This window comes from Phyllobates terribilis, unplaced genomic scaffold (genome assembly GCF_046119375.1).
Source record: "Phyllobates terribilis strain yellow unplaced genomic scaffold, ASM4611937v1 Scaffold_12__6_contigs__length_324123572, whole genome shotgun sequence".
NCBI classification, from domain to species: Eukaryota; Metazoa; Chordata; class Amphibia; order Anura; family Dendrobatidae; genus Phyllobates; species Phyllobates terribilis.
Genome location: NW_027362772.1, coordinates 73,073,666 through 73,145,754, shown reverse-complemented (window position 1 = coordinate 73,145,754; position 72,089 = coordinate 73,073,666). Strand labels below are relative to the sequence as shown.

Here is a 72,089-nt window from a genome sequence, read left to right as displayed (position 1 = left end):
GGGGGGACGTGTACAAACAATACAGAATAAGCATATCTCATATTGAATGAAGTGAGGGCCCTGCTCGCAAGCTTTCAGTCTATGAGGAAATGGGGGAGACACAAAAGGTAAAGTGTACATATATTGTATAATGCAGCCTTGATATACTAAATAGGATAAATAATAATACATGGACTGGTCGCCAGCCAGTATGAGTACAGTACTGACCGAGGCTATTAAGTACATGGATGGTATGAACCTGAAATTGAAGATTTTAATATGGGGGAAAACTGGGACGGACAGATAGTGTGTGGAGGCGATAAGCCAGTCTAAAGAAATGAGTTTTTAGGGTCCGCTTGAAACTGTGGGTATTGGGAATTAATCGAACTGTCCTAGGTAGTGCATTCCAAAGAATTGGCGCAGCACGCAAGAAATCTTGGAGACGGGAGTGGGAAGTTCGGATTATGGAGGATTTTAGTTTTAAGTCATTGGCAGAACGGAGGGCACGTGTAGGGTGGTAGACTGAGACAAGGGAGGAGATGTAGGGGGGTACTGAAGCATGGAGCGCTTTGTGGGTAAGCGTGATAAGTTTAAATTGAACTCTATATTGGATGGGTAACCAATGCAATGACTGGCACAGGGAAAAGGCATCAGTGTAGCGGTTGGCGAGGAATATGATCCTGGCTGCTGCGTTAAGGACGGATTGGAGAGGGGAGAGTTTAGTAAGAGGGAGACCCATTAGTAGAGAGTTGCAATAGTCGAGACGAGAATGAATAAGACCTTCAGTAAGAGTTTTTGCCGAGTCAAAGGTGAGAAAAGTCCTGATTCTTGAGATGTTTTTGAGGTGTAGATGACATGAACGAAAGAGTGATTTGATGTGAGCAGTGAAGGAAAGATCTGAATCAAAAATGACCCCAAGACAGCGGGCTTGTTGCTGAGGAGTAATGGTTGAGCCACAAACGGAAATGGCAATATCGGGCACAGGTATTTTAGTAGAGGGAGGAAATACGAGTAGTTCAGTTTTTGAGAGATTCAGTTTTAGGTAGAGGGAGGACATAATGTTAGACACAGCAGAAAGACAATCACTGGTCTTTTGTAGTAATGCAGGGGTGATGTCCGGAGCAGAGGTGTATAATTGGGTGTCATCAGCATAGAGATGGTACTGAAAACCGAATCTGCTGATTGTTTGTCCAATAGGAGCGGTGTATAAGGAGAAAAGAAGGGGGCCTAGGACTGATCCTTGAGGAACCCCGACAGTAAGGGGAAGTAGGGAGGAGGAGGAGCCGGCAAAAGACACAGAGAAGGAGCGGTCGGAGAGATAGGAGGAAAACCAGGAGAGAACAGTGTCCTTGAGGCCAATAGTACGGAGCATAGTGAGGAGGAGCTGGTGATCCACAGTGTCGAATGCTGCAGAGAGATCCAGGAGAGTCAGCAGGGAGTAGTGACCATTAGATTTAGCTGTTAGTAGATCATTAGAGACTTTAGTGAGGGCAGTTTCAGTAGAATGTAAAGAGCGGAAACCAGATTGTAGAGGGTCAAGAAGAGAGTTGTCTGAGAGATTAGATGGGAATGGACCAGGCGTTCCAGGAGTTTAGAGATAAATGGAAGATTGGAAACAGGTCTGTAGTTGGCTGTGCAGTTCTGGTCGAGGGATGGTTTTTTAAGTAATGGATGTATGCTGGCGTGTTTAAAAGAAGAGGGAAAGATACCAGATTAGAGGGAGTGGTTGAAAATTTTAGTTAGGTGAGTGGTGACAGCTGGAAAAAGGGACTGAAGGAGATGTGAGGGAATAGGGTCACTGGTGCAGGTAGTAGGGCGAGAAGATGCAAGGAGCCTGATCACTTCATCTTCTGTGACTGGTTCGAAGTCAAAAAGTGAGTAAGATACAATGTGGCGGAGGAGAGCATGCATAACGTTTGGGGATTGGGAGAAAATTTCCTGTCGGATATGGTCAATTTTTTCTTTTAAATAATTGGCCAGATCGTCAGCGCTGAGGTCGGTGGTCGGGGCCTGTGGTGTTTGATTGAGGAGAGAATGAAACGTGTCAAAGATACGTTTAGGATTATTGGAAAGTGAGATGATGAGATTGTTAAAGTAGGTTTGTTTGGAGAGGTGAAGGGCAAAGTTATATGTTTTCAGCATAAATTTATAATGGAGGAAATCTTCGGGCAGATTAGATTTTCTCCACAGCCGTTCAGTACACCTGGAGCACCTCTGGAGAAGACGTATTTGAGGCGTGTGCCAGGGTTGTCGCCGTCTATGCCGAATTTTTCTTTGTGTAGGAAGTGCAGCTTCATCCAGGGCGCATAGCAATATTTCGTTATAATGCTTCAATGCAGAGTCGGGACATGAGAGGGAGGAGATTGGGGCCAATGATGATTGCAACTTTTTCATAAATTTCTGGGTGTTAATGGCGCGTATATTTCTATAAGTGTGGAAAGTGGGGGTTTCTTGAGTGGCCTCACAGTTCTTGACAGAGAATGAAAGAAGATTATGGTCAGAGAGTGGAAGGGGAGAGTTAGTAAAGTCATGTACTGTGCAAAGGCAGGAGAAGATCAGGTCCAATGTGTTCCCGTCTTTATGTGTAGGAGAATTGGCAAGCTGTGAAAGGCCGAAGGAGGAGGTTAGGGATAAAAGATGAGCGGCAGATGGGGAAAGAGAATCGCCAATTGGGATGTTAAAATCTCCCATGATTAGAGTGGGGATGTTACAGGATAGAAAATTTGGAAGCCAGGCTGCAAAGTGATCCAGGAACTGACGGGAGGGACCTGGAGGGCGATAGACAACCGCCACTCGCAGGGAGAAGGGCCGGTAGAGTCTGACTGTGTGGGCCTCAAAAGAAGGGAAGATAAGGGAGGGTACTGGGGGATAACCCGAAAAGTACATTTTGTTGAAAGAATCAGACCAACACCTCCACCTGATCTGTTGTCAGGTCTCGGGGTATGAGGGAAGTGTAGGCCACCATAGGAGAGAGCTGCAGCGGCGGTGGTGTCTGACTGCTAGATCCAGGTTTCGGTGAGAGCAAGAAGGTTGAAGGAATTAGAGAGGAAAAAGTCATGGATGTAAGAGAGTTTATTACATGCTGAGCACGCATTCCAAAGGGCACAGTTGAATGAGACAGAAGATATGCAGGGAATATTAATGAGATTAGCAGGGTTTCTGAATATAACAGGGAAAGAGTTAGTGTTATTATTACTGGAGTGTCCTGGATTAGGAGAAATATCACCTGCGTCTAAGAGAAGGAAGATACAGAGAGTGAGCAGATGGTTGAGTGATTTGTGAGAGTGTTTCCTGTGTTGTATGGTGGGAATGAATGGATCTGTGTGGTATAACATTGTGAAGAGAGCATGACAGCTGTACATAGGAGAAGAGAGGAGAGAGGGGTTAATATGGATGAAGTGTGCCAAATTTGTGGAAGAACGGTGAATGTGGATGATTGTAGCAGCCAGAACGTAAATGGCACAAATACAAGTGGTGAATGCTGTTTGTTTAATTGTCTTGCATGTCTTACCTGTCTCCTGCCCTGTCCAACTGCCATATCTAACTGCCATGGCACTTTGATAAACTATGGCACTTCGATAAAGTATGCATAAATGCTATATGCATAAATGCCCCCGGTTAAATGCAGCCCCTTGACTATGTCTCAATATATAGAGACGTATCTGCTTAGATCTACACAGATTTAACTCGTTAGCAATCAACTAGCTTAAGACAACAGGAGAAAATAAAACTGCAGAAACAAAAACAGACTGGCAACTCAACATGGATCATAAACTGTTAAAGTACGTGTGATGATCTTAAAGTATCATGGATTAAACAACGTAGATGAATGAGATATATATACCAGTGATTAGCTGCAGAGCATTGCAAGTAATATGGAGATACAATGCAGGTTTCAGAATAGATAACACGTAGCAGAGGGGTGAGATATATATACCAGTGATTAGCTGCAGAGCATTGCAAGTAACATGGAGATACAATGCAGGTTTCAGAATAGATAACACGTAGCAGAGGAGTGAGATATATATACCAGTGATTAGCTGCAGAGCATTGCAAGTAACATGGAGATACAATGCAGGTTTCAGAATAGATAACACGTAGCAGAGGAGTGAGATATATATACATGTAAGAAGAGAAGAAAGATGAATATTAGAACTGCCATATCTAACTGCTGTGGCACTTTGATAAACTATGGCACTTCGATAAAGTATGCATAAATGCTATATGCATAAATGCCTCAACTTGCTGTATTTGGAAGAAGAAGGATAAGTACAACCCTAAGAACATCGTCCCAACCGTGAAGCATGGTGGGAGAAACATTATACTTTGGGAGTGCTTTTCTGCAAAGGGGACATGACGACTGCACCATACTGAAGGGAAGATGGATGGGGTCATGTATCGCAAGACTTTGGCCAACAGCTCCTTCCCTCAGTAAAAGCATTGAAGATGGGTCGTGGCTGGGTCTTCCAGCAAGACAATGACTCAAAACATACAGCCAAGGCAACAAAGGAGTGGCTCAAAAAGAAGCACATTAAGGTCATGGAGTGGCCTAGCCAGTCTCCAGACCTTAATCCCATAGAAAACTTATGGAGGGAGTTGAAGCTCCGAGTTGCCAAGCGACAGCCTCAAAATTTTAATGATTTATAGATGATCTGCAAAGAGGAGTGGACCAAAATTCCTCCTGACATGTGCGCAAGCCTCATCATCAACTACAAAAAGCGTCTGACGGCTGTGCTTGCCAAAAAGGGTTTTGCCACCAAGTATTAAGTGTTGTTTGCCAGAGGGATCAAATACTTATTTCTCATTGCAAAATGCTAAAAATGTATCTAATTTATACAATGTGATTTTCTTGATTTTTTTTTTGGATATTCTATCTCTCAATGTTAAAATTAAAATAACCTTAAAATTACAGACTGTTCATGTCTTTTTCAGTGGGCAAACTTACAAAAACAGCAAAGGATCAAATACTTATTTCCCCCACTGTAATTAATTCACTAGGCTACATTTATGTAATTTGTATTTTTTTATATTATGTATTTATTTCTATTATACTGTATATCTTACATGCTATTAAATGGTCTATGGTAATCTAAGACACTTTTTGATACATGAGCGTGTTACAGCTTTTCACTATCTATGGCTGGGAAAACCCTGTGGAAATTCTGTCTGATAAAGGCTCCAGTTAGGGGCACAATCTCCTAATGGCTTTGGACTATTCCTTATTGTTGATAATGCCAGAAGTCTGGTCCAGTATTTGTACTGTCTTCCTCATCATCTTTATAGACAATGCCTAACCGAATCCAGCGAATGCAATGATACCCAACGCTAACGTCCATGTGTTGCCCAAATGCTCCTCTTTAATATTTAAGTGTATATTCCTGTTGTGATGCATTTTGAAAGTTTATGGACATCTTTGACATGAAAAAATTATTATTTACATATGTTGGTGGTTATCTTTAGTTGATAGAATATAAATTACAGTTGGCATTCTTCTTTCCTTCATTAATTTCCAGACCCCTGATAAGCAGTTTTCAGCCTGATCTGAGTTTCAGATTTTTTTTCTTATGGGATTGTCTCTCAGGATGTGAGGTCTGTCTGCATCCAGGGCACTGCTGTCTTCACTGCTCATATATCAGCACAGTTTCTATCCTGTATTTATTTCCTCTTTTTTTCCTTACTTTAGCTGTTTCCTCTGCCCACCCTGAGATACTTACTCACCTCTACAGGCTGTGGAGATCTTCATACACCCTTCTTCTTGCTGCTATCTCTAAAGAAGGGGAGCAGAGAGAGCCATCAGAACCAGGATCTCTGAAGGACTTGTAACATTTTTGCAGATCACTCAGCTATCATGTCCAGTATTAAATAAAAACTGGATCCGTGACAAATGATGCAAAATATACGAAGCCTTTGAGCATATAAGATCGACACACTCATATTTAGAAGAAATGCTCTTCTATCTTCTAGTATTAATTGCTTGAAGTAGTGACTATTACTCACTGAACTTACTGCACCTGTTACTGACATCATTATATAATAATATAAACTCAGTTATAGTTCTTACCTGTAATACTTTATATGTAATTACAGGATCATTCCACACAAAATATCTCTATAACTGCTTGGTCTACTAATGAGGGATCCATTTAAACCAGTAGAACAGTCATGGAGGATGTGAGTAATAGTTGGATATTACATCTTGTGGTAAGTTGGACATATATCTTCTTCAGGCTTAGGGTTTCACACTGAATAGTGTATGTATGCAGTAAATTCACAGGTTACAGTAGCCGTCCCTCAACCTCAATATTTCCTTCTGTAGGAAACAGTTACGTATCAGTCATAAGAATTCTCACGTGGTTAAAATTCTTGCATTGAGTGCAGGCCGCCCACAACTTAAAATATTCACCATAGAGCTATTGTGTGGACCCAAATCATCTTCTACCTAAGGCCTTGTTCACATCATGTTATTGGCACAAGTTAGTGGCTCCGATTGAAGTCCTGAAAAACGGGATTCAGGCAAATCCGCTGACGGGGTCATTGACTTTAATATAGGAGTCATTTTGTGCTTTGTCTGACCTCATTTTTGACAATATCTGCCTTTTTCAAGCGGGCACAAAAAAGCAGTGACTGTGTCTCCTTCATTAAAGTCAAAGGCCCCCCTCGGTGGATACACCTGAATCTTGTTTTTCAGGACTTCAGGCCGGGCCATTGACATGTGCCAAAGACACGATGTGAACATGGTCCAAGATATACACATGCCGTTTGGTAAAAGTGCTCTCCCATTGCCACTAATTTATTACAAAAGCGTCCTTCAGATTTAGGCTGAATTTACATGTCCAGGAATCATCTGTAGAAAAGCAAAAAGACAGATCAGTTTCAAATGGAAGAAAATCGATGGCTTTTTAATGGATTCGTTTTCAAGGTTAAAAAAACTGGATCCAGTCACAATCTATTTTTTCTTAGTTGGACAAAAAATTGTCTGCAAATTCTTTTGTCCTGCTCAGTCCAGCAATCGTCCATCTGAAATGGATCCATCAGCAATCAGACAAAAAAAGTTGTGTAAATATAACTTTTTTGTCAGGCTAAGAAATCGATTCCGATTGGATCCGTTTTTTTTTTAAGGAAAATGGATCTGTTAAATTGCCATTCACTTGGTTGTTTTTTGCTTAATGGATGTTTCAAACAGATGATTATTGGAAATGTGAACTTAGCCTTAGACTGTCCAAAGCACAATCAGCGTGTGAAAAGGAGATGGAATTTGAAAGGTAGATTTTCCACCTCAAGCTATATAGATCCTTATCTCTGTTCTCATTCCTGTCTTAAAACTGGATTAAAAACTCAGTTATAAAACGGTGATTAACATGCAAACGATTCAGGCAGAGGAGAAAATAGTGTCATAAACATCCACTGTGCTCACAGTTTTGGAATTTCTTAATAAAGTCGCTGGACCAAAGCAGGTCTAAAAAAAAACTACAAACCAGTTTTTCATCTTAGTGAAACCGCCCCCTGTAATGGAAAGTAAAGTCAGAGAGTATCAGATCAATGCTGTGGGTGAGTCTGCCATGTTACTATATATTTATTTATTAGGCTAGATCTTGAGCTATGGCGACTTGATGTATGAACGATCAGTAGGAAGATTGATCTTGTCCAAGCCTAGATGGGTCCACCAGGGTCTTCTCCGCCATTATCTTGATAGTATCAAGCCATCGGGTCTCTGGTCTTCCTCTTCGCCTTCCTTTTATCCCTTTGACCATGATGTCCTTCTTCAGTGAAGCTCTCTTCGTATGATGTGTCCATAGTAGGCAAGTCGTAGCTTGGTGATGCTTGCTTCGAGTGACATGTCAGGCTTGATTTGTTCCAAGATTGCTTTGCTTGTTTTTATAGCCATCCATGGTATTAATAACATCCTTCTCCAGCACCACATTTCAAAGGCGTCAATTCTTCTCCTGTCTTGTTTCTTTATCGTCCAGGTTTCACATCTCTAAGTTACCACAGAAAGACTAAACTATGTACAAGCCGTGTCTTCGTTGCCCGTGAAATGTTCCTCGATTTGAAGACCTTGTCCAGTGACTTCATTGTTGATTTGCCCACAGCTATTCTCCTATTGACTTCTGATCTCATTGCTGCATCTCGAGTGATCATTGATCCAAGTAGGTTGAAGTCCTTTACAACTTCCAGTTTGTTGCCGTCCATCTCAAATGTGTCCCGATTGTACCTGGCACTAGTGAATATCTTTGTCTTCTTTGTCTTCAGTAACAGTCCCAAGTTCGAGCTTTCCATCTTGACGCTCCGTTATAACTCCTTCATTCCATCTATGCTTGTTTCTATCAATGTTATATCATTTGCGTATTTAATATTGTTGATGATTCGTCCAGCAATTTTGATTCCTTCTTCTTTTTCCGCAACACCAGCCTTCCTTAAAATAGCTTCTGCATATAAATTGAAGAGAAATGGTGACAGGATGCGACCGAGATGACAAAGCTCACTACTTTTTACTAAGAGACGTTGGTACCAAAATTGCCGTGCAAAATAGGGGTGGGGGGGGTTGTCTTAAACAAGAGGCTAACATACATAAGATTTAATGGAGTTGGCTGTCCGTTAGTACGAGGTAAAACATTTAACACTGCATTTACATACCAGACAGGAAGATGATAAATTACAAACCTTGATTGGCAGGTGTGGAAGAGAGCCACCGACAGACGCTAATGGGAGCTAACGAGTGTCATTACATCCAGGCAGACTTTAATTACTCTAATATAACAATCAGGAAGTGATTATGGATTCTTGCTCTAAAATTCACTCCTGCTATAATAATGGATCATGCACATGGCAATGATGAGCCTCTATGACAGCACATGGGTCTCTATACCCTACCTGTAGATATTCTGCATGCCACCATACATTCATGAAGCACCGATTCCTCTTTTCCTCCAAGCAATGCAATGATCTATCATATAGGATGCAAGACTGAGTGATATGTTTTTTTTTAATTCATTATTATGGATTTATATGGAATCCAAGATTAAAAAGGGACAAACTGCTCATATGGGCATGACGTTACAGATCCATGAACCGCATATATGAGTGCAGCTGCTTCTACCGACATATGTGATCACTGGAGGTTTCGGACGCTAGGATACGTTTTTTCTGAAATAAAAAATTGCAGTGGTCTTTAAAAAAATGCCGAGACCACCCTTATAAGGTTGAGATTTTTAATAGGATCCAGGGTCCTTGTACAGTCTTATGTCATCTACAACATTTATAGTGATGAAGTGGGACTGGACAAGGTGGATTCGACCAAACCCAGATTAATGTTCGGGTACCACTCACTTCATTGGGAAATGAGCCACAATACCCAGGAACGGACACTACACAGTATATGGAGCTGTTGCAATTTGCTTTTGTACTGTACTGATTGTGGCGGTGCCGGGTGTTGGACCACCATTGATTTGGTATTCATATTGAGTAGGGATGAAGGGACCCCTGGAAGTTCGGGTTCTGGTACCCGACCGAACTGTAGTCCTAAGTTCGGTTTGGGTACCAGATCTGTACCCGAACTTGAACCTGAACCCGAGCCTCATTGAAATCAATGGAGCCCCAAACTTTTGAGCTGGAAAATTTCTCTCTCTCTCCTCTCCGGACTCCTGAACTGTAAAATGGACTTCCGGGAGTAGTCCGTGTTCAGAGTTCAGCACCGAGTCGGGTACAAACCCCTAACCCTTACCATTCGGGTTTGCTTATCTCTAATATTAAGCCATCAATATCAAAGTCCTGGATAACCCTTTTAATCTAAAAAAATAGGAGCTATGATCTGGCGTAGGTTTTCACTATCTGGTTTTGGCATAGTAATTCTTGAACTTTTCTGAAAAGTAAAAACACAAAACGTTTCAAAAATAAATTTGAGGACTTTTTTTTCTTAAAAAAAACTTACATTAAAAAAAAAAAAAATGCTGAAAATGAATACGCTTTTAAAAAAAGAAAACTTTAGGACTCCTCGTTGTCTCTATCACTTGCTATAGGAAATTAATATGGCCATGAGACCCATGTTGTGCCGGCTGTACCTTTCACTTCTCTCTATCTTGGAGAACAATAGACATTTTCCCTGTGCCTGCTGCCGAAAAACATTCCCACAGTATAATGCTGCCACCACCATGTTTCACTGTGGGGATGGTGTTCTTGAGGTGATGAGCTGTGTTGGTTTGGTGCCAGACAAATCATTTACCTTGATGGCCAAAAAGCTCAATTTTGGTCTCATCTGACCACAGCACATACATTTGGGGAGTCTCCCACATGTCTTTTGGCAAACTCAAAACGAGCCTTACAATTTTTGTGTGTAATTAAAGGCTTTTATCTGCCCACTATACTACATATCCAGCAGCGGCTGGCATGTCAGGCTGATAGCAGAGCATGACCCTCATGCTGGTTTTATACCGAAGCGAGAAATGTCCTTGTTCCACCTCTAATGAAGACTGAGGTAACAGAAAACTAATTCCTGATTTTAGGGCTGTAAATCCGCACAAGGCATTGATTTTGTGTTGTAAAGGGCAGTCATCAAAGGAAGTCGTAAATGAATCAAAGCAGGCTCTAATTATAATCAGATCGAGTCAGGATGTCCCTTGTCTTCTGCTCAATGCATATTTCATGGCATTAGAGAACACCTGTAATTTAGATGAATCACGATCAGACCATTGTCATCTGAAAAGCCACTTCTGTAATAAAAAAAAATCACACAGGAAAAAGAAAATAAGAGTAAAAAATCAGCGAGATCAGAACTGTATTCTCCAGATTAGCTAATACATGAGTGGATTGTGGAGGAATTGCCTGTGTGGATTGGGAAAATTCTGGTCAGTTCACCTAAAACTGTTGTATATATTTTGTTGTCAGCTATCTCAGACTGTCCTTCAAAGGGATAATTCACAAAAATTCAGAAAACATTCCTATCCCTCTCTCCAGTGTCAGACTGAAGAAGATTGGGCCCACCAGAGGATTTGATTCTGAGGGCCCACCTTTCTCCCCCACTCAAGAGCCCCATAGCAGCTGCAAGGTTTGCACTATGAACTCTCCTGAAGGAGAAGCCAGGGCCCACCAGAGGATTCTCCAGTTCTCTGGAGGGCCAGTCCAACCCTGCCCCTCTCTATGATCTTTAATATATCCCACATATCTCCAGTTCTGAGAACCTTCAAGAACACCCACAGCAGCGTTTCTGACCACCCATTCTACATTAATATGGAGTCAACCCTGCTGCAGATATAACAGCTCCCGCTCTTCTGGGAAGGTTTTCTGCAAGATTTTGGAGGCATCTGTGGGTTTTTTTGCCCCTTCATCCAAAAGAGCATTTGTGTTGGGGAGAGGTCGAGATCACAATCTCTGTTCTAGTTCATCCCTAAGGTGTTGGATGGGGCTGAGGTCCAGGATCTGTGCGGCCGGTCATGTTCCCGCCTCCATGTCTGTATAGACCTTGTGCACTGGGCACAGTCATGGGGAACAGATAAAAGGTCTTCCACAAACTGTTCCCACAAAGCGAGAAGCTACAATTGTCTAAAATATCTTCCATGCTGAAGTATTAAGATTTCTGTCCAGGTTGCATCCGAACCCTGATAAACAAACCCATAGCATTATCCTTCTCCACCAAACTGTACAGCGGGCACAATGCAGTCAGGGGGTAACGTTCTGGAATCACCAAACCCAGATTCCTCCATCAGACGCAGATAGAGAAGTGTGATCCGTCACTGCACAGAACATGTCTCCTTCAGAGTCCAGTGGTGGCGGCTTTACATCACTCCATCTGACGCTCGGCATTGTGCTTGGTGATGTAAGGCTGCATTCAGCTGCTCCGCCATGGAGCTCCTGGCGGGGGCACAGCGTCTGTGCTGATGTTATACCAGAGGAGGTCTGGACTCTGCAGTTATGGAGTCAAGTGGCCAGATGTTATACACTGGGGGTAAGGGGTAGAATGTGATACACAGGGGGGTGAGGAGCCGGATGTTATAAACCTGGAGTAAGGGGCCGAATGTTATACATAGGGGGCGAGGAGCCGGATGTTATATACCTGGAGTAAGGGGAAGAATGTTATACACAGGTGTCGTGGAGCCGGATGTTATACACAGGGGGCGAGGGGCCAGATGTTATACACAGGGGACGAAGAGCCGGATGTTATATACCTGGAGTAAGGGATCGAATGTTATACACAGGAGTCGAGGAACTGGATGTTTTACACAGGGGGCGAGGAGCTTGATGTTATACACTGGGGGCGAGGAGCTTGATGTTATACACTAGGGGTAAGGGGCTGAATGTTATACACAGGGGGATGAGGAGCCGGATGTTATACACCTGGAGTAAGGGGCTGAATGTTATACACAGGGGTCAAGCAACTGATGTTTTACACTGGGGGCGAGGAGCTTGATGTTATACACCAGGAGTAAGGGGCTGAATGTTATACACAGGGGTCGAGGAGCCGGATGTTATACACAGGGGTCGAGGAGCCGGATGTTATACACAGGGGGCGAGGAGCCAGATGTTATACACTGGGGGTAAGGGGCTGAATGTTATACACAGGGGTCGAGGAGCCGGATGTTATACACAGGGGTCGAGGAGCCGGATGTTATACACAGGGGTCGAGGAGCCGGATGTTATACACAGGGGTCGAGGAGCCGGATGTTATACACAGGGGTCGAGGAGCCGGATGTTATACACAGGGGTCGAGGAGCCGGATGTTATACACAGGGGGCGAGGAGCCGGATGTTATACACAGGGGTCGAGGAGCCAGATGTTATACACAGGGGGCGAGGAGCCGGATGTTATACACAGGGGGCGAGGAGCCAGATGTTATACACTGGGGGCGAGGAGCCGAATATTATACACAGGGGTCGAGGAGCCGGATGTTATACACTGGGGGCGGGGAGCCGGATGTTATACATAGGGGTCGAGGAGCCGGATATTATACACAGGGGTCGAGGAGCCGGATGTTATACACTGGGGGCGAGGAGCCGGATGTTATACACTGGGGGCGAGGGGCCAGATGTTATACACAGGGGACGAAGAGCCGGATGTTATATACCTGGAGTAAGGGATCGAATGTTATACACAGGAGTCGAGGAACTGGATGTTTTACACAGGGGGCGAGGAGCTTGATGTTATACACTGGGGGCGAGGAGCTTGATGTTATACACTAGGGGTAAGGGGCTGAATGTTATACACAGGGGGATGAGGAGCCGGATGTTATACACCTGGAGTAAGGGGCTGAATGTTATACACAGGGGTCAAGCAACTGATGTTTTACACTGGGGGCGAGGAGCTTGATGTTATACACCAGGAGTAAGGGGCTGAATGTTATACACAGGGGTCGAGGAGCCGGATGTTATACACAGGGGTCGAGGAGCCGGATGTTATACACAGGGGGCGAGGAGCCAGATGTTATACACTGGGGTCGAGGAGCCAGATGTTATACACTGGGGGTAAGGGGCTGAATGTTATACACAGGGGTCAAGGAGCCGGATGTTATACACAGGGGTCGAGGAGCCGGATGTTATACACAGGGGTCGAGGAGCCAGATGTTATACACAGGGGTCGAGGAGCCGGATGTTATACACAGGGGGCGAGGAGCCGGATGTTATACACAGGGGTCGAGGAGCCAGATGTTATACACAGGGGGCGAGGAGCCGGATGTTATACACAGGGGGCGAGGAGCCAGATGTTATACACTGGGGGCGAGGAGCCGAATATTATACACAGGGGTCGAGGAGCCGGATGTTATACACTGGGGGCGGGGAGCCGGATGTTATACATAGGGGTCGAGGAGCCGGATATTATACACAGGGGTCGAGGAGCCGGATGTTATACACTGGGGGCGAGGAGCCGGATGTTATACACTGGGGGCGAGGGGCCAGATGTTATACACAGAGGACAAGGAGCTGGATGTTATACACAGGGGGCGAGGAGCCGGATGTTATACACAGGGGTCGAGGAGCCGGATGTTATACACAGGGGTCGAGGAGCCGGATGTTATACACAGGGGGTGAGGAGCCGGATGTTATACACAGGGGACGAGGAGCTGGATGTTATATACCTGGAGTAAGAGGCCGAATGTTATACACAGGGGGCAAGGAGCTTGATGTTATACACTAGGGGTAAGGGGCTGAATGTTATACACAGGGGGGTGAGAAGTCGCATGTTATACTCTGGGGGCAAGGAGCCGAATGTTATACAAAGGGGGCGAGGAGCCGGATGTTATACACAGAGTTCGAGGAGCCGGATGTTATACACTGGGGGTAAGGGGCCGAATGTTATACAAAGGGGTCGAGGAGCCAGATGTTATACACTGGGGTCGAGGAGCCGGATGTTATACACAGAGTTCGAGGAGCCGGATGTTATACACTGGGGGTAAGGGGCCGAATGTTATACAAAGGGGTCGAGGAGCCAGATGTTATACACTGGGGTCGAGGAGCCGGATGTTATACACAGGGGTCGAGGAGCCGGATGTTATACACAGGGGTCGAGGAGCCGGATGTTATACACAGGGGTCGAGGAGCCGGATATTATACACTGGGGGCGAGGAGCCAGATGTTATACACTGGGGGCGAGGAGCCGAATATTATACACAGGGGTCGAGGAGCCGGATGTTATACACTGGGGGTGGGGAGCCGGATGTTATACATAGGGGTCGAGGAGCCGGATATTATACACAGGGGTCGAGGAGCCGGATGTTATACACTGGGGGCGAGGAGCCGGATGTTATACATAGGGGTCGAGGAGCCGGATGTTATACACAGGGGGCGAGGGGCCGGATGTTATACACAGAGGACAAGGAGCTGGATGTTATACACAGGGGGCGAGGAGCCGGATGTTATACACAGGGGTCGAGGAGCCGGATGTTATACACAGGGGGTGAGGAGCCGGATGTTATACACAGGGGGCGAGGAGCCGGATGTTATATACCTGGAGTAAGAGGCCGAATGTTATACACAGGGGGCGAGGAGCTTGATGTTATACACTAGGGGTAAGGGGCTGAATGTAATACACAGGGGGTTAAGAAGTCGGATGTTATACTCTGGGGGCAAGGAGCCGAATGTTATACAAAGGGGGCGAGGAGCCGGATGTTATACACAGGGGGCGAGGAGCCGGATCTTATACACAGGGTTCGAGGAGCCGGATGTTATACACTGGGGGTAAGGGGCCGAATGTTATACACAGGGGGCGAGGAGCCGGATGTTATACACAGGGGGCGAGGAGCCGGATGTTATACACAGGGGGCGAGGAGCCGGATGTTATACACAGGGGACGAGGAGCTGGATGTTATATACCTGGAGTAAGAGGCCGAATGTTATACACAGGGGGCGAGGAGCTTGATGTTATACACTAGGGGTAAGGGGCTGAATGTTATACACAGGGGGCGAGGAGCCGGATGTTATACTCTGGGGGCAAGGAGCCGAATGTTATACACAGGGTTCGAGGAGCCGGATGTTATACACTGGGGGTAAGGGGCCGAATGTTATACAAAGGGGGCGAGGAGCCGGATGTTATACACAGGGGGCGAGCAGCTATGTGCTATCTCTCCCTCCCCGCCTCTGTATTTGGGAACACTCAACTCAGCCTGTGCCTTCATGTGTTCTGTATGGGGACAGGAGAGTAAGATGCCACTAAAATTCCCTGGTGGCTGCTTATCTCCTGGGAAAAAAAAAGAAATCTTGCATATAAATTCCAACTGCTCCATTATTCGTTACCCCAACATGATCAGTCTGGTGATGTTCGGGACCCTTTATACATATCAGAGGGCCAGCTGGTGCCACAGAGAACAGCGGGTTCGGCTGACGTTAACTTAATGTGTATGAGCCTTTAGTCTCTTGAGTGGAAGGAATCTGTAGGAATTTCAGGCATGTTTTGCAGAATTGAAACTGTTAGATCATTAGCTGTAACCCTTGGGGTCATGGATTTGCTCTCGTTCCCTGAAATGAAGCTTTCTACAGTCCTAATGACCGTAAAATCCAGTTATGTCCACGTCCCGAAACTGAAACAAAAAAAATTGTTGTTTTGAGTGAAAATACTAAAAACTTCCTTATCCTTCTACTAGTTTCCTGATAAATTCATTAAAAGTTTTGTTGGATTTTTTTGTTGTTGGGGGTAGGGGAGCATCTGCTGAGGTTATTTATTACTCTCTTCCATTATTACTAACTTATCTTTATAGTAGCAGTAGGGCTCATTCACTCAGATTTATTGCCATTAAAATTGGGACAGGGACACACTCCTATCATAACACCCAGCTGGTCAATTAATTTGTCTATTTCTAGGAGGAATAACAGAGGAACAATAAACAGTGTCGAGTTCTAAGGAAACATGATCCGGAATTTTTGTATTATGGGAAACACAAGCATTTACATGTTAGTAGAGGAGACAGGTCCCCTTTAAAGTTTTCCTGGCTTTACAAACACCATGAATTATATATATATCTGTGTTCTCTTGCAATTACATCCACTCCAATTATTATCATACAGCTCTGCAGGCCGTCGCTGCGCTGCTGGAATTCTTATCCAGAACCAGGAAGAAAAGGATGAACGGATCCAAAAATGCAAATAACTACTGTACACGTGAACATAGCCTGATTTACAAATACTGATGTAAAATACTGAACGTGTGAACGTGGCCTAACAGCGCCATCAGGATGGTATTCGCACAGGGACCAATGAGAGCCCAAACCAGGAACCCTTGGCATACAATATAATATAAGAACCTTGAGGATATATTTAGGTGATGTTCAAAAACTATGAGTTTTTCAAAAGCAAATTCTCTTTTTTTGGATGAGTTTTTCCCTTACACTTCTATTTTTGGAGTTTTTCTTTACACTCCTTTTTTTTGCAGTTTTTTTCTTTACACTCCTTTTTTTTTGCAGTTTTTTTCTTTACACTCCTTTTTTTTTTGGAGCTTTTTCTTTGCACTCCTATTTTTGGAGGTGTTTTTCCTTTAGGGTATGTGCACACGGTGTGTTTTGGCCCCAAAAACGCATTGCAAACCTTTTCCCAGCATTTTCTATGGGATTTTGGAAGATCTGTGCAAATGATCAGGAATTTTCCTGATAGGATTTCATGTGCGGAAAAAGAATCAGCATGTCCATTCTTTGTGTGGATTTACCTGCGTTTTTCCTATACAATGCATTGGGAAAAACACATGGCAAAAAACACATGTACATGCAAAAAAAAACACAAAAAAAGTGCAGAATTTCTGCAGCGTTTTTGATGCCAAGAGGTGCAGAACCTTGCAGAACTTTCTACAAGCAATTCCTGATCGTGCGCACATAACCTTACACTCCTTTTTTGCAGTTTTTGCCTTTACCCTCCTTTTTTTGGAGGAGTTTTTTCTTTACCCTCCTTTTTTTGAGTTTTTTCTTTATTCTCCTTTTTTTGGAGGAGTTTTTCCTTTATGCTCCTTTTTTTGGAGTTATTTCTTTACCCTCCTTTTTATGGAGGAGTTATTTCTTTACCCTCCTTTTTTTGGAGGAGTTATTTCTTTACCCTCCTTTTTATAAGTTTTTTCTTTGTTCTCCTTTTTTGGAGAAGTTTTTCCTTTATGCTCCTTTTTTGGAGTTATTTCTTTACCCTCCTTTTTATGGAGGAGTTTTTTCTTTACCCTCCTTTTTTTGAAAGAGTTATGTCTTCTGAAAGGATTTTTTTTCCCACTTTCTTAATTCAACACTAACAGGTTTGGATCGGATTCCATCTGGATCCACTTCAAAGAAATGACGTGTAATTTTTATTTTCAACCAGGCCTCCTCTTCAGGAGAGAAAAGGAAAATGCAAAATGGATTTCCCATAGAAATGAATAGGAAGAGTTTTCCCAAGTATTTTTTTTTTTAGGAAAATTTTCCAAAAGGCTCTTCTCCAAAACCTCCTTCAAAACATTTCTTGTGGAGCCGGAAGACAGATTTATCCTTTTTGACCTAAAACAAAAAGAACTAAAGTGTGGCAAAAATAGACAATGAACAATCCCAAGATCTGTGTTAACTAAAATTAAATAAAGGCTTCTATTGTATGCATGCTAAATAATCAGGTCTTATCTGCATGTGCACACTCCACTGCTATCAAATTAGGGTTTAGAGAGCGAATTTGCAGGGAGCTTACATTGGATTGCTTTTGATTAAATCAGGCATTTGGCTTTGCAACCTTCCCATAGAGATAGTCATGCAGGAATGCAAGGCTCCCCGAATACACCTGCCTCCAGCCCTTTGTACAGGGTTCTACCTGTTACTCAGCTGTCCATGTGACCTGCACTACACTCCTGCTGCTGCTGCTGCTGCTGCTGCTGCTGCTGCTGCTGCTGCTCCTCCTCCTCCTCCTCCTCCTCTAGATACCTGAGGCTGACAGCCAAACCTCATATTACTAGTAGGGGCTGTACTGGCACAGGAAAGGACAGGGGGAGGGAGAGCTTACAGGAAAAGGAGGAACATTGTGATTCAGCACTGGAAAGTAGCCCCCTGCTTCTGCTGGAGCCTGCACTGCTGCACATCCACTTCACATTTCCTTCCTTTTAAATCTAAGTGAAACTGTCTTGCAACATGTTCTCCAGCTGGAAGATCAAGTGCATGCTTCCCTATAACCTGCTGTAGTGACCCGAAACTGGACATGTTATGGCTTATTGATTTCCACTCCTCTTCTTTTTTTTTATTATTTGAAAACCTGCAATTATTATTATTTTTTTTTTTTCAATTAATTAATTGGGAATTATTGACCAGCTGTTTTTAATTCCAGCCAAAATCTACAAGTGGTAAGTGCGAAACAGAAAAATAAATAGTATATCTATGTTGCGGTCGACCAGATGGTTAAGTGCATTGTATTATTGTTATGTACGCGGCTCAGAAAGTGACACATTATTTATTTTTTTTACAATCTACCCACCCTGTGTATTAGGATTACTTCTAGAACCTTTAATCCTGCAATATTAATCCCAGGAATTTTATAAGTGCACGACTGTTTGATGTCAGATCATAAAATTGCTGTTTTTTTTTTTTTGTTCTTTTTTTTTTTTTTTTCTTGCATGTATGTTTTTTTGTAATATTAGAATTATTAGCAAAGATAAAGGCTTGTATATGTGTGTATAAATAAAGAAATAAAAAATAAGTGAAGGTAAAGTAAAGGTGTAAATTTACTTTACCTTCACTTATTTTTTTTATTATTTCTTTATTTATACACACATATACAAATATATATAAGTATTAGCACAGGTGTAGGTAAAAAAATAAATAATAAAAAAAATATAAGTGAAGGTAAAGTAATATATATATATATATATATATATATATATATATATATATATATATATATATATATATATATATATATATATGATTTTTTTTATATTTAATTACCTTATTATAATTTATATTTATTTTTTTACCTACACTTTTGCTAATAATTCTATATATACTGAAGAGTTTTAGGTCAAAAAGTTGGGCAAAGTTGCATTTTTTTCAACTATTTTCATGCTGAAATTTTATAGTTCTGCAGGTACTAATTGATTATTATATGTGTTAAAGAAGCTCCACGTGTAGGTAGGCGATGTCCCCTCTGCTGCCCCCCCATCAGTATGACCACATGGACACTGGCTTCCATTTTGACCTGTGAAATCCAGAGGGACGTGACTCCTCTGGATCTCCCCAGATCTAGCGGTGTCACCTGTCACTAGGCAGCCACTTGATCCTATCTGGGCACAGCCAAGAAGCCAATGAAGGGGTTGTCTCTTTATCCAGATAAGGACATATAGAGGGGCATTAAATTATTTTTTATCTTCATGTCTGCCACTGTATTTATTGTTCTCATGAATAAGACCAGTCTGTGTATTACGTGATCGGCTGCTGGGACTAAGGCTGAATTCAGACATTCGTGTATCATGGTCCTGACTGGCCGTGTGTCTCCTGAGTTGAAACTTACAGCCTCACATGGCTGTCAGATTCGAGTCAGGAAACCCATATCCAGTCCATACAAAGACATCTGAATTTGGCCTTAAAGAGGTATTCCCATCTCCAAGATCCTATCCCAATATGTAGTAGATGTAATAATAATATTAGCACATACCTCCTATTCGAAAAGTAGTATAGTTCTTCTGATTCGCTATGTCGCTATGTCACTTACCCTATGTGCAGGGCATTGCAGTAGCTTAGGTATCCATTGTTATGACCACTTGTATAGTGACAGTTAATTATTAGTGGTCGTCGTAACCATGGATACCTAAGCTACTGCAATGCCTTGCTCCTAGGGTAAGTGACATAGCTAATCAGAAGAACTATACTATTTTCTATTATTATTAAACCAACTAAATGTTGGGAGATGGGAATGCCCCTTTAGTGAGACAACTCTTTTAAGAATTGCTGATTCCGATTCCATAATGTGTCAAACTGAACCGCACCACCGTACACATTAGATGAAGGTTGATCAACCATCTGATGTTTATGGGGGTCTCTGTACTGTCACCCAAGATATTGACGGGGGACAGAAGGACGTGACTATAGGAATTTCAACGCCAGATCCTTAAGAGGAGATGAGCCACTACCAGAGGTACCTGACAGCAGCTTTTTCTTCTCTCCCTGTTGAAAATATGTAAACTACTTTCTGAGCCGATCACTTAGTTGTATGGGGGAGTTAGGAGAGATGGCGATCGTTCAGCAGGCGGCTATTTCATGTGTATTGCCAACTCCAGGTCAGGTCCATATAGGATGGAAAATCTGTGGCAAAATATAGGAATTTTGCTGCGGATTCACCAACTCTGCAACAGAGTTAACCCTCAATGGCTTTCGTCCTTCGTCTGTTAATTCAAAAATTTGCTTTTGGGATAGTAATCTGGAAAAGTGTGGGAGGAAATATTATGTAAGAATGTGTCCTCCTAGGCAGTGTCTGACTGGGGTGCCAAGGGCCCACCAGTAACCAACTCCAGGACCCCACTTTTCAGCTACATGTAAATGTGACATCAATCACAAAACAATAAACTGGGTAGATTGTTAGATGAATAAGATGCCGCATTTGTCTGTACATAGTGATTCAAGTATATAGTGCCAAGTACTGGTGGCCCACCGGAGGATTCTCCTGTTCTCCTGTGGGCCAGTCCAAGCGTGTTCCTAGGCCTCGTGCATATAGCATAGCTGTACGGCGGCATTCGGAGATGTAGTAGACTCTGTAGGCTGGTTTACCACGCTCTTTTGGGTGATATGTAACGGAGATATTCTGCCCTAGAAAGAAAAGCAGTGAAATGCAGTATGTCATGTCGGATTTGTGCAGAATCCATCAGAGAATAAAATCTCTAAATGAAATCTGAGCTACAATAAGACCCTACGGACTGCTAGGTTTGCCTGATAAAGGTTCTGGACAGATCCTATGGCCATGTGTGTATGACGACTTAGTTCCAGAAATTATGAAACCGGTAGTCATTTCTAGAACCATAGTCTTGGAATCCATTTATTTTGAGTTACAACCTCGAAACAATTAAATAGTTGGGATCCCTATAAAATTTCCTGGAGACGCTGTACAGATGGTCAATCTATGGACTATACTTGGGTCATTTCCAAGGAAGAGCTCAGCTTACCACATTGTACGATAGTTTGCTTTGGGTTAATAAATACTTTAGTTGACTTGTTTGCTTTTCTCATAAAGAAGTAGGAAGTTGCGGGACTCCAGGTGCTTTCACTTTTTCTTTAGTCCTTTTAACCCAACTGTCCACCACTTCTTACGAGGATATGTTCACATGTGACCTTCTCCATCGCTGGTGTGAATTTTTTTTTTTTTTTATATATAGCACAGTCGCTTATACTGACCCTGTGTGGGGGCATACAGAATCTCTACTGGTCCATATTTTACGGTCCTAGAGGTACCTTCTGCCACCTATGTCTCCTGGTTAGAGGTTAATAGAAAGTCAGGTTGTATTTTTATCCATTTGATGCTTCATTCCAGTAGCCTTATTTATGGAGGATTGAGACAGCTATCTCAGATCTACAGCTAGCTTTTCCCGAAGAAGTGAGCTAGATTTTGAGCACACACAGCTGATTGGTTTTGTCTCCAAACATCCCCTATGACCTCCATCAGGTAGTCACCTTGTACCAAGGGTTCTCCAAACCAAACAAGTCCTTCGTTGGGTTTTCCCCAGTTGGGCAAGTTATCCCCTACCCGCAGGACAGATGATGACTTACTAATCACTGGGAGAGCTTTTGGGACTTGTTTATAACCCCTGATATTTGGTGTTAGTATGGAGTGGTGGCCGCACAGTGTCGGACTGGATTGGCAAAGGCCCTCCAGTAACATTGATACTTGGGGCCCACATGCAAAAATAACTCGACCCTAGTAAACATTTATTTTTGCTTCTATGTAATATTAATTTGGGTAGCTTGCTTAATGAATGATCAGATACTTTTTTCTGCACTACTCATTAACACTTCTTCACGGGGGCCTACCAGGGAATTCTCCTGTTGGCTAGTCCAAGCCTGTCTCCACCCCATTGTATATAGGACACTTGGAGATAGATGAGCACTTCCAAATCAATGAGTAGAACGGTGGTGTGCCGGACCCTTAACGATCACACACCTAATTTGGAGTCATTTTTTGATCTCACTTGCAGACATTCAGACGTCCAATTTTTTTCCATCGATTATTGTGATCAGACTCTGATCAAAAGTGTGGTATAAGTGTCGTCTGATTTTTCTCGTATGTGGAGAAATAAAAAAAAATTCAGTCCGTAAAAATCAGACTGCATTCTGATGTTATCCAATTTATATTTTTTTCACGGACCCATTGACTTGCATTGCTGATTTTGATCCAACCCTCAGATCAAAATCAAAGACGTCTCTGTGAAAAATCACGGACTTGTGAATGGCTCCATAGACTATCACAGGTGCTAGTGCTATCTGTGAAAATCATGATTAGCGCTCATACACAAAAATTGGACATCTGAATGAGCCCTTAGTCTGCTTTTCACGGATAGAAAATTTACCCATTAAAGTCTATAGTTGTTCACATGACCATGGGTTTTTGGACTGAGGGATGTGTCCTTTTTTGATCACCTATTAAAATCAATAGGTCTTTGAAGAAAAACTGGATGCATCCAAGCTGACACATTAACTAAAAAATGTATGAAAATTAGATCCAACACGGTCGTGAAAAATGGTCTTATTTTTCACTTAACAATAAAAGGAAGTTTGAATGAAGCCCTAAAGTCAACATTGCTGGCCAAGTGTCCCAAAAGTGGACCCCTTTCTCAGTCCACACCTCTTTAACGACTCCTCCTCATCTTTTCTATCCCCCCTGGATGAGTGTTAGGGAGCCAGGGCAAAGCATTCTTTATTCAAAGAGGTTTCTGGAGGGTTCGGTGTGAGCCCGAAAGACTTGCCAACTCTTCTTGGAGTCTAGTAGGTGTCTTCTCTTTCTGGGAGTTACCTGTACGTTTCGGGAGAGCCATCAAGTATGTTTTTAATTTACAAGTCTATCATAAGATGGCACAGTGTGACATGATGTATTCACTACCATGCTTTCTATACTGGAAAAACAGTGGTAATTAATCCTCGGTGCCCAGAAGCTAGGGCGTGATTGATGTAGAAAACCATTTCTTTTCAGCGTCCTTCTTCTTCCCCTTTCTCTAAGCTTCCATGTTTTTGAAACATGTTATCAGTTATTTATTTGGCCGCTGGTTCTTGCAGCTGGATGCGTGGTAAATTGCATCGTCAGCTCCTGACTCAATACCGAGGATTTGTCACTTCGCATTTCATTACATACAACTAGGGTGATAAATAAAAACAGGCCGCTCCTTGATCAGGGTGTCGTAATAATGAGCCAGATTGTCTGACAGGTAAGCAGACAGATTTCGTTGTTTACTCCGCATTCTATTCCCATTCTTATTAAATTTCCATTTACTTTGCACCATGGATTTCATATCTTTATAGCCCTAGCCCCCTGAGGAAGCCTGTTGGGGCGAAACTTGTTGGGGAGACTATATGTAATTCTTTTATTTTCTTTAGTGACACTTGCTTGAGAAAATTATAAATGTGTGATTAATGCTACATAGACCAATGGACTGCCGCCATGGTTTAGACAGAGTAGCATAGACCTAGTAGTACTCTAAAGTTTTCTAGTTCAATGGAGAAAATGTCTAATACTAGGAATCCGGTTAGATGATTGAAGAATACAAGTTCACTTTAGTAATTTTAATTATAGACCACATTTTAATGTCATGTTTTATTGCATCCCTTAAATCGGGTTCATTTACCCTTTTGGGTAATTTGTGGTTAAGAATTTTTCACCCCTAGAGGGTTGTAAACACCTTTTGTAGTTCATCACATGGCCAGGACACATTTTTTATCCTCTGGAAGTAAAACAAAAAGATTCTTATTTTATGATGACAAGCAGAGATCTTAAAAATAAAGAGAAATCGACACCGAAAAGTATATTGAAAATTTGCTGAAAATGATATTGTGTAATGATGCAAAAATTTTGGATCTGCTCTAAAAACCGCTTGAAATACTTATTGCTTTCTCTTCCATTGTTCTTCTTTTTTTTTTTTTTTTGCCGTTTTGCTGGGTGACTGAGCGCTGGGTATCTGACCAAAAGAATTAGACTTTTCCATCAGAGGCTAACTTGGGGACAGTTTGCACAGGGCACTACTTGTGGCTACAAACCATATGTGGTACATTTCATCATTTCCTAAGTTATGTGCTCACATTTTTCCTGTCAAATTGGGTACATTTAGAAGTTCAAAAAACTTGTTGACTTGAGTAAGGAAATCAAAAAAATATTATTTTTGCCTAAGACTAGGATAGAAGTTCTTATAGAATTATCTCAACCATCATGTTATTTGGGAACACGAGGTCACTTGTTCTAAAGAAAGGATCTGTTCTTGACGACGTGGTTTTATTTGACCCAAATTATGGCTTCCTTCTGGATTCCCAGTATAGACGCTGCTGAAAATTGTAAAGTGTCAACCTCTGGCTGTACGACTTTATGAATAAAAAAAAAAAAATCCAGTGTTCACATACCCTTAAGGCCACGGCCCCACTATCAGTATTCGGTCAGTATTTTTTCTGAGTGGAAGTCAAAACCAGGAGTGGGTGATAAATGCAGAATTGATGACTTGTTTGCATTACTCCTTTTCTCTGATTGTTCCTCACCTGGTTTTGACTTCCACTCCTGAGAAAAAATACTCATCGAATACTGACCAAATACTGATAGTGGGGCCGTGGCCTGAAGGGAAAATACTGATCCTATGTAGGGCCTGAAGATGCAGAGTTTGACACCTAAAGGGGGAGCAAAAAACCACCAAAAAGACAGACCACGTGCCATGCACAAGCCCGGGTTGGGTTGGCTTTTGGTGGATTTTTCCCCAAAAGATAACACTGACAAGGACACACTTTGGTGGCATTTTGGGTAGGTTCTCCACCATCCAGTGGGAGACGCTAGGGATGTTACTGTCATGTTTCCTGTGCTGGGTAGTAAAAGGAAGAGATCAATTAATGGGGTCGTGGGGGTGATGGCATTTGCACATTTATGGTAAATATGGATCACCGAGGTGAAGAAGGGGTTCTGCTGTCAAAGTAGCCATGAGCCACTTTGGTTATATCAACATGATCATATTTCCCACCCATGTGCTGTCCATCCTAGTTGAGCTGGGCGTCCCATCCCCTGGAATAGTCTTGTCTCTGATCTTCTAATCACTCCTTCCTGGGTGGCCTAGTCCAGGGGAAGGGACACCACACCCCATTTCCACCTATTCCACCGTAAGCATGCCTCAGGTCGGATTCACACATCCATGTTTCACGGTCCCAGTATGGACCACCATGCACAGACTGGCCACAGGTCTCCTGATCCAACAGTCTAAGGCCTATAGGAAGATTTTGAATTTGGGTCAGGAGACCTACGGCTGGCCTGGACATCATGGTCCATACTTGGAATTCGGCCAAAGGTGTATGGCCACAAGCGTTGGGGATATAGGTGACCACTAGACATAAGTGACCAGGGTTGGACAAGCCCACCAGAGAACTGGAAAATCCTCCGGTGGGCCCTGTCTTCTCCTTCAGGAGAGATCATAATGCAAAGCCTTGCAGCTGCTATGGGGCTCTTGAGTGGGGGAGAAAGGTGGGCCCTTAGAATCAAATCCTCTGGTGTTCTCCAGTCTGACACTGTTAGTGACCACCGTATGACCTTCACCTTTTTATTCAGTAGTAACAGTATAACAAGCCGTGACTTTATCAAGGTGAGGAAAGTGTTTTCAGCGTCTCTGTAGTTGTGTTGAATTTCTGGTGATGAAGACGTAGGTTGGACTGAAATTTAATATCCTCGTACTTAGTCTTATGGTATAGAGCTTTATATTATTTGGGGTTTTTTATTTTACTTTTTTTTTTTTTTTTTTTTTTTATAGCTGGACTCACTGACACTTGGATTTTTATGTGCAGAGTCATCAGTTTATCACATCTTGAAGCTTAAAGGGGGTGTCTCACATATAATTATTAAAAACCAGACGGTGATACATAAGCATTTGTGTGTGAATATATATTTTTTCTCATCGTCATGGTCATAATCTTTTTTTTTTTTCATACATTATTATTGGGTCAGCCATCTTGTATTAACAGCATTTAGAAAGATGCTTTACAGCAGCAGCATGAACAATGGGAAAAAAAAATCCGGACTTGTTCATTGACTTCTAAAGGAGAGTATTGTGGGCATGCTCTGTGACCTGTGCAGGGAGGAGAAGGTGAACCTTGACTAATACCTATTAACAATGGTGGATCAGGTATTATCTATCATATTTATAGAGGTGTTTACCCGTACATTATAATCTTGCCTGTGATTAAAATATGAGACTGACGAAAAGTGAGATCGTTTTTTCAGCAGTCTCATTATCATCACAGGCAAGATTATCATCAGAGCAGGACTTCCAAATTTTTTATTTTTTTTTATATAGACCGTGACATGGAAAATTAAACTAAGTATTATAATTTAATTTTTTTTTTATTATTTAAACTTGCCCAGCTGACATATTCCCTTTTGGTTGCGTCCATACGCATGCGGCTGAATGAAATCCTCACATCTGGGGACGGATAAGCGATTTCACAGTTAATATCTTTAGTGCAAACTACTGGGTGGAGAGGGTGTGATGACTAAATACATGTCCACACTTACAGAAGTGTAATATATACACTGAAGGATTTTATTAAAAGAAAAACGGGTGGAAGTCTATTGCAATAAATTAGATAAGGTTGGATAATTGATGATGACAACTACAAAAGTTCGAACCATAACATTTTTATAGTATGTCCAAAGTTCTGTCTTACAAATGACCCTTCGTCCAGAACCGCTCCCAGCAGTTGGTGAGGTTAAAATAGACGATAACCCCCCTGTTAAAGCTGATAGTCACGTATTTAGGTAGAACCTAAAAATCATTTCAAGAAAAAAAAAATTATACCACCGAACAAGTGGGGGTAAAAATAAGAATCTTTTGCAAAAGAGTGCAATGTAATTCTTCATTTTCCCCATGGAGCTGCTGCAAGATTATAAAACGATCCCAGGGTGGAGCCCCCTCAAAAAAATATATATCCCAAACGGCAAGTGAAGACCTCATTTAATTTGGGTGCAATGAAAAGTAATTTCTTTCTATACAGTCCTGGCATTTGACTTTTGGATGGGATAGAAAGTGCACAGCGGGTTGAGGATTTACCTGGAGTATTAATATAATTATAATGGCTTCTGTTTGTCTGAGGTTGACAGGCGCGGGCTGAGGTGGAAGTGAGAGTGAGCGTTGTGACACCAAACTTGCATGTCGTGTTAAAGGGACGGTCTGATACCACACCCTCCTTATCCTATTCATTTCTTAATGAATGGAGCAAAATCTCCCTCAGGGGACAAGAGAAATGTAAATTGGCATTAATATAAGCGCGCATACAATGGTAATGGTGGCTAAGTGAAAGCTCTGCATATTTAATGATATTGTGTAATATGTTCTGCGGATTACTGCGTGTAAGAGAAATTCCAAGTGTACTAATTACTGGTATCATTGAATTCCTGCTGTCTTCTCTGATGGGTTAATCGGTAGAATAGCGGACGTGGTTCTTATTTTTGTGTGTATGTGTAATTGCAGCTAGGTCGCTTACATCATTATTGTGACCACTGCAGTCAATCACTTGCCGCCGCATGCTGTGCAGACAAGCATCACTTTTTGAGGACAGTGATTGGCTGCAGCAGTTGCATGAATGATGTATGATGATGGACCAGTGGGAACTATCAGAAACAGCAAATTCAACGATAAGTAATTATTTTTTAATTGAATGCAATTTCTATTTTTCTTCTAAATCCAGGAAAACCCCCTTTAACAAGAGCCGTGTGTGTAAATATATTTATCTTGCCAGCTCCTCTCTCTGAGCATGCGGAACACGCCCAGTTGCCTAAAAATATGTGTATATATTTTAGGGTTTCTACTCACTTGGGTGCGTTGGGAGGCAAACAGGAAGCGATTTTCATTTAAGTGTCAATGTCTGTTTATTACTTCATAAACCGTTCATAAGTAAAAAGGAAAACAGCCTTTAGTGCAGGCAAAACAAAGTAAACAGTCCTTTATGCAAAGTCTCTAGTTAACCAGTCCGGTGAGCACACAAGCTGGATAGCATCCAGTACACTGGCTCAGTCTGGAGACTACAACACACAGGAGGCCTTCTCCCTCCAAACACAGACCATGTGTCAAACAAAGGACTCCATTTTAAACTCTTAACCACACCCAGAGATGAGGTATATGGGCAGCCAGACCAGCCCATCTCTCCCACTACCAGTAAAAGCTGTCCCAGAGCACCAAGCAATCCTCTTAGTGCTTAGATGCACTGGAACAACAGTCCAGGATTGCTTCACAGATGACAACCACCTCTGTGACACATACCTCCCATCAACTATATATCTGGTAGCTGCCTTACTATATAATATATTTATAATTATTATTATTATTATTTTATTTTATTCACACAATATTTATATATTTTTTTACATGGTTTAGATGCCGCTGCTCTTCTTTGTTTTTTCTTTTGTTCCTTTTCCTCTCCTTTCCTTTCCTGTATGTAAATCTAATATTTTTAGCCAACTAGGCGTGTTCCTCATGCTCACAGAGAAGAGCTGATGGCTACGCCCTGTTGGACAACCAGACTAGGTTTACATAAAGAGAAGAGGGGGTCGTATCTCAGGAATAAAAGAAAAACTATGCTGGATTCCGGAAAACAGAAGCATTTACTCCAGGCAAAAAAAAACAAACATTTATGACAAGTGACTGCTCCTATTAAAGATGTTGTAGTCATTTGGTTTTCTATTTGACTCACCCAGGGGTATATTGGGGACTCGGTACCCGGGCCTTTACCTTCTTGGGATGTCACTGCTGTCGCCTCCCGAGCCCATACCCTGGGGTCACTCTTAAAAGGGGTTGTTGCTTGAAGGGATGATTAACTGTTTTATCTCGTGACGCCACCTGTGGTTCCTGGTAATGATTACCAGCGCTGCTGCAGACCTCCGGGGGTGATGGGATAGCAGCTGAGATGTTTCTGCTCCCCACAGGCGGAGCGGGCCCCCGGGGCAGGGTTGATGGAAGGGATGCAGGTGAGAGGTGGCCCAGTCGGGTCAGGGGGAATGACGGACACGCACACAGGGGATTCGCTTCAGTATCTTTACTGGTGTAAACGGCAGGTATGGTCCAGGGTACTTAGTAGGAAGGGTGCACTAATGGACTCTCCCCAGTGAGCGGGTAGTAGGTCTCCTGATCCGTTTCTTCCTCTCTCTCTCTCTCTGAAGCTCCTTGCCAGCCTGGAAGTAGGCCTAGCTTCTGTACTATTTCACTCTCTCACCTGTCTGCTTGGTAATAAGAACTTTTCTCTGGCTACCACTATCCCTGGACGCTGGGGCCTTCGTGGTTCCTAGTTCTGTAGATGATTGTAGCTTCAGGTTGACCAGGGGTCTGGAATCCTCCTGGTATACCGGTTATTCCTACTGGGCGTAGAGGATCCTGTAGGCGCGGACCCGGTGTCCGGCTTGTGTTCTGGGGTAAGCTTAAGATGCTCCTCTGCCCCCTTAACTCCTCTCTCCTCTCCTTGCCTCCGGCCACGCTCTAGGCCCTCAGGCTTCAGCACGTGCTTTAGGCCTTGGCTTGCCCTCAGCACAGCAGCTCAACAGGTGCTGCCTCTTCACTGATCTCAAGTGCCAGCACACTCTGCCTACCTAACTCCACCCTCCAGTGTATATATATCCCTAACAGGGCTCCCTCTGGTGGTATGAGGTGGAAGGGTGGAGGTGTCTGTGTGTAGTGAGGGCCTGTTGTGGAGAAGTCCATCCATGCACCCTTTTGGGCCCTGCAGTACCTGTGGGTAGCAGGGTGCCGCATATTTATAATAAATGTACACGCCAATAATTTATTCACTGACCTTTATATTAATGTGGTTCTCTGGTGCCTTATCACTTTTGCATCGGACCATGAGAAGTGTGGATGAGGTTGCCACCACAGGTGCCTGCCATCATGGTGTATGCCAGTTATCATGCACCTGTTCTATGTAGTGAAGTAGGACTTGTGCATGTGTCCTGACCGGCACCTGTCCGTGCAGAGCCTCTGATGTCCGGAGTGAGAGGCACCAGAAACCCCACATAAGGCCTTGGCAGGCAGGTGGAGTGTCAGAAGTCAAGAGTCTCATGGGTTTATCAGAACTGTAGGCACGCTGTGTGCCGTCATATGGTTCCTACATAAAGCTCTAATGCATTGTACTCTAGAAGTGCAGTGTAATGCAGCCGCTACGATACAGCATAGAAATGCAGCTGCCTCCTGATCATATAGTCCCATAAGAGTCAATAGGTACAGTATTATAGATCCATACCACTGCGAGCTATAATCTGGCCACACGCATAAGGACGCAGGAACAAGGTGGAAACTTTGACATCACTTGCCTGCAACATACAAACCTTCCTAGATTCTCACTCCCATCTTCAAATTCATCTCCCCATAGTACAGGGAAAGCTGGGCTAGATAAGCTGTGTGGGCTGCGCTGCCGGCACTGGACAATGCCTCACTTTGTCACAAACATGCTTCTTGTCTGATAAGAACTGTTCTGACATTGTATGGTGGTAACTCGTTCTCCCTGACTGCGTTCTCCCTGACTGCTGACTATGCCATTAAATACGTGCAGATTATTGTCACATACAGTCAGTGTTGGTCTAGGGTGTCAAGGACTGACCAGTAACCAACTCCAGGAACCCACTTTTCAGATACATGGAAATGTGACATTATCCTCCATCACAAATTTATAAAAACAATGAACTGAGTAGATTGTTACATTAATAAGATGCTGCCTTTGTCTCTACATAGTGGATCAAGTATATTGTGCCAAGTACTGGTCATATAAGAGGGTGGTGGCCCACCGGAGGATTCCCCTGTTCTCCTGTGGGCCAGTTCAAGCCTGCACAGTAGCTGCCTGACTAATCCACCTCTTTCCTCGCTACTCCTCCTCTTATCCCTTCAGTTGGCTTTCAGTTCCCCAACGAATCCAGTTCAAAGTACTAACATTGACCTACAAAGCCATCCATAATGTCTACTCCATATATCTCTGAACTGATCTCCCCACGCTTACTCCGGTCCTCCCAAGACCTTCTTCTACACACTCAAACGTTCCTCACCCAATCGCATCCAAGACTTCTTCTAACTATCCCCCGTCCTCTGGAACACCATACCCCAACACATCCGATTATCCGCCAGTTTCAGAACTATCGGACGGAACCTGAAAACCCATCTCTTCAAGAAAACGCACAACCTGCAATGACCCCAGTGCCACCTTACCACCACCGGAGCTGCCACAACCCTCTAACCTACTGTCTCCTTTCCCCATTACCCTGTAGACTGTAAGCCCGCTAAGGCAGGGACCTCTCCCTTCTGTACCAGTCTGTTATTGTTAGTTTGTTCATTGTCATCTATATATATGTGTTTTGTATGTAAACCGATGTGCAGCACCAGGGAATCAACAGTGCTCTAAAAATAATAGCAATAATAATGTGAAAAGGGAACAATTGGCTCACCAGTTCGGGTGCACAGCTAACTACTCCAGTAATAGTTGCAGTCCAAACGATAGCCAACCCTCACATCTCCTTAAAACAATTGCTTTATTGATCCAGTAGTATAAAAAGGCACAAAAAATGGTGTAACATAACAGCACAAAAATTAAAAAGGCAGAAAAGAATTATCCACTGCGCTCCCAGGCAACATGTTTCAGACCTACATCGTCCTTTGTCAAGAGTGACTTGACAAAGGTCCATGTAGGTCTGAAACATGTTGCCTGGGAGCGCAGTGGATAATTCTTTTCTGCCTTTTTAATTTTTGTGCTGTTATGTTAAACCATTTTTTGTGCCTTTTTATACTACTGGATCAATAAAGCAATTGTTTTAAGAAGATGTGAGTGCTGGCTATCTATTGAACTGTTGCAAAAATAATAATTTCTACTTACAACTTCACACCAAATTTTTTTGGGAGCGATTCCGCTTCAAAAGCCTCCTCGAAAAAAGCTACACATATATATTATTTATTCATTGAAAATGGGATCGAAGTAGAAAAAAGGTAAAGTGAAATGGAACACCACTTATTTGGGCAGAAAAAAATGCCACTTGTAGCCAAAGAGTTAAAGGGACAGCCCTTCCATGACTAATGCAAATAATATAAAGGAGTGTTTCTGACCGGCTGCCAGTTACATGTAGACAGTACCTTGATCTTTTTTTACATAGGAAACAGTCCTTAGCTCCAGAGCTTTATGAATCTGGTTTACTTTTGTTCTTTCTTGAGCCTTTCTTCTGACTGATCGAAGGTCATGGGAGTCTTAAAAATCACTAGAGAATTTATCTTAACTACACACATATAAAATTAATATATATAGTTAGAGGTCAGAGCTTTATTCAAGGTCATCGTCTTGGGTTTTTTGCTATTTTTTTTCTTTGCCAGGCAGTCCAGTGAGGTAGAGTGATGACTACCACTATTTAGCGTGACACTACCACAATCCTAATTTTTATTTTTTTTTTGTATGCTGCACTTTTGAAGACTGTATTCCTGTAGTTTCTCTACACCTATGGAATTGGCTTCCTTAGAATGGAGTGAAAAGATTTGCAAGAACCTGGTCTAGTAGTCACGTCCATAGATTGTGGCCCCCTGGACTAGAGCCCTGCTACATCTCCGATTAGTAGACGCATGACGTCGGAGGTTCCCAGGTCCTGATTACCGACCAGAGTCCTGCAAATCTTTTTGCCCGACTCTTCAGGAGTGCCATGGGCTACCTCTTTTGTATCTGGCACTACTTCTTTTTAATTAAATATGCTAGTTGTTTTAGAAAGTTTCCATTCACTGTCAGCAATCAGTCATTTTAAATGTATGTATTTCTTTTTTTAAAGTCAGCATGGTTAGGAAAAAAAAAAAATCAGATGCGTATGATGAATTTTACTTCATTGTGAAGACCTATTTTGAAACTGTTGCTGTTCTCTCTGACAGGTGGGCACCATGCGGTGGGCAGGCTGCCTACTGCTGTTTCTGGCGTTTGTAGTCACCACTGGGAATCCTGATGAATCCCCGATGCTGTCTGCTCTGAAGTCAGGCAGTGCAGGTGAGCATTTCCTACATTGTATCATTGTCCCATTTGGATTACCTTTTTTCTTTAGGTTAAGTTCCGCTGACGGAGGTCCGCAGACTAAAGGGAACCGGTCAGGTGTATTATGCTGCCTTAACCGTGAGATCACTCATTGCAAATATCAAGGTTTTGTAGTCCATACTTTAAGCAGGGGCCAGGAATGAGGAGACCTTAGGGGATCCATTCTGGTTCTCTCCACCCATATCTCCTTGATTGACAGTTCTTTCCCTATATGTGTGTAGCAAGAGACTTGTCAATCTAGTAGAGCTCTTATAGCTCGTATTGCTTTGTCACCATTTTTCTGTGATGCAGAATTTTTTTATCCTTCCATCAATGAAGGCATGTGAGGGCTTGTTTTTTTTTGCTTGCCGAGCTGTAGCTTTTATGGCAGTAACGGCAGTTCTAAATTTTTTTTTTTTATTTCATTATTTTAGGTGATTTGCATTTTATTTTTCTTCTATTTTTTTTTTACATTTTTTTTTGTTAGAATCTCCCTAGGGAGACTGGAAACTTCAATCATTTGATTTATTTATATGCTGCAATACCTTTTTAATTGCTGTACATAGTAAAAATCATGCCTGTGACAGGGCTTCACAGAAGCAGCAAGATATGTGTGCTATGGGCCTTTAGGCAGGCTTCTGGCTGCAATGGCAACCCTCTGCACCGTGCGATCACGTGGCAGAGGGCAGTGATGGGCACATGAATAGAGGACCCAGCAGGATGTCGCCACTTAAATGCTGTCGTCAGGTTGCTGCTGATAAAGGCAGGCGCTGGCTGTATTATAAAGCTAGTACCTGCCCTGTATGGGGTGGGCTTAGCTTTTGCGCCCACTCATTCATGACTGATATTTATATATGTCATGGAGTGGGAAGGGTTAATGATTGTGTCACTAGATACATTTATTAACTATTCCGACCGATGTAATGTTGATAAATATGATTGCAGATGGTCTGACCTCTGTGATCCCCACCGATCCCTTTTTGAATGGAGCAGTACTGTGCATGCTCGACCACCACTCAATAATTTTTTTATTTATTTATTTATTTATTTTTTTAATATGGGTCCGAGTGAACAGCTACCCATGGGAGTAAATGTTTTTGGGATCGGTGGTTGAACCTTGTGGCCAGAATCCCCCTAATTACCTAATTATATAAATTTATCACATTTCCTGTGGATAGGTCATAAAAAAAAAACAAGCCCGGGAGTGGGGGGGGGGGTGTTGGAGACATTCTTTAGAACCTAAACCGCCCCAAATATCAACATGGGTGTTATGCACACGCCCGGGCTAAGCGGCGTGTGCGTGTGATTGTAGTGATTCCACTGGACCGTGCCGGAGAGTGAATGCCTGGAGGGGCGTGACTAAGTATTCACCCGATCCGACCAGGGTCGCACGACGGCATACGACTCCAGTGCACCAAGGAGGAACCGAGCAGAGGGACCAGGTGCTACTCCAGGACAGACCCCGGACACGGCTGTTGACCCACACAGGGGAATACAGGAACAGGCTGGTAGGCTGGCACACAGACTGGTGGGTATAGGCAGGCACGACTGGTATGCAGGCAGGGGGGTAAAGGCAAGCACAGCTAGAGTGCAGACTGGGAGGCACTAGCAGGTAGGAACACAGGCGGGATAGGACCCAGTACACACCGGGACTCAGGAACAATACAGGCAGAGGGTTACAGGCAAGCACAGCTAGAGTGCAGACAAGGCTGAGCAGGGAGGACAGGGCTCTGTTCACACGGAACAGACAGGAAGGGAAAGACAGAGCCAGATACTCACACAGTACTTGCAGAGACAACAAGCAGGAGTTAGGTACGAGTTCAGACTCTGCAGAAAAAGGAAGGGAACGGACATAGAGGCAAAACAGGTAAAGGACAGGAGAGAGTTCAGACTGGAACTGAGTGTACGGAGGAGACCGACACTGCAGAGGGATACAGGAGCGGGTCTGGGAATACGGCCCCCAGAGAGGCGGAACGAACAGGCAAGGAGCGTGTTCAGACAGGACAGACCAGACACAGGAGCGGGTCTAGGAAATCGGCCACTAGAAGGCGGAACGAACCGGCAAGGAGCGTGTTCAGACAGGACAGACAAGAGAACACAGAAAGTACTCAGTTCAGACACGGGAACTGATACAAAAGCAGGAGACATACAGGACTCAGTTCAGACACGGGAACAGATACAAAAAGCAGGAGACAAGAGACGGGACTCGGTTCAGACACGGGAACTGATACAAAAAGCAGGAGACAAGAGACGGGACCTGGCACCTTCAGAGTGCAAGCACACACTGAAGGAAACACTATGCTCAGGCCGGGATAGAAGGGAGCTGCTGAGCTATATACCAAGTGTCAGACAGCAATAGGCTGAGGACGCACAAGGGGTGTGACCCACAGCAGGTACAAAAAGCAGGAAGTGATCGGGCGCCGCCCTTAAGCAGCAGAGACAGACACAAACAGACAGCATGGAGGGAAGCCAGAGAGACATTCTGGACAGGAGATCAAGTGCGCGCTCCTGCACAGTGGGAAATGGACCACTATGCAAGGACGCCAACAGGTATGTTACAGTACCTCCCCCCTTACGCCCCCTCTTCTTCAGGCCTGCCAGAATCTTCCGCAGGGAATTCGAGGACCAGTCGTTCACTGGGTTGGAGGGGGACAGAGACTTGAGGGTAATCTCTGCTTCGAGGTACATCTTGTCAAGCTCACAGGAAAAAATAGACGGGTTATCAGGTACATAATGAGGAAAAGTCACTGTCTCTTTGTTATCTGGTGGTACCCCGGAGGATTCAGGAAACAACTGGAGGTCCTCCGCCGGGTCAGAAGAGTGCAGAGGCTCAGAGAAAACAACTGCTTCAGAGTACACTAGGTCGGACTCACTGGAGGAAGCAGGCGAGGTATCGGGTACCGAGTATAGGAAAGTCTCTGTCCATTCACCACCAGGTGGCACCCCGAAGGGTTCTGAACACAACTGGAGGTCCTCCGCCTGGTCGGAGGGGTGTAGAGACTCGGGAGTAACCTCTGCTTCGGAGTACACTAGGTTGGACTCACTGGAGGAAGCAGGCGAGGTATCGGGTACCGAGTATAGGAAAGTCTCTGTCCATTCACCACCAGGTGGCACCCCGAAGGGTTCTGAACACAACTGGAGGTCCTCCGCCTGGTCGGAGGGGTGTAGAGACTCGGGAGTAACTTCTGCTTCGGAGTACACTAGGTTGGACTCACTGGACGAAGCGAGCGAGGTATCAGGTACAGAGTATAGGAGAGTCTCTGTCCTTTCGCTACCAGGTAGCACCCCGAAGGGTTCAGGAGACAACTGGAGATCCTCCGCCTGGTCGGAGGGGTGTAGAGACTCGGAGGTAACTAGCACTTTGGGGTACCCATTGTCAGGCTCACAGGACGAAGCGGACAAAGTATTGAGTACCGGGTGTAGAGAAGTCTCTCTCCATTTGTCATCGAGTGGTATCCCGGAGGATTCAGGAGGCAACAGGGGATCCTCCGCCAGGTAGTAGAGGTGCACAGACTCAGAGGTAACCACAGCTTTGGAGCATCCTTGGACATGCACACCGGTTAAAGAGAGAGAAGCATCTGATGCCGGGTGCAGGAAGTTCTCCTGTGTGGAGTCTGGATGGGCAGAAGTCTCTTCGGGCAGGAGAACTGGTGCACTACCCACGCACATTACCCATTGGGGTTTCTCCGGGATACAGGGAGATGAAGCTTCAGTAGGGACTTCAAGGTTGGGGTCAGGAGGTCTCAGGGAGGACAGACCCTGGCGTGACGGCTTGCCTCTAAGTCTAGCACGTCTGGACTGCCTCTTGAGGTTGAGAGAAGTATTCCGGAAAGCGTAGTCACCCTGTGAGGATTCTGGGTGGGCAGTAGTCTCATTGGGCTGGAGGACTATTGCGCTACCCACACACATTACCCGTCGGGGCTGCTCCGGGATATTGGGAAGTGAAGCTTCAGCAGGGGCTTCAGAGTTAGGGTCCTCGAAGACCATACGAAAGGCCACCAGGAAGGCCTGCAGGTCAAGGATGACAGGATCCCATGCTTCCCATAGGGGGGTGACCCATTTCAAGGCATCACCCGCTAGGTAGTCAATCATAAAGGCCACTTTAGCCCAATCGGAAGGAAAATAGAGAGGGTAGGCCTTAAAGTGTAGCATGCATTGCTCCACAAATGCACGACACTGTCTTGGATCCCCATAGTAACGTGGCGGATCCGCAGGAACGAGGGCTGATAGATCCATCTGGACGGGTGCGTAACTCGCCTGGAACTCAGCTAAAGGGGGGAAAAAAAATTTTATTTATTTTATTTTAATGCATGTATTCGCTGGAAAAACTTCTCAAAGAGCGAAGGCCGTGGGGCTCAACGGGAACCATGGCCTGAGCATGCTGTTATGCACACGCCCGGGCTAAGCGGCGTGTGCGTGTGATTGTAGTGATTCCACTGGACCGTGCCGGAGAGTGAATGCCTGGAGGGGCGTGACTAAGTATTCACCCGATCCGACCAGGGTCGCACGACGGCATACGACGCCAGTGCACCAAGGAGGAACCGAGCAGAGGGACCAGGTGCTACTCCAGGACAGACCCCGGACACGGCTGTTGACCCACACAGGGGAATACAGGAACAGGCTGGTAGGCTGGCACACAGACTGGTGGGTATAGGCAGGCACGACTGGTATGCAGGCAGGGGGGTAAAGGCAAGCACAGCTAGAGTGCAGACTGGGAGGCACTAGCAGGTAGGAACACAGGCGGGATAGGACCCAGTACACACCGGGACTCAGGAACAATACAGGCAGAGGGTTACAGGCAAGCACAGCTAGAGTGCAGACAAGGCTGAGCAGGGAGGACAGGGCTCTGTTCACACGGAACAGACAGGAAGGGAAAGACAGAGCCAGATACTCACACAGTACTTGCAGAGACAACAAGCAGGAGTTAGGTACGAGTTCAGACTCTGCAGAAAAAGGAAGGGAACGGACATAGAGGCAAAACAGGTAAAGGACAGGAGAGAGTTCAGACTGGAACTGAGTGTACGGAGGAGACCGACACTGCAGAGGGATACAGGAGCGGGTCTGGGAATACGGCCCCCAGAGAGGCGGAACGAACAGGCAAGGAGCGTGTTCAGACAGGACAGACCAGACACAGGAGCGGGTCTAGGAAATCGGCCACTAGAAGGCGGAACGAACAGGCAAGGAGCGTGTTCAGACAGGACAGACAAGAGAACACAGAAAGGACTCAGTTCAGACACGGGAACTGATACAAAAGCAGGAGACATACAGGACTCAGTTCAGACACGGGAACAGATACAAAAAGCAGGAGACAAGAGACGGGACTCGGTTCAGACACGGGAACTGATACAAAAAGCAGGAGACAAGAGACGGGACCTGGCACCTTCAGAGTGCAAGCACACACTGAAGGAAACACTATGCTCAGGCCGGGATAGAAGGGAGCTGCTGAGCTATATACCAAGTGCAGACAGCAATAGGCTGAGGACGCACAAGGGGTGTGACCCACAGCAGGTACAAAAAGCAGGAAGTGATCGGGCGCCGCCCTTAAGCAGCAGAGACAGACACAAACAGACAGCATGGAGGGAAGCCAGAGAGACATTCTGGACAGGAGATCAAGTGCGCGCTCCTGCACAGTGGGAAATGGACCACTATGCAAGGACGCCGCCAGGTATGTTACAATGGGTTTACGAGGGGCCGTTCCTGTCAAACTAATCTGATCAGTTTTTATGAGGAGGCAAGTTCTGGACTGGACCAAGGAAATGCAGTGGATGTTGTGTATATGGACTTTTCAAAAGTTTTTGATACGGTTCCACACAAAAGGTTGATACATAAAATGAGAACAATGGGGATAGGGGAAAATATATGTGTGTGGGTTAAGAATTGGCTCAGTGATAGGAAACAAAGGGTGGTTATTAATGGAAAACACTCAGACTGGGTCACAGTTAACAGTGGGGTACCACAGGGGTCAGTATTGGGCCCCCTTCTTTTTAACATACAGTTATATGAAAAAGTTTGGGCACCCCTATTAATCTTAAGCTTAATGTTTTATAAATATTGGTGTTTTTGCAACAGCTATTTCAGTTTGATATATATAATAACTGTTGGACACAGTAATGTTTCTGCCTTGAAATGAGGTTTATTGTACTAACAGAAAATGTGCAATCTGCATTCAAACAAAATTTGACAGGTACATAAGTATGGGCACCCTTATCATTTTCTTGTTTTAAATACTCCTACCTACTTTTTACTGACTTACTAAAGCACTTTTTTTGGTTTTGTAACCTCATTGAGCTTTGAACTTCATAGCCAGGTGTATGCAATCACGAGAAAAGCTACTTAAAGTGGCCACTTGCAAGTTGTTCTCCTGTTTGAATCTCCTCTGAAGAGTGGCATCATGGGCTCCTCAAAACAACTGTCAAATGATCTGAAAACAAAGATTATTCAACATAGTTGTTCAGGGGAAGGATACAAAAAGCTGTCTCAGAGATTTAACCTGTCAGTTTCCACTGTGAGGAACATAGTAAGGAAATGGAAGAACACAGGGACAGTTCTTGTTAAGGCCAGAAGTGGCAGGCCAAGAAAAACATCAGAAAGGCAGAGAAGAAGAATGGTGAGATCAGTCAAGGACAATCCTCAGACCACCTCCAGAGAGCTGCAGCATCAACTTGCCGCAGATGGTGTCACTGTGCATCGGTCAACTATACAACGCACTTTGCACAAGGAGAAGCTGTATGGGAGAGTGATGCGAAAGAAGCCGTTTCTGCAAGCACGCCACAAATAGAGTCGGCTGAGGTATGCAAAAGCACATTTGGAGAAGCCAATTTCTTTTTGGAAGAAAGTCCTGTGGACTGATGAAACCAAGATTGAGTTGTTTGGTCATACAAAAAGGCGTTATGCATGGCGGCAAAAAAACACAGCATTCCAAGAAAAACACTTGCTACCCACAGTAAAATTTGTTGGAGGTTCCTTCATGCTTTGGGGCTGTGTGGCCAATGCCGGCACCGGGAATCTTGTTAAAGTTGAGGGACGCATGGATTCCACTCAGTATCAGCAGATTGTTGACAATAATGTTCAAGAATCAGTGATAAAGTTGAAGTTACGCAGAGGATGGATCTTTCAGCAAGACAATGATCCAAAACACCGCTCCAAATCTACTCAGGCATTCATGCAGAGGAACAATTACAATGTTCTGGAATGGCCATCCCAGTCCCCAGACCTAAATATCATTGAACATCAGTGGGATCATTTGAAGAGGGCTGTCCATGCTCGGCGACCATCAAACTTAACTGAACTGGAATTGTTTTGTAAAGAGGAATGGTCAAAAATACCTTCATCCAGGATCCAGGAAATCATTAAAAGCTACAGGAAGCGACTAGAGGCTGTTATTTTTGCAAAAGGAGGATCTACTAAATATTAATGTCACTTTTCTGGTGAGGTGCCCATACTTATGCACCTGTCAAATTTTGCTTGAATGCAGATTGCACATTTTCTGTTAGTACAATAAACCTCATTTCAAGGCAGAAACATTACTGTGTCCAACAGTTATTGCATATATCAAACTGAAATAGCTGTTGCAAAAACACCAATTTTTATAAAACATTAAGCTTAAGATTAATAGGGGTGCCCAAACTTTTTCATATAACTGTATTTATTAATGACCTTGTAGGGGGCATACAGAGTAGTATTTCATTATTTGCAGATGACACTAAACTCTGCAGAGTAATTAATACAGAGGAGGACAATTTTATATTACAGGAGGATCTATGTAAACTAGAAGCTTGGGCTGATAAATGGCAAATGAGCTTTAATGGGGATAAATGTAAGGTAATGCACTTGGGCGGAGGAAATAAAATGTATAATTATATGTTTAATTGCAAAACACTGGGCAAAACTGTAACTGAAAACGACCTGGGTGTATTGGTGGACGACAAGCTCACGTTTGGTGGCCAGTGTCAGGCAGCTGCTGCAAAGGCAAATAAAATAATGGGATGCATTAAAAGAGGCATAGATACTCATGAGGAGAACATAATTTTACCTCTATACAAGTCATTAGTGCGACCACACTTAGAATACTGTGTACAGTTCTGGTCTCCGGTGTATAAGAAAGACATTGCTGAACTAGAGAGGGTGCAGAGAAGAGCGACCAAGGTTATTAGAGGACTGGGGGGTCTGCAATACCAAGACAGGTTATTACACTTGGTGTTATTTACTGTGGAAAAACGAAGGCTATGGGGTGATCTTATTACTATGTACAAGTATATGAGGGTGACAGTACAGAGACCTTTCTACTGATCTTTTTACTCTGAGGCCTGAGACGGGGACAAGGGGGCATCTTCTACGTCTGGAGGAAAGAAGGTTTAATCATAATCACAGACGCGGATTCTTTACTGTAAGAGCAGTGAGACTATGGAACTCTCTGCCGCATGATGTTGTAATGAGTGATTCACTACTAAAATTTAAGAAGCGCATGGATGCCTTTCTTGAAAAGTATAATATTACAGGTTATATACAGTTAGGTCCATATATATTTGGACAGCGACAACATTTTTCTAATTTTGGTTCTAGACATTACCACAATGAATTTTAAACAAAACAATTCAGATGCAGTTGAAGTTCAGACTTTCAGCTTTCATTTGAGGGTATCCACATTAAAATTGGATGAAGGGTTTAGGAGTTTCAGCTCCTTAACATGTGCCACCCTGTTTTTAAAGGGACCAAAAGTAATTGGACAATTGACTCCAAGGCTATTTCATGGACAGGTGTGGGCAATCCCTTCGTTATGTCATTCTCAATTAATCAGATAAAAGGCCTGGAGATGATTTGAGGTGTGGTGCTTGCATTTGGAAGGTTTTCCTGTGAAGTAAACATGCGGTCAAAGGAGCTCTCCATGCAGGTGAAACAAGCCATCCTTAAGCTGCAAAAACAGAAAAAACCCATCCAAGAAATTGCTACAATATTAGGAGTGGCAAAATCTACAGTTTGGTACATCCTGAGAAAGAAAGAAAGCACTGGTGAACTCATCAATGCCAAAAGACCTGGGTGCCCACGGAAGACAACAGTGGTGGATGATCGCAGAGTAATCTCAATAGTGAATAGAAACCCCTTCACAACAGCCAACTAAGTGAACAACACTCTCCAGGAGGTAGGCATATCAATATCCAAATCTACCATAAAGAGAAGACTGCATGAAAGTAAACACAGAGGGTTCACTGCACGGTGCAAGTCACTCATAAGCATCAAGAATAAAAAGGCTAGACTGGACTTTGCTAAAAAAACATCTAAAAAAAGGCAGCACAGTTCTGGATGAACATTCTTTGGACAGATGAAACCAAGATCAACCTCTACCAGAATGATGGAAAGAGAAAAGTATGGCGAAGGCGTGGTACAGCTCATGATCTAAAGCATACCACATCATCTGTAAAACACTGCGGAGGCAGTGTGATGGCTTGGGCATGCATGGCTGCCAGTGGCACTGGGTCACTAGTGTTTATTGATGACGTGACACAGGACAGAAGCAGCCGAATGAATTCTGATGTATTCAGAGCCATACTGTGTGCTCAGATCCAGCCAAATGCATCCAAACTGATTGGTCGTCGTTTCATACTACAGATGGACAATGACCCAAAACATAAAGCCAAAGCAACCCAGGAGTTTATTAAAGCAAAGAAGTGGAATATTCTTGAATGGCCATGTCAGTCACCTGATCTCAACCCAATTGAGCATGCATTTCACTTGTTAAAGACTAAACTTCAGACAGAAAGGCCCACAAACAAACCGCAACTGAAAACCACCGCAGTGAAGGCCTGGCAGAGCATCAAAAAGGAGGAAACACAGCGTCTGGTGATGTCCATGAGCTCAAGACTTCAGGCAGTCATTGCCAACAAAGGGTTTTCAACCAAATACTAGAAATGAACATTTTATTTACAATTATTTAATCTGTCCAATTACTTTTGGTCCCTTTAAAAACAGGGTGGCACATGTTAAGGAGCTGAAACTCCTAAACCCTTCATCCAATTTTAATGTGGATACCATCAAATGAAAGCTGAAAGTCTGAACTTCAACTGCATCTGAATTGTTTTGTTTAAAATTCATTGTGGTAATGTCTAGAACCAAAATTAGAAAAATGTTGTCTCTGTCCAAATATATATGGACCTAACTGTATACTAGATTCCTTGATAGGGCGTTGATCCAGGGAACTAGTCTGATTGTCGTATGGAGTCGGGAAGGAATTTTTTTCCCCAATGTGGAGCTTAGTGTTTGCCACATGGTTTTTTTTTTGCCTTCCTCTGGATCAACATGTTAGGCTATGGGTTGAACTAGATGGACTTAGTAACATAGTCTTCCTTCAACCTTAAAAACTATGTAAAACGGAATTCTTCCATCCATATATTATTATTATTTATTATTATTTTATTTTATTTTAGTGTTCTTGGAAGATGAAGATGCCAATTCCTTCTTTACTCGCAAGTTACTTTACAACAGTTGGGATTTTGAGTTGATTACTCCGGGTAACCTGGAGCGAGAATGTAACGAAGAGGTGTGCAACTACGAGGAGGCGCGGGAATGCTTCGAGGATGACCAAAAAACTGTGAGTGCTCTTTGTCTTTTATTGGATGAAGAAAAAGAAAGGTTGTCCTGATATTTCCCATGTTGCTGACTCTCCCCGTTTAAATATCTTGTGAATTTGGGGTGTACTATTTTTTTTTTTACTATTGAATAAAGTCTTGGAATACTACAGATGGATAAAGGTGAGGAAATCTACCTGCAGGTCCCAGTTTCAGTGGCCAGATTAGTATTCTGAGGCCACTGGACAAGAGCCCTGGGGCATTCCCATCTCCAAGATCCTATCCCAAAAGGTAGTAGGTGTAATAATAATAATAATAATAATAATAATAGCAAATGCCTCCAATAAGAAATGTAGTAAAATTCTGATAATCTATGTCGCTTACCCCATGTGCAGGGCATTGCAGTAGCTTAGGTATCCATGGTTATGACCACTAACAACTAACTGTCACTTTGTATGGTCATAACCATGGATACCGAAGCTACAGCAATGCCCTGCACATGGGGTATGTGACATTGGTTATTAGGAGAACGCAGGCCACAAAAAAAAGACAGGGATGTGTGAACAGCCCCATAGACTATAATGGGTACCTGTTCTACCTGTGGAAACTGCAGAGCACTGACGTCTGAACAGGCCTTATAAGTAAGAAATATAAGAATATGTTCGCCCCTGTGTTAAAGAGCTTAGCCACTTTGTAATTATATTTTAAAAGATTTCAATCTAATGTATTATATACACTTGTATATAATTACAATATTTAAATCTAGTATATTAGATTTAAAAAAAAGAAATATAAATGTAAAAGATTTCAATCTCATATAGATTATATACACTTGTATATTAGATTTAAATTTAATTCTATATATCACATACACTTTATTAGACTTAAATAAATTATATACAAGTGTGTGTGTGTGTGTGTGTGTGTGTGTGTGTGTGTGTGTGTGTGTATATATGTATATATATACACACTTGTATATAATTTATTTGTGTGTGTATATGTATATATATACACACTTGTATATAATTTATTTTAGTCTAATATACACACTTGTATATAATTTATTTTAGTCTAATAAAGTGTGTGATATATAGAATTAAATTTAAATCTAATATACAAGTGTATATAATCTATATGAGATTGAAATCTTTTACATTTATATATTTTTTTTTAAATAAAATATTTAAATCTAGTATATTAAATCTGGCTACTGATAATCTGTGATTTTACCGTATATGAACATTGGTAATATATAAATATTTAAATCTAAAAAAAAATAGTAATGACATATAATATATACATTGAACTTTTCTACCTTTTGCCACATTTCTGGCTTTAAACATAAAGATATAAAATTCTAATTTGTTTGGGAAGAATCAACCACAAGTGGGACACAATCGTGAAGTGGAACGAAATTTATTGGATATTTTAAACTTTTTTAACAGATTAAAAACTGAAAAGTGGGGCGTGCAATATTATTCGGCCCCTTTACTTTCACTCCAGAAGTTCAGTGAGGATCTCTGAATGATCCAATGTTGTCCTAAATGACTGGTAATGATACATAGAATCCACCTGGGTGTAATCAGATCTCCGTATAAATGCACCTGCTCTGTGATAGTCTCAGGGTTCTGTTTCAAGTGCAGAGAGCATCATGAAGACCAAGGAACACACCAGGCAGGTCCGAGATACTGTTGTGGCGAAGTTTAAAGCCGGATTTGGATACAAAAAGATTTCCCAAGTTTAACACATCTCAAGGAGCACTGTGCAAGCGATCATATTGAAATAGGAGTATCAGACCACTGCAAATCTACCAAGACCCGGCCGTCCCTCTAAACTTTCATCTGAACAAGGAGAAGACTGATCAGAGATGCAGCCAAAAGGCCCATGATCACTCTGGATAAACTGCAGAGATCTACAGCTGAGGTGGGAGAGTCTGTCCATAGGACAACAATCAGTCGTACACTGCACAAATCTGGCCTTTATGGAAGAGTGGCAAGAAGAAAGCCATTTCTCAAAGATATCCATGAAAAGTCTCGTTTGAAGTTTGCCACAAGCCACCTGGGAGACATATCAAACATGTGGAATAAGGTGCTCTGGTGAGATGAAACCAAAATCGAACTTTTTATCCACAATGCAAAACGATATGTTTGGCGTAAAAGCAACACAGCTCATCACCCTCAAAACACTATCCCCACTGTCAAACATGGTGGTGGCAGCATCATGGTTTGGGCCTGCTTTATCTTCAGCAGGGACAGGGAAGAGGGTTAAAATTGATCTGAAGATGGACGGAGCCAAATACAGGACCATTCTGGAAGAAACCTGTTGGAGTCTGCAAAAGACCTGAGACTGGGACGGAGATTTATCTTCCAACAAGACAATGATCCCAGACATAAAGCAAAATCTACAATGGAATGGTTCAAAAATAAACGTATCCAGGTGTTAGAATGGCCAAGTCAAAGTCCAAACCTGAATCCAATCGAGAATCTGTGGAAAGAGCTGAAAACCGCTGTTCACAAACGCCCTCCATCCGACCTCAATGAGCTCGAGCTGTTTTGCAAGGAAGAATGGGCAAGAATTTCAGCCTCTCGATGTGCAAAACTGATAGAGACATACCCCAAGCGACTTGCATCTGTAATCGCAGCAAAAGGTGGCGCTCCAAAGTATTAACTCAAGGGGGCCAAATAATATTGCACGCCCCACTTTTCAGTTTTCAATTTGTTAAAAAAGTGTGTATATGTGTGTGTGTATATATATTTGTGTGTGTATATGTATATATACAGTACAGACCAAAAGTTTGGACACACCTTCTCATTTAAAGATTTTTCTGTATTTTCATGACTATGAAAATTGTACATTCACACTGAAGGCATCAAAACTATGAATTAACACATGTGGAGTTATATACTTAACAAAAAAGTGTGAAACAACTGAAAATATGTCTTATATTCTAGGTTCTTCAAAGTAGCCACCTTTTGCTTTGATGACTGCTTTGCACACTCTTGGCATTCTCTTGATGATCTTCAAGAGGTAGTCACCAGAAATGGTTTTCACTTCACAGGTGTGCCCTGTCAGGTTTAATAAGTGGGATTTCTTGCCTTATAAATGGGGTTGGGACCATCAGTTGTGTTGTGCAGAAGTCAGGTAGATGCACAGCTGATAGTCCTACTGAATAGACTGTTAGAATTTGTATTATGGCAAGAAAAAGGCAGCTAAGTAAAGAAAAACGAGTGGCCATCATTACTTTAAGAAATGAAGGTCAGTCAGTGCGAAAAATTTGGCAAACTTTTAAAGTGTCCCCAATTGCAGTTGCAAAAACCATCAGGTGCTACAAACTGGATCACATCAGGACCGCCCCAGGAAAGGAAGACCAAGAGTCACCTCTGCTTCTGAGGATAAGTTTATCCGAGTTACCAGCCTCAGAAATCGCAGATTAACAGCAGCTCAGATTAGAGACCAGGTCAATGCCACACAGAGTTCTAGCAGCAGACACATCTCTTCAACAACTGTTAAGAGGAGACTTTGTGCAGCAGGCCTTCATGGTAAAATAGCTGCTTGGAAACCACTGCTAAGGACAGGCAACAAGCAGAAGAGACTTGTTTGGGCTAAAGAACACAAGGAATGGACATTAGACCAGTGGAAATCTGTGCTTTGGTCTGATGAGTCCAAATTTGAGATCCTTGGTTCCAACCACCGTGTCTTTGTGCGACGCAGAAAAGGTGAACGGATGGACTCTATATGCCTGGTTCCCACAGTGAAGCATGGAGGAGGAGGTGTGATGGTGTGGGGGTGCTTTGCTGGTGACACTGTTGGGGATTTATTCAAAATTGAAGGCATACTGAACCAGCATGGCTACCACAGCATCTTGCAGTGGCATGCTGTTCCATCCGGTTTGCGTTTAGTTGGTCCATCATTTATTTTTCAGCAGGACAATGACCCCAAACACACCTCCAGGCTGTGTAAGGGCTATTTGACCAAGAAGGAGAGTGATGGGGTGCTACACCAGATGACCTGGCCTCCACAGTCACCAGACCTGAACCCAAACGAGATGGTTTGGGGTGAGCTGGACCGCAGAGTGAATGCAAAAGGGCCAATAAGTGCTAAGTATCTCAAAATTGTTGGAAGACCATTTCCGGTGACTACCTCTTGAAGCTCATCAAGAGAATGCCAAGAGTGTGCAAAGCAGTCATCAAAGCAAAAGGTGGCTACTGTGAAGAACCTAGAATATAAGACATATTTTCAGTTGTTTCACACTTTTTTGTTAAGTATATAATTCCACATGTGTTAATTCATAGTTTTGATGCCTTCAGTGTGAATGTACAATTTTCATAGTCATGAAAATACAGAAAAATCTTTAAATGAGAAGGTGCGTCCAAACTTTTGGTCTGTACTGTATATATATATATATATATATATATATATATATATATATATACATACATACATACATACATACATACATACATACATACATACATACATACATACATACATACATACGAAAAAGTTTGGGCACCCCTATTAATCTTAAGCTTAATGTTTTATAAAAATTGGTGTTTTTGCAACAGCTATTTCAGCTTGATATATGTAATAACTGTTGGACACAGTAATGTTTCTGCCTTGAAATGAGGTTTATTGTACTAACAGAAAATGTGCAATCTGCATTCAAACAAAATTTGACAGGTGCATAAGTATGGGCACCTCACCAGAAAAGTGACATTAATATTTAGTAGATCCTCCTTTTGCAAAAATAACAGCCTCTAGTCGCTTCCTGTAGCTTTTAATGAGTTCCTGGATCCTGGATGAAGGTATTTTTGACCATTCCTCTTTACAAAACAATTCCAGTTCAGTTAAGTTTGATGGTCGCCGAGCATGGACAGCCCTCTTCAAATGATCCCACAGATGTTCAATGATATTCAGGTCTGGGGACTGGGATGGCCATTCCAGAACATTGTAATTGTTCCTCTGCATGAATGCCTGAGTAGATTTGGAGCGGTGTTTTGGATCATTGTCTTGCTGAAAGATCCATCCTCTGCGTAACTTCAACTTTGTCACTGATTCTTGAACATTATTGTCAAGAATCTGCTGATACTGAGTGGAATCCATGCGTCCCTCAACTTTAACAAGATTCCCGGTGCCGGCATTGGCCACACAGCCCCAAAGCATGATGGAACCTCCACCAAATTTTACTGTGGGTTGCAAGTGTTTTTCTTGTAATGCTGTGTTTTTTTGCCGCCATGCATAACGCCTTTTTGTATGACCAGACAACTCAATCTTGGTTTCATCAGTCCACAGGACCTTCTTCCAAAAAGAAATTGGCTTCTCCAAATGTGCTTTTGCATACCTCAGCCAACTCTGTTTGTGGCGTGCTTGCAGAAACGGCTTCTTTCGCATCACTCTCCCATACAGCTTCTCCTTGTGCAAAGTGCGTTGTATATTTGACCGATGCACAGTGACACCATCTGCAGCAAGTTGATGCTGCAGCTCTCTGGAGGTGGTCTGAGGATTGTCCTTGACTGATCTCACCATTCTTCTTCTCTGCCTTTCTGATGTTTTTCTTGGCCTGCCACTTCTGGCCTTAACAAGAACTGTCCCTGTGTTCTTCCATTTCCTTACTATGTTCCTCACAGTGGAAACTGACAGGTTAAATCGCTGAGACAGCTTTTTGTATCCTTCCCCTGAACAACTATGTTGAATAATCTTTGTTTTCAGATCATTTGACAGTTGTTTTAAGAAGCCCATGATGCCACTCTTCAGAGGAGATTCAAACAGGAGAACAACTTGCAAGTGGCCACTTTAAGTAGCTTTTCTCATGATTGCATACACCTGGCTATGAAGTTCAAAGCTCAATGAGGTTACAAAACCAAAAAAAGTGCTTTAGTAAGTCAGTAAAAAGTAGGTAGGAGTATTTAAAACAAGAAAATGATAAGGGTGCCCATACTTATGCACCTGTCAAATTTTGTTTGAATGCAGATTGCACATTTTCTGTTAGTACAATAAACCTCATTTCAAGGCAGAAACATTACTGTGTCCAACAGTTATTACATATATCAAACTGAAATAGCTGCTGCAAAAACACCAATTTTTATAAAACATTAAGCTTAAGATTAATAGGGGTGCCCAAACTTTTTCATATAACTGTACATACACAGTACAGACCAAAAGTTTGGACACACCTCATTTAAAGATTTTTCTGTATTTTCATGACTATGAAAATTGTACATTCACACTGAAGGCATCAAAACTATGAATTACCACATGTGGAATTATATACTTAACAAAAAAGTGTGAAACAACTGAAAATATGTCTTATATTCTAGGTTCTTCAAAGTAGCCACCCTTTGCTTTGATGACTGCTTTGCACACTCTTGGCATTCTCTTGATGAGCTTCAAGAGGTGGTCACCAGAAATGGTCTTCCAACAATCTTGAAGGAGTTCCCAGAGATGCTTAGCACTTGTTGGCCCTTTTGCCTTCACTCTGCGGTCCAGCTCACCCCAAACCATCTCGATTGGGTTCAGGTCTGGTGACTGTGGAGGCCAGGTCATCTGGCGTAGCACCCCATCACTCTCCTTCTTGGTCAAATAGCCCTTACACAGCCTGGATGTGTGTTTGGGGTCATTGTCCTGTTTAAAAATAAATGATGGTCCAACTAAACGCAAACCGGATGGAATAGCATGCCGCTGCAAGATGCTGTGGTAGCCATGCTGGTTCAGTATGCCTTCAATTTTGAATAAATCCCCAACAGTGTCACCAGCAAAGCACCCCCACACCATCACACCTCCTCCTTCATGCTTCACAGTGGGAACCAGGCATGTAGAGTCCATCCGTTCACCTTTTCTGCGTCGCACAAAGACACGGTGGTTGGAACCAAAGATCTCAAATTTGGACTCATCAGACCAAAGCACAGATTTCCACTGGTCTAATGTCCATTCCTTGTGTTCTTTAGCCCAAACAAGTCTCTTCTGCTTGTTGCCTGTCTTTAGCAGTGGTTTCCTAGCAGCTATTTTACCATGAAGGCCTGCTGCACAAAGTCTCCTCTTAACAGTTGTTGAAGAGATGTGTCTGCTGCTAGAACTCTGTGTGGCATTGACCTGGTCTCTAATCTGAGCTGCTGTTAACCTGCGATTTCTGAGGCTGGTGACTCGGATAAACTTATCCTCAGAAGCAGAGGTGACTCTTGGTCTTCCTTTCCTGGGGCGGTCCTCATGTGAGCCAGTTTCTTTGTAGCGCTTTCTGGTTTTTGCAACTGCACTTGAGGACACTCTCAAAGTTTGCCCAGTTTTTCGGACTGACTGATCTTCATTTCTTAAAGTAATGATGGCCACTCGTTTTTCTTTACTTTGCTGCTTTTTTCTTGCCATAATACAAATTCTAACAGTCTATTCAGTAGGACTATCAGCTGTGTATCCACCTGACTTCTGCACAACACAACTGATGGTCCCAACCCCATTTATAAGGCAAGAAATCCCACTTATTAAACCTGACAGGGCACACCTGTGAAGTGAAAACCATTTCCGGTGACTACCTCTTGAAGCTCATCAAGAGAATGCCAAGAGTGTGCAAAGCAGTCATCAAAGCAAAAGGTGGCTACTTTGAAGAACCTAGAATATAAGACATATTTTCAGTTGTTTCACACTTTTTTGTTAAGTATATAATTCCACATGTGTTAATTCATAGTTTTGATGCCTTCGGTGTGAATGTACAATTTTCATAGTCATGAAATTACAGAAAAATCTTTAAATGAGAAGGTGTGTCCAAACTTTTGGTGTGTGTGTGTGTGTGTGTGTGTATATATATATATATTTCTTAGTCTATACAGTTTTGTTAAAATAAACAAAGTACACATTTTTTTTTTTTTTTTTTAATATTCCATATGGTTGCAACTATACAGAATAAATAAAATCCTCATCCTATATTCTGTGCCATGTAAACCTGATCGATTTTCTCCAAATACTGTAAAGGCTTCTGTGCTGCGCAGCAAGGGAGGAGTGCCATCTCGGAGAGACGAGCCCCTGTGCAGTCGCATAATCCAGTCCTGTTAATGATGGAGATCTGTACGGAGTGTGATTGACAGGTCTGGCAGTGCGGTTGCCATGGACACACGAGAGCTGATTGAACTGCGCCGGCAGTGATTTGCTGCCAGATGGCTATGACTACCAGAAACCCTCCAAAGAGGGGGAGGCAGTACTCACATGGGGAGGGAGAGGGTGCAATTCCGACAGATGATGCAGTGTAGTAAAAAAATATATATATTTTTTTTTCATTTTTTTTTCCAACAAAAGAAAATTTTAAATTAGCAAATAATTTAAATGAAATAATTTAATTAGATTATTTCTTGTATTAATGCCGGTCAAAGCTGATTAGAAATTGAACAGAAACAATTAGGGCTATTTATTTATTGGTAATGATGCAATAATTACATTGTTCACGACTATTGGGGTGGTGTTATGTCTACCTCCATTGCACCAGTGATAAATTAACATCCCTAAAAATTATATCTTAATTTTTGTCATCATTGTGCAAAGCAAAAGGAAATAAACAAAAAAACAAACACTTGGTTATTTAATGATCAAACTACTAAAAAAAATATTTTTTTCAAATGTTTTTTTTTTTTGTGACCTTTCCAATATAAAGAATAAGGGAAGAAATTATTTTTAAAAAAAAGTGCGCCCTCTGGTGACTGTTTAGTAGAATGCACGTTTGTAAAATTGATATTTTTGGTTGATGGCTTGAAAATCTGTAGTGCTGTTATAAAATATAGTTTAAGATATATGGAGGCAGGCTTGCAAGCGGGATGGTAGGGCCTCCTATAATGCCCAACTGTTGAAAATTCAGCACCCCATAATCGGTGCCACACCATCTTGTCGACAGAAAGCTTTTCTAATGCTGTACAACCCCTTTAATATTAAAGCAACTTACATGTTGTGCCTATATAGAAGGTTTTACATTTATTATAGTCCTGATGGGTTGTTGTTTTTTTATTTCAGAAAGATTTTTGGAAAACCTATCCTCACAATGGGCAGGGAGGTAACACAGGTACGTGGTCCAGAGGTTTCCCCAAAAAAAAACTTTTAAAGGGGGTCATCCAGTGATTACTTACTCACCGGTGGGGGTCTGACTGTTAGGATCCCTGATCGCTGCGCCGTTCATTCTCTATGGGAAAAAATGAATGGAGCCGAGAACGAGCGTGGGCACCGCCGCCCCATCCTAACAGGGATAAAAGTGCCCGTCCTGCCCGCACCTTGTGGTGGGAAAATCACTAAATGATCTAATCACAAACTATATTTATGTCTTGTTTATATTGCACCAATATTTTGCACCTTTTATTATATGTCATGTTTTATTGTTTGTTTGTTTTTTTATTTTGAGCGCGCCTCTCCGTGGTTTCTCGATCGTACGCTCCAATCTAACATGTGGTTACATCTCTTCTATATATTGCTACTAGTCGGTGTTTTTATGGTTTCCACCCTTTTTTTTTTTTTTTTGCTTTACTCGTATAGGATGTGGGCGCTGGTTGATTTGCACGGCCTAATTTCTGCCACGTTTTTTAATCGAATTTTCCATACTTGCAGGAAACTCCCCTGCCGTGGATATTGCCGGGCTGGTCGCAGGACTGGTCGGAGGGCTCGTATTGCTTATAATGATAGGCGTTCTCATTATGTACTGTGTGCGATACAAAGCCAAGGAGCGGACGAGACATGGGAGGTAGGTATAACATACATAAAAAAAAAACTATTACTTAACTGTTATATACCCCAGAGCCTCCTTTCTGGTGGTCCCAAACAGTCTCTTCTAATGATTGGCTGCTGCAGTCACGTGACGGAAACAGAGACTGGCGAGGAGCAACAGAATGGTGGGGGAAGTGTTTTTTTTGTTTTGTTTTAAATTATTTAATCGCATTTACTACTTTTAGCTGGAGCGGGTTGTGAAACACCTTATTAATGGCCCCTTTTTTATTTCCCCTCATTAATGGCCCCTTTTTTATTCCCTCTTATTAATGGCCCCTTTTTTATTCCCTCTTATTAATGGCCCCCTTTTTATTCCCTCTTATTAATGGCTCCTTTTTTATTCCCTCTTATTAATGGCCCCTTTTTTTTTATTCCCTCTTATTAATGGCCCCTTTTTTTTATTCCCTCTTATTAATGGCTCCTTTTTTATTCCCTCTTATTAATGGCCCCTTTTTTTTATTCCCTCTTATTAATGGCCCCTTTTTTTTATTCCCTCTTATTAATGGCCCCTTTTTTATTCCCTCTTATTAATGGCCCCTTTTTTTTATTCCCTCTTATTAATGGCCCCTTTTTTTTATTCCCTCTTATTAATGGCCCCTTTTTTTTATTCCCTCTTATTAATGGCCCCTTTTTTTTAATTCCCTCTTATTAATGGCCCCTTTTTTTTAATTCCCTCTTATTAATGGCCCCTTTTTTTTAATTCCCTCTTATTAATGGCCCCTTTTTTATTCCCTCTTATTAATGGCCCCTTTTTTATTTCCCCTCATTAATGGCCCCTTTTTTATTCCCTCTTATTAATGGCCCCTTTTTTATTCCCTCTTATTAATGGCCCCCTTTTTATTCCCTCTTATTAATGGCTCCTTTTTTATTCCCTCTTATTAATGGCCCCTTTTTTTTTATTCCCTCTTATTAATGGCCCCTTTTTTTTATTCCCTCTTATTAATGGCTCCTTTTTTATTCCCTCTTATTAATGGCCCCTTTTTTTTATTCCCTCTTATTAATGGCCCCTTTTTTTTATTCCCTCTTATTAATGGCCCCTTTTTTATTCCCTCTTATTAATGGCCCCTTTTTTTTATTCCCTCTTATTAATGGCCCCTTTTTTTTATTCCCTCTTATTAATGGCCCCTTTTTTTTATTCCCTCTTATTAATGGCCCCTTTTTTTTAATTCCCTCTTATTAATGGCCCCTTTTTTTTAATTCCCTCTTATTAATGGCCCCTTTTTTTTAATTCCCTCTTATTAATGGCCCCTTTTTTATTCCCTCTTATTAATGGCCCCTTTTTTATTCCCTCTTATTAATGGCCCCTTTTTTTTTTATTCCCTCTTATTAATGGCCCCTTTTTTTTATTCCCTCTTATTAATGGCCCCTTTTTTTTTTATTCCCTCTTATTAATGGCCCCTTTTTTTTTATTCCCTCTTATTAATGGCCCCTTTTTTATTCCCTGTTATTAATGGCCCCTTTTTTTTTTATTCCCTCTTATTAATGGCCCCTTTTTTTTATTCCCTCTTATTAATGGCCCCTTTTTTTTATTCCCTCTTATTAATGGCCCCTTTTTTATTCCCTCTTATTAATGGCCCCTTTTTTTATTCCCTCTTATTAATGGCCCCTTTTTTATTCCCTCTTATTAATGGCCCCTTTTTTTTTTATTCCCTCTTATTAATGGCCCCTTTTTTTTTATTCCCTCTTATTAATGGCCCCTTTTTTTTTATTCCCTCTTATTAATGGCCCCCTTTTTTTTATTCCCTCTTATTAATGGCCCCTTTTTTTTTATTCCCTCTTATTAATGGCCCCTTTTTTTTTATTCCCTCTTATTAATGGCCCCTTTTTTATTCCCTCTTATTAATGGCCCCTTTTTTTTTATTCCCTCTTATTAATGGCCCCTTTTTTTTATTCCCTCTTATTAATGGCCCCTTTTTTTTATTCCCTCTTATTAATGGCCCCTTTTTTTTATTCCCTCTTTAATTATTTTTTTTCTTTTATCTTTTTTAGCAAATTTAGAAAAAACTATTTTACGGGGAATTCATTGATTTTATATTGCCATTTATATTGCCTTTTTTGTCATTTTTCACTTCTTAAAAGTGACTAGAAACTTGGGTGGGTGGCTCAAGAGATAAACTGGCATAAATTCTAGAGCAAATCTACGTTTTCTCGCTGGGGTTTGTCAATACATTTTTCATGTACTATTTCGACGCGTTTTGGACTGCGACCAGTCCTAAGTAAATATCCCCCTCCCACTTTTTTGTCTTTGTATAACCTGAGCATATTGCAGACCCGCAGAGAAATAAGATATTCTTCATGACTTGTAGTGATTGATCGGAAAAATATGGAAGTAAGCGCCGAGATGGCGTGGGTGTGTATTCGCCTTGTACCGCTTTAGTCCGTGTTTTTCTTAATAATTTGTTATACTGTGGCGCTAACATCTGGCTGGCAGCTGCGCTCTGAGCTTTGTGTTGTAAAGGATTAGATTTGCCATATAGACACGTGTATATGTGGAAGCTCCGCGTCTATGGGAAACAGAAGCGAAGCAGAAAAGCTTTACGCACCGGTGCGAAAACTCTTCATATTACTATAGACAGCAGATCAGAAACATTTTATTTTTCTCCTTTTAAATATTCAGATGATTTTTGCCTCCTTTTTGGGGGGTCATAAATGAGGCTGGGACCCAATTTTTGTATATTTTTTCCCCCTTAATCTTTATATAGCCATCAGGAACGCAGAGATGGTAATAAACCATCTGTGCCTTCTGCGTGGGGAGTCTGGCTGTGCCTTCTGCGTGGTCCTGCTTCGGCGTGATTGTACTGAAGAACCATGTCGCCAGTATTTTATGTACCTCACTTATTGACTGTGTAATTCTACATTTGTTCTCAGGGCCCCCGTACACCTCACCAGTAACACCCCACTCCCCGAAGCTCTCCCACTGACTACGCCGCCATTACCTGAACCCACAGCCCCGGGACTGCCGTCCTACGAAGAAGCACTGGAGGCGTCGGGCACATATGACGCACCCCCTCCACCATATCAAAGGTATTAAAATCCATAGAACAAACCTGCAAGTACCAGGAGGAGTTTTCTAGAGGCCATTTCCGGTGTAAAATGCATTTTGGGGGTGACAAACGCTTTTTAATTACTTTTATCTGTCTTTTTAAGAGCTCTTCCGTGCTGATCTATGACCACAGACCACATCAAAGTTGAACTGAACTTTTATGAATCAGCCGAGAGCAGATTATTATTAAAAAAAGATAGTTACCAGCTCTCCCTTCAGAACAAGCTTGCTTATGTATTCTCAGTTAACTCGTTTTTGTTTTTTTTGCCCATTGCTGAAAAATATTAAACTATAAATACCCAAATTTTTTAATGAAACCCAATTACAAAAAAATGTAGTTTAATATTTCTTAACATAATAATTTTGACATTTCTTTTTACGCAGAGGTTCTGCCAGATCAAACCAGCCCAGTTGAAGTTGCCGATTCCTCCTTTTTCCTGTATGAACGGCGTGCAAGAGGATGAATATTTTTCTTTGGAGCAAAATACATTGTCCGTGGATTTTTTAATAGTTACTACTGAAATATATCCTTTACCAAAGAGAAGACCACTGAACCGGCATGGCGGATTTTTTATTAACGTTTACGCTCTACTGGAAGAGACGTCTTTGTCTGGACCCCAGGATATGGTAGCCGTAATTAAATATCAGCTTGTTATCCATCGCGCGGGCACAGAACTACTTTTGAGGGAGACGACACAAACTCATACAGTTCTCTCCCTCTCTTTTTGGCTCCGAATATTCTGTGTAATGTGTGAAAAATTTAATTTCAGGGATATTCCATGAGGGAAGACTTTTCACTAAAGCCAAAAAAAAAAAAGTTAAAAAATGTTCCAGCTGGAATCAGAACCAGGTTTTTGGGGAGTTTTCTGTTCCCATTTCTTATTAGAACGGTTTAGTTCAGTTCCGCTGAATATTTTAAATGTAATTTTGCTTCGACTGCACAAAAATATCCAGTGGTGCGAGAGATCGCCGAGGAAGTTCCATTAAATCTGTGACAACGCGACTTCTTCACAAATCGTCCTCCGAGTCCGGTTCTCTCTTCTCCGGCGGGGGGTCTTACAGTTTACACTCAAGGTAGCGTTATGCCGGCCATGTCAGCATGAAGAAGGGTTTAAGACTTTTTAAAGATACTTATAAAAAAATAAATACGTGCTGTGAATAGACAAGTGAGCGGCGGTATAGGCACACTGACGGACCGCTCTTCTGGGCCTTTTAAGGGGCAATCGGCAAATTGGTTTTCTGATGTGCAATTTTTTTTATTTTTTTTTCACAAAAATATCTGTATGAATACATTTCTCCGTTTCTTATAAGAAATCTTAAGACGGGTTAAAGTGTTCCAAGTGGACAGCCATTTTGTTGAATGAAACCGTAGTCATGGGACACGTCTGGTACAAAATGGCTTCCGTCAGAAGCAATGTGTTACCGAGATCTTCCCCGTTTCTCTCCTAGCAATAAGACAACCGCTCAAAGGAGTTGAATGTGCCTTGTGGCTCCATTTATACACTACGGGACTGTCGATGAAAGCAGAGCTCAGCGATCAGCCATAGATTTCAAAGAAAGACGATGGAGCACACTCATTTGGCCACTCACTCCTCTAGTTGCAAGACCTCAGCCAAAAAGAGAAGAAAAGGGGACATAAGTGCCCCCTTCTGGTGATTAATTGGGCTTCCCCACCTCCATCTGAAAATTGTCTCCTATATAGTAGATATTTAATTTTTTTTTTTTGTATATTGGAGTACACCTATAAGTCAGAGTGTCACAAAATGGCTGCCTCCACAGAACCGTACCAAGTCATAAACCATTGTCACAAAATGGCTGCCCCCACAGAACTGTACCAAGTCATAAACCATTGTCACAAAATGGCTGCCCCCACAGAACTGTACCAAGTCATAAACCATTGTGTGACAAAATGGCTGCCCCCACAGAACTGTACCAAGTCATAAACCATTGTGTGACAAAATGGCTGCCCCCACAGAACTGTACCAAGTCATAAACCATTGTGTGACAAAATGGCTGCCCCCACAGAACTGTACCAAGTCATAAACCATTGTGTGACAAAATGGCTGCCCCCACAGAACTGTACCAAGTCATAAACCATTGTGTGACAAAATGGCTGCCCCCACAGAACTGTACCAAGTCATAAACCATTGTGTGACAAAATGGCTGCCCCCACAGAACTGTACCAAGTCATAAACCATTGTGTGACAAAATGGCTGCCCCCACAGAACTGTACCAAGTTATAAACCATTGTGTGACAAAATGGCTGCCTCCACAGAACTGTACCAAGTCATAAACCATTGTCACAAAATGGCTGCCTCCACAGAACTGTACCAAGTCATAAACCATTGTGTGACAAAATGGCTGCCTCCACCAAGCTGTACTGAGTCAAAAACCATTGTGACACAAAATGTTTGCCCCTTGTACTGATTCATAAACAATTGTGACACAAAATGGGTATCTTTACAGAACTGTACTCTTCAGCATTGTCACAAAATGGCTGCCTTCACAGAGCTGTACTTGGTCTTAAACCATTGTGACACAAAATGGCTGCCTCCACAGAGCCGTACTGAACCATAAACCATAGTGTTACAAAATGGCTGCCACCACTGCTGTACAGAGTCATAAAACATTCTCACAAAATGTCTGCCACCACAGAGCTGTAATACCTCATAGACCAGTATATCTCGTGATGTCACGATTGTTTTGTTAAGGATGTCTTTCTGTCAGTGGTGTGAACAGGATTTCCTCGTGGGGTAGGGAGGCCCGTTATTTTAAGGCCCATGTCATATTGTGTCATGAAGATCCGCCATGTCACACGGACTTATTTTCTTTTAGGAGTGGCCATATTAGACCTCTGGTTTTTCCTTTCCATAGGTCACAGAGGGGAACCAGAGCTTGAACAGAGCAGTTTTAATAGTTTTTTTTTTCTTCTTGTATTACAAACACATTTCACTGAAAAGTTGCCTTAATTAAATTTGTATTTTTAAATAAAGATAATTTGTTACGAACATTACGCTGAGTGCACTTTTTTTAAAAGAAATTTGTTGCTGTGGATGCTTCTGTTTGCTTTGGACCACCACACTATTGCATGGAAAAGTAGTTGGTCCAACAGTCGGCTTAAAAGATCCTCCAAATGAGGAGCGGTAAGGGTTACAGTCCTGGCATCAGACAAGCTCACTGATGGTTTCACAGTTAACTCATTCTGCAGCCTTCCATGTACAGTGATATATATATAAAGGCTGTAGAAGCTAAATGGTACAAAATTTTTAATGTTACCCGGTTGGAAAAATGCTTTTTATATAAAAATACAATAATTTAAGGAAAAAAAAAAAAAGGTCCACAGGACGTGTCTATATCTTTTTTAAAGTGGTGGAACAAAAAGTCTTGACAAACCAGGGCAATCCCTGCATGTTTTGTGGCTAACAGCCGTGAAACATGTGGGGACTCGAACATGTTACTCGAGCACCCTAGGCAAACTCGAGTAACGACCACTTGCGCTCACTAGTCCTGTCTATTGGGGTCGTATTTTCGTCATACCACACACTTTCGGGTGGCACCAAATATCCTCTTTTAAGATCACATTCAAACATCCGTGAGACGCGGTCCGTTCACGTCTGAATTCGGCCTTAAGGCATCAGATCTTGCAATTTGAGAGTTATAAAAGGCCGGTACAAACCAGTGGGTGCCGTAGCTGCTTGTGATTGCAGCTGACAGAGGAAAAAACTAGGGTAGGCTCTGGCCCAACCAACTGGATAAAAACTATGTTTATTGAATCAAGTTAAAAGTCCATAAAAGTTAAAAACCTCAACACCTTGCGCGTTTCTGGCATGCTATCATAGGAACTCAAAACTGGCTCCCTCATTGGGCTCATTTTTTAACCCACTGCCCTAGCTAATGGTTCAGCCATCACGAGTCAAGCAGAGGCCCACCTCAAAAATAGCCCAACTCGATCGACACTCCCTCTAGCTGTCCTCCCTTTCCACGACACACTCGACAGTCCCCACTTTGCAAATCATCCTCCTGAGGTCGTGTTTACGTGCGATGCAGTTTCAGAAATTCTTTGCGTTTTTAAGAAAATCGGGACAAATATTTTGCAAAAGACCATGATTGATGAACTTTCCCCCCACACCCCATAGTGTATAAAGAGTGTGCTCCACCAGATCAAAGTTCTCTTCCCGATAATAACCCCACTATTGAAATTCAGACTTACAAACGTACAACCTCAATTTATAATGAAATGATTAGTGCTCGTTTAGGTCGGATTTAATGACATGCATGACAACTAAAGAATATGTAATTGCTGATTAGTTAATCAGTTCATCAACCATCTTCTGACTAGATCATGTCGGGGGCCATCTTTGCTACAGGCAGTGGGGGAAGGAAGGAATTCTCATTGGGGTTGTATGTTCTGTATATGTGCCTTTCTGGGATGTTCTAACAGTAACGCGTACAGTTGTCTTCTATGAGCTGTGGACAGGTCCAGCAGATGGGCAGCGTGGTTACAGCCAGTGGGATGCTTCAGGCAGTTTGGGCATAATAGGGGCATATGTGCAGCCAAGAAATATGTCCTCATATATTATGCATAAGATGGATGATGTTGATTTTATTTTTTTGTAATAAGACCACAATCGTTTTACAAGAAGGTCTTGTTGACTTAGGATAGACTTGAATGTATTAATCTCCTTCTACCTTTCTTCATAGCTGAAGCAGTTCTAGAAATTGCGTTGATGGAGACCCCATTACGGTTCACGCCTAAAGATGAGCAAATAATTTCGCAAAACCCTGATCCGGCGACCAGGTCAGTATTCCGTGGCCACTGGTTGAGATCCAAACGAACCTGCTCCTACTTGCCATTGATTAGCCAGCCTGGCATTGTTGTAGTGTCGTGCACGTGTGACGTAGCTCCAAACCGAACTATCAAAAGAGGAGCTGCGGATGGCTGTAGTTTGAGGGATGTTCACAGGGCTCCCATCCATCGGCCATAGATTAGACTGGACCATCAGACTGGGTTTTGCGAATCGATTTGCACCAACTCTACTGGTCACCTATTCACGTAGTTGGGTGACTATGTAATACCGCACATAACTAGGCCAGACCAAGAATGGTTCTTCACACCCTCCATGTGCCCATTGCAGCTCTTTGGCTAACAGAGGTGACCCCTTAAGCAGAAGACCTCACTCTGACATCCGTATGACCTGACCTATGATTTGACATGTCAATACTTTGTGCTCAGTGGTGGTCCAACTCTTGGGACACCTGGCCAATATTTTTTTTATCGCCACCTGCTAAAGTGGTGTTGTGCTGCATTTCCCTGTACAGCTGGAGAAGTTCTCAGGATCAGTGGAGGTCCTTGAAGGTCAGGACTGATGCTTTAGAGTTAATTGCTCCAAGGATCCTTTTTTATCATCCATTCCATGTTCTTATGCAGTTTTCTGGTTTTAAAGTGACCACAAAAAGCCAAATTTAGAAATACTATAAATTATTGCAGGTTTTCAATCTCCTGGGTGGGAGATAACATAGGAATTTTGAAAAAAAATTACTTACTGATCACTTCCAGTAAGGAGCAAAAAATATGTATAAAATATATCAATGTATTAATTGTGATTTTGGACAGCACCTCTTGGTGGATTAATGCTCATGACCTGTCAGATTGTCAACTACAGGCCATAATTCTGATTAATCGTCAGTTCTTCAGCTTTGTCTCATAGGACTAGGGGTAAGCTCGGCCAAAGACACGGAAATGCTGAAGTTCAAAGCGGACCACATCTATAGGAGCCTGAAGGAAACCGAACATGGTAGCTGCCTATTGGAGAACCTGCATGGACCATAGTACGTCCCCCAAGGGACACATCCGTTCTATGTAATGGTAAGAAGGGCGGCTAGAGATAATACGGACCTACTTCCATTAACTGACACATCTTTATGAGGGTTTATTTGCAGGACGAGTTGTAGTTTTGAATCACATCATTCATTTTACCATATAAGATACAGAAAAGCAGGAAAAAAATTCCAATTTGGTGAAAAGGCAAAAAAAATGCATTTACACCATTCTGTTCTGGGTTTTGCTTTTACAATGTTCATTGCACATGAAAAATTACATGATTATTCAGGTCAATACGATTACATCGATATTAAGATTTTGGTTTTTGTTGTTTTTTTTTTTTATTTTAGTGGTGAAAAAAAAGATTATCCATCCATCCAAGAATTGCGGTTCTTAAATAAAATGCAATAAAAATTGATCAAATCATTGTATATGCCGTGTGTGTGTGTGTGTGTGTGTGTGTGTGTGTGTGTGTGTATATATATATATATAGATAGATGGATGGATGGATGGATGGATAGATAGATAGATATCTATAGATCTATATCTATATGTAGATATATATAAATTTTATTTTTTTGCGTTACACTATTTACCATATGGGTTAAATAATTTTATATTTTGATACATGGGACATATATGGATGTGGCGATACGAAGTATGTTTATTTTAAATTTAGTGTCTAATTTCGAAAGGAGGCAATAATGGTATTTTCTAAAACATTTTTTTTACTCTTTACCCTTTTAATTATTTTTTCTTTTTTAGTCCCTTTAAGGGACTTGAACCTGCAATCGTCTGGGTTTTACAGGAGTCCCAACATGGCAGTCATGGGGTTTTTTAACTGCCATTGGCAATCCATTTACACCCTGTGATCAGGGGGAAAAGCTGATGGGTTGTTGGAAATGCGTGGCCTCCACTGCGTCCCTTAAATGCCACTATCAGAAGTTGATGTGGCATTTAAGGGGTTAAGTCCCTGTTACAGGCATATTGTCACATCTGCTAGATATGATGTGGGCTCAGATCTTGAGCCTGCTATGGATAATGTACACCCTAAACCTACATGCATTGCATATGTACGGCAGAGGTTAAAGCAAGCCTGTCGGCTTTAAATCCCTATCGAAGTAAGCAAAACTTCTTTGTAGGGGCCTTTGTGCCAAGAGAAAGCCATAGCTTTAGTTATACATGCCGGAGTGTCTCTCTGTGTAATAAAGGCTGGGTGTGAGGTCTGTTTGCACCCAGGATGCAGCTGCATTCACTTGCTTTAATGTATCAACACCGCTTCCATACTGCACTTAGTTCTATCCTTGTGCTTTTCTCCATGTCTTCTCTGATCTCCTTGATACTTTAGATACTTTCTTCCCTCTCTACTATAGATCTTTTTACAAACCCCTCTTCACTCCTGCTATCGCTAAGACTGGGTTCAGACCCTATGAAAAATAACTGCTCCATATGCTTCTCCATATAGCCTGCACTATGCTAAAAAAAAAATCAGAATAGTGCATGCTGCATTTTTTGCATGTGGACCATCAGACCATGTGGGAAAAATGGCCAGCTGCACTACTACATTGACTACAATTGGTCTGCGTGGTGTCCATGCTTAGTCTGTCATAACATGGACCAAAAACACGCTAGTCTGAATGAGCCCTAAAATTGAGAGAATGGAAGTGAGAGCCTTCAGGACCTCTGACGGATTTGTATCACTTTTGTAAAAACCCTCAGCTAGATAAAAGACTAAGGCTGGTTTCGCATAAAACACGGACTGTGCTTGGCTCAGAAGACCCCCGTCCTCCCCCAAACCTCTAGGGCTAGTGAAGCAGTTTTGCTTAGGTCGTGAGACCCGGTGGTGGAGGGTTTTCCAATCAGAGTACGGTTCGTGTTTCACAGATATGTGAAGCCGGCCTTACAGATGCTCTACAGCAGCAAAATGATAAAACATTTTTAGTGAAGACTATTTGGAAAGTTGCTTAACTTTTGCAATTAGGAGGCAAATAAACAATAAAAAAATGCTTTTGATGTCAATCCAGATTTTTCAGAATCTGAAAACAGAAAATGTCTTATATATACCGTTTACTTTGTTCTTTGCTAGATTTTGCATCCATTACTTTGATTTTACATCAATCTGCAATTAAAGGTGATATTTCTATTTTATGCTTATGTGTACCTTCTATCAGATTTGCATACATTATGCACAATCACGTTTTTTTCCTTTTTTAATCAGGTATTTGGTTGTTATTTGCATCTGTCTGCAGTATAAAATCAATTATTGTGGCACAAACCCAACACTAACGCTAGTAAGATCTTAATCAACCCCATTTATTGCAAAACCTATGGGGAGGGGGCAAATTAATCCATCTAAAATATAAGAAAGACGTCTGGTGTCCTATAATTTCCAAACATTTGATAAAGTAGAACATAATAGAGTAATTCTTTCTCAATCTGGAAAATTATAGTCTGGAAATTATGCTAATTCAGCATTCAATATTGAGTATTTCCATAAAAGAATCACAAATGTTAATTTGAAGCTAAATCACAACTAAGTTTCTGTAATCTTTTAAGGCTACAAGGGTTTCTGCCAAGTTTGGAAGTTATCCCCTATCCAAAAACTAGGGAGTCTGACAGCTGGGAATCTAAAGAGCCCCCATCTGAACTGAGTGGAAGTCAAGCAATGACCTTTGCACACGCTCATTAGATGCTTCAGTCCAAAAATAGGGTCAGGACCTGACTATTGTATCTAATGTACGTGTATCATTTTCTGAAACAACAGGAAGTTAGAGTCTAAAGCAGCCCCGGTAGCCGGTGTGAGAATTGCATCTAACCCAAAAACCTGATGTGAACAATAGGTAATTTTCCTCCTTTTAAGGAAAAAGAAACGCGTGTCCAAAAACTCTCCAAAAAAGCAGTTACTGCTTGAAAAACCTGTAGCTTTTGGACAACTTAAAAAAGCTCTGCATAAACAAAATGCCCTCTTCTAATTTTGGTCAGATGTAGGGTTGTAATTCAGACCTTGTACAGTCCTACTAATCGTTATTGGCACCCAAGAAGTTTAAGTACATAATGTGGAATATCTCCTGAAAAAAATGAATCAAGTGAAGCAGTTTTTTTGCATAGAGCACTCGTGTTAAATACAAAAGAGCAAATGATAAACAATAATTTAAAACAAAAAAACAATGGGAGGGAAAAATAGAAAAACCTAAAGCCTGCTGTGTCACTGGTATTGGCACCTTTACATTAATTTAGAATGGAAACACGTTTAGACTCGCCTGTGGTAAATCACAAGAGATTCACCTGTGATTAATTGTCGGTCCCCATGTGACATGAATTAGCCAATGAATGAGGACTTCAGTGTTTTAAAAAGTCACATGGTAGGCCATGTTCCTTTGTCACAATGGTGAAGACAAAGGACCTGTCTGAGGACATTAGAACTGCTATTATTAGAAAACACAAGACTTCCAAATGGTATACGGCCATCTCCAAAGACCTTGGTATCCCAGTTTCAACAGTGTGCAGTGTTATTAAGAAGTTTTCCAAGCATGGAATCATCAAGAACCTACCTGAACGTGGGGAAAAGAGGAAAATTGACAAGAGATGTCTTTGGATATTTGACGTGGTGTTTTTTCCACCATTCGCACCAACCTTCAAAGACCTGAAGGTCAATCTGGAACAGTCTGGGGTCATGGATTCAACAAGTACCATACGATGCACACTAAACCAAGCAGAGCTTTATGGGCGAATGCCAAGGAAGAAACCATTGCTGAAGAAAAGACCTAAAAAGGAACGACGGATCTTTGCCAAAGAGTACCTTGACAAACCACAATCCTTCTGGGAATATGTTTTGTGGACAGATGAAGCAAAAATAGAGCTTTTTGGCAATGCAAAGCAACAGTTTGTTTACAGACGGCGCAATGAAGCTTATAAGGAAAAGAACACCTTACCAACAGTTAAGCACGGTGGAGGATCCATAATGCTGTGAAGTTGCTTTGCTGCATTTGGTACTGGAAGCCTTGACCGTATCACAGGAGTCATGAAATCAGAAAATTATCAAGTGATTTTAGAACGAAATGTCCTGCCCAGTGTAAGAAAACCTGGTTTGAGTTGAAGATCATGGGTCCTCCAGCAAGACAATGACCCAAAGCACACACCCAAAAGTACATAGGAATGGTTGAAAAAAAATGGACTGTTTAAAAATGGCCAGCAATGAGTCCTGACCTCAATCCCATTGAAAATCTTTGGGGTGAGCTGAAATCTGCCATTGGGAAAAAGAACCCTGCAAACATTCAAGATCTAACAAACTGCAAAGGAAGAGTGGGAGAAAATTCCAGCTGAGAAGTGGAAGAAGTTCATAGATGGCTACAAGAAATGTTTGGAGGCTGTCAGCAATGCCAAAGGGTGTGCAACCAAGTATTAATTGGTGCCTTTATTGCTGCACTGGCTGTTTATTCTGTTTCTTCTTTGAAATTACAACATAGAAGTTGAAAAACAATGTTTTATTGTTGTATTACTTTGGACCACTATTGAAAAAATCCTGAGGATATAACTTTGGTCCATTTCCATTAATTTCAGAAGATATTGTGCAGGTTCTGAAAAAAATTAAGGGGTGCCAATAATGGTGAGCAGCATGGTATAGTTCAAACTCCCCAGGTACAAAAATATCTCCATCCTATTTGGCTAGAATAGTAGTATGTGTGTGTGTTGGGACATAAAATATTTGATAATTTGAACTCAAGGAAGTTCTCCATGACATTACCTGACAGAGTTCTCCAACTAGTGCAGCCTTAGACAATAGGCCTGTAATTTACCACACCATAGTTAGAAAAGTAAGACATAGAAACAATGTTTTCATATTTTTAATGTATATGAAGTTACATTTTTTGATAGATCCCCTTTGAAGGTTTCCTTCTAATTGATTTTTTTTTTTATTTATACGGAGTACCTCCTATAATTGGCACTACTCCACTGATTCTGGATCAGTTTTTCTTTTTCTTTTGTGCCCTGTTGAACCAAAGTTATGCTCCATGGAAATAAAGATGAAAATTTTCCCTTCAACAAACTAGGCATTTACCAAATAACTACTCTGTGGGCGTGGCCATGTTCTGATTGGCCAGTAAAGTCCTGTAGTACACGCCCAGTTTATTGAAGGGAAATTTTGCACCTTTTTTTCCGGGGGCATAAGTTTGGAATGGAGGGGCGCAAAAGAAAAAGAACAACTGTTCCAGAATCAGTTAGACAGCGTTAATTGGAGGAGGTGCTCAGTTTAAATTAAGAAAATCCAGTCAAAGGTTCTCTTTAAATCTAAAAAATAATTTTCAGGCAATGTGTTACAACATGAGGGTAAAAAAGTCATTATTCGGATTAATGGTTTGTTTAGAAAGTGAGGTGAAGTTATTGCCGATATTACAGTCACTAGTGTCTGATTTTTCTGATTTTATTTTTTCTTGGATGTTTGTTTTTGTCGTATACATCCCACTACATAGAGATCTAGTTCTAAGCACAGCCAGGAAAGTATAAGTGTTGAAAACATTAGCAGCACCCCATTAACCAGCACATCCCCCTCCGCACCGGCTTCACATCATTATCATTACTGAGATGAATTTCTCTTTCATGCCATGTCTGCTCGGTTTCTGAAGTTACAAAGACTGATGTCCTATCCTCCTCCCCAACTGTACCCGTGTTCCCAAAATGGCCTGTTTTTCCATTTTAAAACCTAAATTTTTCCACAAATTAAAGTATAAAGGAATCAGAAAATTGACGAATATTATCCAGCATCTGCAAGCCTCTGGTGATGGCACCAGCCAAACCTGGGTAGATGCCATAACTCAAAAACACAGGGGTTTGTGTATACATTGAGTCTTGAAGAGGACCTGTCACTTGTCACTTTATCTGGTGTTGTTTTTTTTGTTCCTGCCCCTTGAGAAGCAATAACTGCAAACATTTCTGCTAATTGTTGACTGGTCCTCCACATCAGCTTGGAGGAATTTTAGCCGATTCCTCCCTACAAAACAGCTTCAACTCTTTTATAATAATGGGCCTTCCAGAACATTTCTATAGGATTAAGGTCAGGACTTTGATTTGGCCATTCCACTAATTAACTCTTCTTCTTTTTCAACCATTTTTTTTGTAGAACAATTTTTGGGCTTTGGGCCTTTGTCTTGCTGCATGACCTACGTTCGCTTAAGATTCAGCTCATTGACAGATGTTCTTACGTTTTCCTTTAGAATTTGTTTATAAAATTCAGAATTAATTGTTACATAAATGATCGTATGCCATTCTGGACTAGATACAGCAAAACAGGCCAAAACCATGATACTACTACCATTGTGTTTCACAGGTGGAATGAGATTTTTATGCTTTAGTGCAGAGTTTTTTTTCTTCACTCATAATGCTTCTCATATAAACCACAAAACTCTATTTTGGTCTCAACAATCCAAAAACATAGCCTTCTGGCTTGTCCAGGTGATCTTCAGGAATGTTCTTTGTAGAGAGCAGTGGCTTTCTCCTTGCAATCCTGCCATGTTCACCATTGTTCTTTAGTGTCTTCCTGATGGTGGACTCATGAACATTAATATTAGCAAATGTGAGTGAGGCCTTTAGTTGCTTAGAGCTTACCTTGGGTTCCTTTGTGACCTTGTGGACTATTCCTTGCTTTTGGTGTAATCTTTGTTGGACGACCACTCCTGGACAGGGTAATAAAGGTCTTGAATTTTCTCCATTTTTACACATTCTGTATGACTATAAATTAGTTGAGTCCAAACACGTTAGACATGGTTTTGTAACCTTTTTCATCCTGATGATCATCAAGAACATGTCTGAGGTTCTCATAAATCTTCTTTGCTCGTGCCACAATTCACTTCCATAAACATGAGTTGTGACGGTCATACCTTGATAGATCCCTCGTCTTTCAAAAAATAAGGTCACCCGCTCACACCTGATTGTCATCGCATCCATCTATCTAGATACTTGCCAGCTTTTCTGTATTGACCAAGTTACCGAGAGAAGGGCAGACTTCCTGGAATACCAGAAGAGTTGGCAGATTTCTTCGTAACTTCCCAAAAGTTTTCTGTACATAGTGGTGGAACTAAACCGCTAGACGCACCCTCAGAGTGTGGAAAAAGGACTGTAAAGGGGGTGTAATCTATTTAAAAAAGGTGGAGTGAATATACATGCATGTCCAATGTAATTCAATGAAGAATTCTCATTCAATTGGTCAAAACCAACTAAATATCAATTGAAATTAAAATTGGAAACAATGGATAAACATCGCTTGCAAAATGGGACAATAACTTCTACACTGCAAAAAAAAACAAAAAACTAAATAAATGTTACCCAGGGCTGAGAATTTCTCACATGTCGATCATGTACTTAGTTTATTTTGGGGAAGTTGGCAACTTTTTTTTATAAGTGCACCATGTAATGTTCACACGATGTTACAACAAGCATGCCCTTGGGTGTTACTCCAGTGGATTTCACTGTTATTTCATTTCTGCTTTTTTATTATTATTTAGTTTTATATGAGAGTTAGGTCAATCTCTATAAGAGATGACAAATGGGGAAAACCTGGTCACATAGGTATTTCTGCACAGCAACAAGAATTTACTTTTTGAAGACTGTCTGCATACGTCAGATTTGCTTCTTCAGGTCAATACGATTACAGCGATACCAAATATGTATAATTTCATATATAGATAAACAAAAATTCTGAATTTTGTAATTGTAAACTGCAGTTTTTATTGATACTATATTTATATGCATGCAATGTTTTGATTAATTTTATTTTTTTTTACTTAACAGGGTTTACCATACAGATTAATGTTATATTTTAATACATCCAACTTTTGCAGATGCGGAATTACCAATTTTTTTTTCATTATTTTTGTATTGGGTTATTCAAACGTTTAGGTTTGAAAAAAAAAAAGGAATATTTTTCAAACTTTTTTTTTTTGTACTTTATGCTGTATTTTTTAGTCTCGATTAAGCAATCGCCCGTACTATATACTGCAATGCTTTAGTATTACAGTATGCAGTGACATTTAGGAATACATAATATCGGAATCAAGGGCTTTTTAGTAGGCCCACATGTGACAATCCATCGGTACCATGCAAACGTGTCTCAAGGGAGCCAATGGGCACCGTAGTCAGTCTGCAACCAGGATCGCACCACCTAAATTAGCCCTGATTGAACAGCTAACTCCAAATTCTACTGTTAGACGCCGGTACTAGTTGTATAATACAGTTGACATCCACCTTGTATGGAGTGGGCTAAGCTTGGAGCCTGCTCTATACACCGGCACTTGACATGTGCCGAACAGATACATCAGATAGGTTAAATTACAAAATTCTGCCTGCCTGAAGCTACCACTAGGGCCACTACTTTTTTTTTATTGATGGCCTATCCTTAGTAGCAGCTGATCGGCAAGAGGGCTGTTAATGGCGTTGGCTGGAAGTTCTCGGAGCACAGCAGCTCTATAAAAACTATACTCGCCACAGTTATTATGGAAGTTTGAATGACTAGGTGGTGTATTTCCAGTACTTGGCCATGGTTGTTACGGAAATGATGGAGCTGCTATGTTCCAGCAACATCTGAGAACTTCCAGAGCTGGTTGTCGCATCCCCACCGATCTGATACTGATTACCTATCCTTAAGGCCCCGTCACACTAAGCGACGCTACAGCGATCCCAACAACGATACGACCTGTCAGGGATCGTTGCTGGGTCGCTATGTGGTCGCTGGTGAGCTGTCAAACAGTCAGATCTTCCCAACGATGCAGCAACAATGCGGTGACCCGTAACGATCTGTATAACGATGCACACCTATGTGTTTCTGTGTCTGGGTCGTTAACAAGGTCGTTGGTAAGGTGTCAAACACACCGATGCATGCTACCCAGCGGGGCTTCAACGATCAAAGAAATGTTCAGACCATTCTGACACGATCAGCAATCTCACAGCGGGGGCCTGGTCGCTGCTAAGTTTCAAACGTAGCGAGATCACTACTGAGGTCGCTGTTGCGTCACAAAACTTGTGACTCCGCAGCAATCTTGCTAGCGATCTCGCTTAGTGTGACGAGGGCTTTAGGAAAGGCCATCAATAAAAAATAGTAGTGGTTGTCCCCTGTAAGGACTGGACAGGGGATACCTTCCTGATCACTTGGGATCCAACTATTGTTGACCCTCCTCATTTCCAATGGAGCTGAGGCTAAGCATGCGCACCCCCATTCTTTCTGAATGGGACTGCTGCCGAAAGTAGAGTCTAAATCGTTGAGTTGCACCGAAGGTTGGACCCATGTCTAATGGCTCAAATTTTGTCTTTTCTTGGATCTATGGGTAAGTTTATGGGTAAACAGGGAGC

At 42.0% G+C, this 72,089-nt stretch overlaps 1 protein-coding gene across 2 annotated transcripts; it reads left to right on the top strand.

Annotated features, from left to right (window-relative positions):
* Window positions 1–18,291: 18,291 nt before the first annotated feature.
* On the top strand, window positions 18,292–59,937 carry PRRG2 (proline rich and Gla domain 2). Of its 2 annotated transcripts, none has more exons than XM_073655983.1 (7): window positions 18,292–18,726; window positions 33,463–33,574; window positions 44,020–44,183; window positions 53,146–53,194; window positions 53,731–53,863; window positions 56,755–56,910; window positions 57,314–59,937. In XM_073655983.1, the coding sequence occupies exons 2-7, from the start codon at window positions 33,472–33,474 to the stop codon at window positions 57,342–57,344; spliced, it is 636 nt and encodes a 211-aa protein (XP_073512084.1). In that variant the 5' UTR covers window positions 18,292–18,726; window positions 33,463–33,471; the 3' UTR covers window positions 57,345–59,937. The 2 variants fall into 2 exon arrangements, with proteins under 2 accessions (XP_073512084.1, XP_073512086.1); XM_073655985.1 differs by lacking the exon at window positions 18,292–18,726 and adding an exon at window positions 23,762–23,784.
* Window positions 59,938–72,089: the final 12,152 nt, after the last annotated feature.

Excerpts from the sequence above, each read along its gene's own strand:
- PRRG2 (XM_073655983.1), top strand. The coding sequence starts at position 33,472 with ATGCGGTGGGCAGGCTGCCTACTGCTGTTTCTGGCGTTTGTAGTCACC. Across the intron at positions 33,575-44,019 it reads TCTGAAGTCAGGCAGTGCAG|TGTTCTTGGAAGATGAAGAT; the intron begins GTGAGCATTTCC and ends ATTTTATTTTAG. Across the intron at positions 53,864-56,754 it reads GAGCGGACGAGACATGGGAG|GGCCCCCGTACACCTCACCA; the intron begins GTAGGTATAACA and ends ATTTGTTCTCAG.